Source organism: Notolepis coatsorum (genome assembly GCF_963971535.1).
Source record: "Notolepis coatsorum genome assembly, chromosome: 13".
In the NCBI taxonomy this organism is placed as follows: Eukaryota; Metazoa; Chordata; class Actinopteri; order Aulopiformes; family Paralepididae; genus Notolepis; species Notolepis coatsorum.
Window position 1 is genome coordinate 32661025 of NC_140177.1, and position 57062 is coordinate 32718086.

At 45.3% G+C, this 57062-nt stretch overlaps 2 protein-coding genes across 2 annotated transcripts; both read right to left on the minus strand.

Annotated features, from left to right (window-relative positions):
• Positions 1-3506: 3506 nt before the first annotated feature.
• LOC311238819 (H-2 class II histocompatibility antigen, E-S beta chain-like) lies at positions 3507-12483 on the minus strand. Its single transcript, XM_084327019.1, has 5 exons — positions 12384-12483; positions 7262-7534; positions 5414-5695; positions 4380-4493; positions 3507-3683 (listed from the first exon to the last, which is right to left on the minus strand). The coding sequence occupies exons 1-5, from the start codon at positions 12460-12462 to the stop codon at positions 3631-3633; spliced, it is 801 nt and encodes a 266-aa protein (XP_084183145.1). The 5' UTR covers positions 12463-12483; the 3' UTR covers positions 3507-3630.
• Positions 12484-16871: 4388 nt separating this feature from the next.
• LOC311239320 (H-2 class II histocompatibility antigen, A-U alpha chain-like) lies at positions 16872-54314 on the minus strand (the record flags this gene model as incomplete). Its single annotated transcript, XM_084327626.1, has 4 exons — positions 16872-17020; positions 17815-18096; positions 36028-36273; positions 54140-54314. The coding sequence occupies 4 exons, from the start codon at positions 54312-54314 to the stop codon at positions 16872-16874; spliced, it is 852 nt and encodes a 283-aa protein (XP_084183752.1).
• Between the last annotated feature and the right edge of the window lie 2748 nt (positions 54315-57062).

The window sequence follows — 57062 nt, forward strand, 5'->3', positions numbered from 1 at the left end:
CTCAAGCTAAACAGTGACATCTCCTTAGCAAATTATCTCAATACCTTCTATGCGAGGTTTGAGGCTGGGAATACCAGCACCAGCCTACAATCCACTGCAATGGAGGGGGGGGGGACACTGCTGATGAAGACTCAGTGTTCAGGGTAACAGAACATGAGGTGAGGAGGACCTTTAAGAATGTGAATATCAGGAAGGCAGCAGGACCGGACGGGATCCCCGGCCGCGTCCTAAAAGTCTGTGCCGACCAACTGGCCCCTGTATTCACTGACATATTTAACCTGTCCTTGGAACAGGCTGTCATCCCCACCTGTCTGAAGAAGTCCACTATTATCCCTGTACCCAAAAAATCCAAGCCTGCTTGCCTCAACGACTACCGCCCTGTAGCTCTCACCTCTATAGCCATGAAGTGCTTTGAGAAGCTAGTAAAGGGCTACATCTGCTCCTCCCTCCCCATCAACCTGGGCCCCCTGCAATTTGCATACCGCCCCAACAGGTCCACGGAGGACGCCATAGCCCATGTGCTGCACACAGCAGCATCACACCTGGACAAGAGGCAGGGGAACTATGTGAGAATGCTGTTCATCGACTACAGCTCAGCATTCAATACCATAGTCCCCTCCAAACTCATAGCCAAGCTCAGGGACCTGGGCTTGAACTATGACCTCTGCCAGTGGGTCTTGGACTTCCTGACGGGCAGACCCCAGGTGGTGAGAGCAGGCAACTGCACCTCCTCATCCATCACTCTCAACACAGGGGCCCCACAAGGTGAGGTGGGTTCTAAGGTCGCTTTCACACAGGGGCTGTTTGGTCCGGACTTTCGGACCATAATTCGATAGTCCGGTTTTTCGGGTTTGTGTGAATGCTCGTCGAACTCGGTCCGCGGACCAAACACACGAACTCTGGTCCGCCTATCTATCTATCTATCTATCTATCTATCTATCTATCTATCTATCTACCTACCTACCTACCTACCTACCTACCTACCTACCTACCTACCTACCTACCTACCTACCTACCTACCTACCTACCTACCTACCTACCTACCTACCTACCTACCTACCTACCTACCTACCTACCTACCTACCTACCTACCTACCTACCTACCTACCTACCTACCTACCTACCTACCTACCTACCTACCTACCTACCTACCTACCTACCTACCTACCTACCTACCTACCTACCTACCTACCTACCTACCTACCTACCTACCTACCTACCTACCTACCTACCTACCTACCTACCTACCTACCTACCTACCTACCTACCTACCTACCTACCTACCTACCTACCTACCTACCTACCTACCTACCTACCTACCTACCTACCTACCTACCTACCTACCTACCTACCTACCTACCTACCTACCTACCTACCTACCTACCTACCTACCTACCTACCTACCTACCTACCTACCTACCTACCTACCTACCTACCTACCTACCTACCTACCTACCTACCTACCTACCTATCTATCTATCTATCTATCTATCTATCTATCTATCTATCTATCTATCTATCTATCTATCTATCTATCTATCTATCTATCTATCTATCTATCTATCTATCTATCTATCTATCTATCTATCTATCTATCTATCTATCTATCTATCTATCTATCTATCTATCTATCTATCTATCTATCTATCTATCTATCTATCTATCTATCTATCTATCTATCTATCTATCTATCTATCTATCTATCTATCTATCTATCTATCTATCTATCTATCTATCTATCTATCTATCTATCTATCTATCTATCTATCTATCTATCTATCTATCTATCTATCTATCTATCTATCTATCTATCTATCTATCTATCTATCTATCTATCTATCTATCTATCTATCTATCTATCTATCTATCTATCTATCTATCTATCTATCTATCTATCTATCTATCTATCTATCTATCTATCTATCTATCTATCTATCTATCTATCTATCTATCTATCTATCTATCTATCTATCTATCTATCTATCTATCTATCTATCTATCTATCTATCTATCTATCTATCTATCTATCTATCTATCTATCTATCTATCTATCTATCTATCTATCTATCTATCTATCTATCTATCTATCTATCTATCTATCTATCTATCTATCTATCTATCTATCTATCTATCTATCTATCTATCTATCTATCTATCTATCTATCTATCTATCTATCTGTGCATCTTGGGAAGAAGGAAGAAAAAACGCGGCTTATTATATTATTAATAAAACCGCTACTTGTGGGCACTCATAAAAACACTGTGGTCTACAAGTTGTTTAGCGAGAGGATGGTGGTAATGTGCTTCAATAGAACAATGGATCAATGCCATGTCAAAATTCGCCTCCGCTGATCTGGAGGGCTCGCAGACAGTCCACACACAGACACACACGCGCGCGCGCACACACGGGCTCGCAGCCACACACACATTTCCACTGACAAGCGCCCTTTTCGACCGCGTGACATTGTTCAGATAGTTTGGTCCGCCTCACAGATTTCTATGTGAACGCAGGCGAACCAAATGAAGAATGCAACAATGTTGCAACTTCACCCCCAGAACCGCACCGAATCCACCAAAACTATATGTGAAAGCGACCTAAGAGTAAGGTCAAGCAGTAGTCTGACCAGTTTGTTTTTTGTTGTTTGTAATTAAATTTTTAGCGCCTTTGAGGTGCTTTGGTACCATGAGGTGCAAGCATAGTCGCAGTACCCTTGAATGAGTGCTCCTGCCAGAGTCTTCAGGGTATTCTTGTTTACCAGAGAGGAGATCCGGTAAAAGAATCTAGTTTGTACACTATTGCAAACGATTACATTATTACACACTAGTACACTATTACAAACTATTACATTATTACTAAGGCTGTCAAAGTTAACGAACAATTTTTTTAACGCCACTATTTTATTTAACGCAAGATTAAAGTTTAAACACGTTTTTTTTTTTTACTAGACTTCACTCAGGTGTATTATTGATACTCTCATTGATACTATGTTTGTTTCTGACTCAATGTGTGTGTGTGTGTGTGTGTGTGTGTGTGTGTGTGTGTGTGTGTGTGTGTGTGTGTGTGTGTGTGTGTGTGTGTGTGTGTGTGTGTGTGTGTGTGTGTGTGTGTGTGTGTGTGTGTGTGTGTGTGTGTGTGTGTGTGTGAGAGAGAGAGAGAGAGAGAGAGAGAGAGAGGAGAGAGAGTTATTTTGTGCATCACTCTGTTTTGAATTTGATGCAATGCATGAGGGTCATCCATTTGTGTTAAATGGCTGCATAAAGCAAGCATTTGTTGACTCTCATGTTGATAAGAGTATTAAAACTTGAAATAGATCTGTTTAAGGTAGAACAGATACAAAATATGTGATTAATTTGCGATTAATCACGAGTTAACTATGGACAATCATGTGATTAATCAGATTAAATATTTTAATCGATTGACAGCCTTAATTATTACACACTAGTACACACTATTACACATGATTACAATCTATTACACAACTACACACCAGTACACACTATTACACATGATTACAAACTATTACACAACTACACACCAGTACACACTATTACACATGATTACAAACTATTACACAACTACACACCAGTACACACTACACAGTACACAGTTCCCAGGTCCCTGGCCCGCTGTCAGTCTATGGGCAACATCTCATTAAAATCGGCCCTGTAGTTTGTGAGATTATCTGTGAACAGAGACACACACACACATTACCACCATGTAATACATATAGTAAAGTCAGTTTCAGTAAATTACCACCATGTAATACATACTCAAGTCTGTTTCAGTAAATTACCCCCATGTAATACATACTCAAGTCTGTTTCAGTACATTACCAACATGTACTGTAATACATAATACTCAAGTCTGTTTCAGTAAATTACCACCATGTAATACATACTCAAGTCAGTTTCAGTAAATTACCACCATGTAATACATACTCAAGTCAGTTTCAGTAAATTACCACCATGTAATAGATATACTCAAGTTAGTTTCAGTAAATTACCACCATGTAATACATATACTCAAGTCTGTTTCAGTAAATTACCACCATGGAATACATATACCCAAGTATGTTTCAGTGAATACCACCATGAATATACTCTGTTTCAGTGAATTACCCCCATTTAATAAATACTCAAGTCTATTTCAGTACATTACCACCATGTAATAAATATACTCAAGTCTGTTTCAGTAAATTGCAACTGAGTAATACATACCCTATGTTTCAGTAAATTACCAACACAGTACAAATATAATCATGTAATATACTCAAGTCTGTTTCAGTACATTACCACCATGGAATATATATACTCTCAAGTCTGTTTCAATGAAGTAGGGTGGCATGCATTCTAACACAGAGAAAGAGGAGGAGACTCACCTCTAGATTTCTTCTTGTAGTCGATGAATCCAGCCAGCGCTAGAATCATTCCCAGCACCAGCCCAGACACACCGATGGCGATCTTATTAATCTCGGACTGGGGCAGAGATGGATCTGGAGAAAGTACTGACTGTGTTACATCTTACAGAGTAAATTAATTGACACTATCCAAAAAATAGTGCACATAATTTTAGCCAACTACAAAACGAACTGTAATTGAATCACCATTAGTAGCAATTATTATAGTGTAGGGTTAAGGGGTTATAGTGTAGGGTTAAGGGGTGATAGTGTAGGGTTAAGGGGTTATAGTGTAGGGTTAATGGGGTTATAGTGTAGGGTTAATGTGTTATAGTGTAGGGTTAAGGGGTTATAGTGTAGGGTTAATGGGTTATAGTGTAGGGTTAAGGGGTTATAGTGTAGGATTAAGGGGTTATAGTGTAGGGTTAATGTGTTATAGTGTAGGGTTAAGGGGTTATAGTGTAGGATTAAGGGGTTATAGTGTAGGATTAAGGGGGTTATAGTGTAGGGTTAAGGGGTGATAGTGTAGGGTTAAGGGGTTATAGTGTAGGGTTAAGGGGTTATAGTGTAGGGTTATGGGGTTATAGTGTAGGGTTAAGGGGTTATAGTGTAGGGTTAATGTGTTATAGTGTAGGGTTAAGGGGTTATAGTGTAGGGTTAAGGGGTTATAGTGTAGGGTTAAGGGGTTATAGTGTAGGGTTAATGTGTTATAGTGTAGGGTTAAGGGGTTATAGTGTAGGGTTAAGGGGTTATAGTGTAGGGTTAATGTGTTATAGTGTAGGGTTAATGTGTTATAGTGTAGGGTTAAGGGGTTATAGTGTAGGGTTAAGGGGTTATAGTGTAGGGTTAATGTGTTATAGTGTAGGGTTAAGGGGTTATAGTGTAGGGTTAAGGGGTTATAGTGTAGGGTTAAGGGGTGATAGTGTATGATTAAGGGGTTATAGTGTAGAGTTAAGGGGTTATAGTGTAGGGTTAGGCCGGGTGTCAGAAAGTTTGGTAGTTAAGGGTTAACTCACTCCAGTCCTCAACCCAAGGGCTGTCCAGACTGGAGTGCTGCACCATGCAGGAGACCTGCTCTCCAGACCTGGGCGTGTACTCCAGATGGGAGTGGATCTGGTACAACCAATCACCACTAGGCAGCACCTCTGTGGAAGTCACATCTGAGGTCACTTCCTGTCCATTCCTGAGCCAGGTCACTGTGATTGTTTTAGGGTAGAAGCTGTAGATGGAGCACATCAGCATGGCAGAGTGTCTGCTGCCAGAGGGCGTCAGAGAGCGCAGTCTGACATAGGGCTTCACTGTTGAGGTGGAAACAGCACAACACATGATTACCAGGCAGCAGTAGCGTGTGCGTGTGTGTGTGTGTGTGCGTGCGTGCGTGCGTGCATGCGTGCGCGTGTGTGTGTATCTGTTCATGGTAGATCTCTTTTGGGGTCCGAGTTTGAGCCATAACGCCCTCAGCAGTGTCTTAGCATTTCTCTAGCTAGCTAGTAACAGGCTCCTTACTGGATGTTGTTGGTAGATAATTTATCTAGCTAGTAACAGAGGCTCCTTACTGGATGTTGTTGGTAGATCATTTCTCTAGCTAGTAACATGCTACTTACTGGATGTTCTTAGCAGATCATTTCCCTGGGATTTCCAATAAAAAGAACATGGGCAAGGCGCTCACTACGAATACTGGAGACTAGGCTCGAACAGGTTCGCCTCCCTGTTCGAGCCCAGCGCTCCACATTGCTTTCAGTTTAGCTGGTCGTCCGCACTAATACACATTGGCAGTATTAGGGGGAGGGAAACTGATGGGTGGGGATCGGGCGTTGTGGACAGCGACTCCTACAGGTCGGTTGGTGCGCCTGCGCAGTAGAATCAGGAAGCGACGGGGGCGGGGCCCCTCCAAAGCCCAGACCCCTGACGTTGAAAGATCGAGCCGTGCAGGTGGAAAGATGCGACTGCTGTTACCTCGAGTATCGGAGGGGACTCGTGCTATGTATGACTTAGTCCACATTGCAGCCGGCTTGTGGGAGGCATGAAACAGCGTTCAAAGACAGGGGAGGGTTGAATTGGATGATACGAAAATTGGGATGGGAGAAAAAATAGAAAATGGGAGAAAAAGTGGATAAAAAAAATTTCTATAATGTAGTATTAAGAGGTTTGAGGGGTCTATAATGTAGTGTTGAGAGTTCTATAATGTAGTATTCAGAGGTCGATAATGTAGTGTTGAGAGGTTTGAGATGTCTATAATGTAGTATCCAGAGGTCTGAGAGGTCTATAATATAATGTAGTGTTGCGAGGTCTGAGAGGTCTATAATGTAGTGTTGAGAGAGGTTTATAATGTACTATTCAAAGATCTGAGAGATCTGTAATGTGGTTACTTCTATTCTGCATCGAACATTGTACATATGTCTATACTGAACACTGTGACCTCTATTTTTACTTCTATTTTACATGCTATACTATTTTATTTCATACTTATCTTGTCTAGCACAGTCTCTGGAGCGTAACAGTAAGAAGCATTTTGTATAAAAGTATTCTGTACTTCTGTATGACAACTATTAAAGAAACTTGAAACTTGAAACTCTAAAATGTCGTATTGAGAGGTCTGAGCAGTCTATAATGTCATATTGAGAGGTCTATAATGTCGTATTTGAGAGGTCTATAATGTAGTATCGAGAGGTCTGAGCAGTCTGTAATGTCGTATTGAGAGGTCTGAGCGGTCTATAATGTAGTATCTAGAGGTCTGAGCAGTCTATAATGTGGTATCCAGAGGTCTGAGAGGTCTATACGGTAGTATTGAGAGCTCTGAGCGGTCTATACTGTAGTGTTGTTGTTGTTGTTGTTGTTGTTGTTGTTGTTGTTGCGCAGCTCACCGGTCTTATTTACGATGGTTCTGTAGTGAAGCTCAGCGTTATGCTTGCAGAATATCTCCAGCTCCCGCCGCTTGCTGGCAAGGCCGGAAGGAAGCAGATTCATTCTCTCTGCATTCCGTATACCGTAGTCAGTGTGTCCAACAAAGTGACCCACGGCGCTGTCGAATCTGATGTACTCAATCTTGTTGAAAATATAAGAGTCGATGTACTTTATATCCTGGAGTTCAGTTGAGGTGTACAGACACTCCGTGGATCTGAAGTGTTCAAATCCGTCTGAAAAGAGAAGAACAATGTTCTCTCAAACATCAGGTTTATCCATCCATTCTGAGGTGACGAGGATGCGGACAGTTGCTGTAGCTCATTAGCTAAAGGGACATAGGCTACGTTCACACTGCAAGCCGTAGTGCTCAATTCTGATTTATTGCTCAGATCAGATTTTCTTTGTTTGGCTGTTTCACATTATTTTTTAAATGTGGCTGTCACATACAAAGGTTGGTAATGATGATGAAAATGCTTTACAGATGTATCAGTTAACCCATAACTGTATATCTGAACTGGGTTGTTGTGAATCCAACCCGTTCAGCATGTGCATGTAGCACCAGTCCCGGCAGGAGAAAAGAATAACACGTTTTCCAAAGTAAATTATATTTATTAAAACAAAGGGGAATGAAACCCATAAACACACAAACAAGGCATAGGGTAAGGGAGAACAAAACAGGAATAGACGATAAGACAACACTAGGCAAAGGGGTAAACACTAAACAAACACAAGTAACCCAAGTGTCACAGGACACAAACAAACGTACATGACAATCAACACCAGCAAGACAAAACAAGGCTACTACTAAGAATGAGTGCCACAAGACAGAATCAACCTTACCTGGTAGAAACACCAGTAAGGAGACAATAAAGCTACTACGGGTAGTAGTGTGAACAAAACGCACACACAGTCCCACACAACAGTGACATAAAGCTGACACAACCGTTCAGCATAGATAAGGCAATGGTAGTGGCAAAAGGCCATGTGTGGGTGCAGAATCTCAGGTTTTATCCACCCGCCCCTTAATGAGTGATTGTCCTCAGCTGTAGTCATCATTGGGCACAAGATATGCCTCCTAAAGTGTGTAAACGGAAGTACAGGAAGTACAGGCTACAGGCTTTCCGGTTTCGACAAAACAATTATAGAAACGTGTGAAGTGCACAATATTTCCTCGCTTAAGCCACTGCAACGGCTTTGCCTGAAGAATTTACTACATGACCGGGACGTTCTAGCTTGTTTGCTGACAGGATTCGGGAAAGGTTTGGTCCGTTCGGAGGCAGCTTCCAGGGGAAGTACATACACCGGAAATTCTACCCCATACACACTTTCGGCCGTAGTTCTTTACCAGGCTTTATCTCACGGAGAAGATAAAACTGGGAACGAGGTTATTGGGCACTCAGCAGACTCTACAGCAAAGGGCGGGCGGTACCTGAGAAGGGGGAAACAGAAGAGGGAATTAATACAAGGTGACACTACACCATATTACAAATACCAAACAACTCACCTACCTGACATTTAACACCTACAATAATAATAATAATAATAATAATAATAATAATAATAATAATAATAATAATAATAATAATAATAATAATAATAATAATAATAATAATAATAATAATAATAATAATAATAATAATAATAATAATAATAATAATAATAATAATAATAATAATAATAATAATAATAATAATAATAATAATAATAATAATAATAATAAATAATACAATAATAATGACCAACCTATGTCACAGTGGCCAATATCAGATTCCAGTGTGAACCGGTCACGCTCCTGAACTTGACCCGCATGCGCAGATTAAGTTTTGCTTGTACAGAAGTATGACCCCAAGTAATATAGTAAACACCTCACTGTCCCTCCACTCACTGACCAGCTCCATCACAGCTGTCCTGTCTTCCATGTCTGTATTCACAGATTGACTCCCACCAGCGCAGAATTGTGATGAATGTCAATCTAGATTGACGTAAAAGTTGTATGAATTCCGACATGTTCAGACTGAAGTTTCTTTGCAAATAGAATCTGACCTGTATCTGATTTAGGACCATATGAAAGTGGCCCAAATCAGAATTGGATTGAAAAATATCTCAGTCACATACTGTATGAGCCAAAATAATCAGATTTGGGCCTGCAGTGTGAATGTGGCTATGAAGTGCTATGACATACTTGCAGGTAGTATAATAATAATAATAATAATAATAACCTTTATTTGTATAGCACCTTGCTTTCATACTGGAATTTCCGCTGCTTCGCAGCAGTGATGTAGACGCAAAATAGACATAGGCATAAAATGAGCATAGAATTGGCATAATTATAGATGGGCATAAGATTAGCAGAGAGTTGATATTAAAACCTCCTGGATTTCTTTTGGATAGATTTCAGATTTCTGTCTATAAAAGACTATTAGCAGGTTTCTGACAAAATAAAAGCAGAATGAGTATAAAAATAGACAGCTAAAAGTGCATCCACACAACGACATGCAAACAAACGTTTTATGAATGAGTGAATGAATGACTGAATAGTTTATTTCAAACAATAATATAATAATAATAATAATAACTATTATTATTATTATTATTATTATTATTATTATTATTATTATTATTATTATTATTATTATTATTATTATTATTATTATTATTATTATTATTATTATTATATAATCAAGAAATCAATAACAATGTAATAAAAAATACAAGGATAATTTGCTGTGAAAGAAAGAAATACAAATAAAGTAAGTCATAAATAAACTAATAATAATAATGCAGGTCCTACCCCTTATTACATTAAACGCTTAACAATTATTTCAAACACAGTGTTCAACAATATCATCTGCAAACAAAATCGATCAAGTTACTATATAATCATTATTGTATTATGATTTTAATTTTAAAATGTTCTTATGTAGTTTCTCCCCACCACTTTTATGTACTTTCTCCCCACCACTTTTATGTACTTTCTCCCCACCACTTTTATGTACTTTCTCCCCACCACTTTTATGTACTTTCTCCCCACCACTTTTATGTAGTTTCCCTCCACCACTTGTATGTACTTTCTCCCCACCACTTTTATGTAATTTCTCCCCACCACTTTTATGTAGTTTCTCCCCACCACTTTTATGTACTTTCTCCCCACCACTTTTATGTAGGTTCTCCCCACCACTTTTATGTAGTTTCTCCCCACCACTTTTATGTACTTTCTCCCCACCACTTTTATGTAGTTTCTCCCCACCACTTTTATGTAGGTTCTCCCCACCACTTTTATGTAGGTTCTCCCCACCACTTTTATGTAGTTTCTCCCCACCACTTTTATGTAGGTTCTCCCCACCACTTTTATGTACTTTCTCCCCACCACTTTTATGTACTTTCTCCCCACCACTTTTATGTACTTTCTCCCCACCACTTTTATGTACTTTCTCCCCACCACTTTTATGTACTTTCTCCCCACCACTTTTATGTAGTTTCTCCCCACCACTTTTATGTACTTTCTCCCCACCACTTTTATGTAGGTTCTCCCCACCACTTTTATGTAGTTTCTCCCCACCACTTTTATGTACTTTCTCCCCACCACTTTTATGTAGTTTCTCCCCACCACTTTTATGTAGGTTCTCCCCACCACTTTTATATAGGTTCTCCCCACCACTTCTATGTAGTTTCTCCCCACCACTTTTATGTAGGTTCTCCCCACCACTTTTATGTAATTTCTCCCCACCACTTTTATGTAGGTTCTCCCCACCACTTTTATGTACTTTCTCCCCACCAATTTTATGTACTTTCTCCCCACCACTTTTATGTAGTTTCTCCCCACCACTTTTATGTACTTTCTCCCCACCACTTTTATGTACTTTCTCCCCACCACTTTTATGTACTTTCTCCCCACCACTTTTATGTAGTTTCCCTCCACCACTTTTATGTACTTTCTCCCCACCACTTTTATGTACTTTCTCCCCACCACTTTTATGTAGTTTCTCCCCACCACTTTTATGTAGGTTCTCCCCACCACTTTTATGTAGTTTCTCCCCACCACTTTTATGTAGTTTCTCCCCACCACTTTTATGTAGGTTCTCCCCACCACTTTTATGTAGTTTCTCCCCACCACTTTTATGTAGGTTCTCCCCACCACTTTTATGTAGGTTCTCCCCACCACTTTTATGTAGTTTCTCCCCACCACTTTTATGTAGGTTCTCCCCACCACTTTTATGTACTTTCTCCCCACCACTTTTATGTAGGTTCTCCCCACCACTTTTATGTACTTTCTCCCCACCACTTTTATGTACTTTCTCCCCACCACTTTTATGTACTTTCTCCCCACCACTTTTATGTACTTTCTCCCCACCACGGCGCTTGTGGTGTCCCCCCCCCCCCCCGTTGTGATTTCGGGCTGTACAAATCAATTTGATTTGAATAAATACATTTGATTACTGGGTTGTCACTGTGGTGCAGAGTTCAGAGAGAGGACAGCCGGGGGGGAGCTATTGTGGTGTGGATTAAAACCTTTCTGTTACTGGACCCTGTGTGCTGCCTGTCTTAAACTACTGACTTTGGTTGTTAAAGAACCCAGGACGCCTAACGCAAAGAGTAGGGGGTTCCCCGACGTTCCTGGCCAAATTCCCAATCAGGTCTCTGACATCAAGGCCACCTAATCATCCCTTCCCCTTAATTGGCTGATATGTCTCCTGAGACATTCAGCCATTGTGTAGTGTGATGTGTGCCGGGTGCCAGTGTATAGTAGCCATTGAGCCTGTGTAACCCAAGGTTGGGTGCTACCAGTGGTGAAGGAGGCAATTTCCACCCTATGTTGTAAAGCGCTTTGAGTCTGAGAAAAGCGCTATATAAAATGTAATGAATTATTATTATTATATCAATAAAGGAACATTTTGTCTCATTGTGTCTTAACACGCCAGAATTTAAACCACAAGGCTCATTAAGTCAACTAATGGCTATTCATCGATTAGACTATACTGCCAGTATTTTATACCACTTCATGTCAAAATATCTAAACTATCCCTTTAATTACATGGTTGTAAAATTATTAAAGGCTTCAATAACATTAAAATATGTACATACCTGTATCTGCTTTTATAGCTGATGATGTCAAAGCTAAGGAGATGGAAATGATGGTCCACACTGACACAACCTTCTTCATAGTGTGTCTAGAGTAATATAAATAGAGCTACACTAAGTCTAAAGTAATATCAACAGAGCTACACTAAGTCTAGACTAGAGTAATATCAACAGAACTAAACTAAGTCTAGAGTAATATCAACTAAACTAAACCAAGTCTAGTGTAATCTCAACAGAACTAAACTGGCTGTCATCTCTCTGAGACTCAGAACCACAGTGACAACCCACCCCACAGAAAGGAGGAAACTGGTAGTGGAGCAGGTATGGCGACAAGAGGAAGTAGTAAGCTGTACAAAGGCTGTGGCCCAGGCTAAGCAGGGGCAGTGGATGAATCAAATATATTTGTTGAACTGGGAACGATTAGCTGGAAGGACCTGTGAAGTATGTAGGGAAATGGTATAGAATTCCTGATAGGGGCTAATTATGATGTGCTGCCATCGCCACAGAACCTAAAACAGTGACGTCCCGTCATGTCCACTGATTCCGATTCTGATTATTTTATTGTCACAGCTTTTTAAAATGAATTAAGGGATTCATAAATGTTTGGGAGTAAAGTATTAAACCACTTCCTGAACGTTACCAGGCTGAGCAGACACTCAATAAAACCACTTCCTGAACATTACCATGCTAAGATTACACTCAATAAAACCACTTCTTGAATGTTACCATGCTGAGATAACACTCAATAAAACCACCTCCTGAACGTTACCAGGCTGAGATTACACTTAATAAAACCCAGAAGATAGGGCGGCTACGTGGCGTAGTGGGCAAGGCGCTCGCCACGAATGCGGAGACGCTGGGCTCCACATTGCTTTCAGTTTAGCTGGTCGTTCATACTAATACACATTGGCCGTATTAGGGGGTGGGAAACTGATGGGTGGGGATCGGGCGTTGTGGACAGCGACTCCTACAGGTCGGTTGGTGCGCCTGCGCAGTAGAATCAGGAAGTGTCGGGGACAGCGTGAGCCTCCCACGCGTTACTCCTCACCACTGAGAGATCGAGCTGCACAGGTGAAAAGATGCGACTGCTGTTACCTCAAGTACCGGAGGGGACTTTTATGACTTAGTCCACATTGCAGCCGGCTTGTGGGAGGCAAGAAACAGCGTTCGTGACAGGGGAGGGTTGAATTGGATGATACGAAATTGGGATGGGAGAAAATATAGAAAAATGGGAGAAAAAGTGGATAAAAAAAAAAAAAAAAAAACAGAAGACAATAGACATCCAGCCATTTAAAAATGACTGAAGGGGTACCCGAAGAATGCCTATATTCAATGCCTACCTCTGTACTGAAAGGACTGTATTGTTAGGGTTTTCCCAGACTTGGCAAATGAATCCACGCAGAATCAAACAACAGTATGACGGCTAACAATCATGCATTTCATATTTTGGCAACTTTCAGTTTTTTTCTTTGTCTGTTCATACTGTATGCTGCACCATTTAAAGGCAATCATCTTGTAAAAACAAACAAATGTAAAAAAGCGTAATATTGCCAATATAATGAGATTGAACATTTTACGAGATCTAAGGGTTGTTCAATTTCCACTGGTGGTGTTGCCCTTCTCCCCTTGCATTTATATCCCATTATATCAGTGTCAGCGGGGACCTGAATGCTGTCTTTTCCTTTACATAAATAAACACATTTCCACCATAAATAGATGCCGAATAGGCAGAAATAGGTGCAGAAAAGTCCACCAGAATGCACGAAAACAAGTGTTTGATGCACAAGATTTACGGGGGGAGGACCCCCGAGACAAAACAATAATTATTGCAAATGTGATGATGTAGGCTAAAATCAGGTTGTCCACAACTGCAAAGATTTCCTTAAAAAAACACCCTAGTATACACATAAATAATAATAATAATAATAATAATAATAATAATAATAATAATAATAATAATAATAATAATAATAATAATAATAATAATAATAATAATAATAATAATAATAATAAATATAGTGGTGTTGTATGAAGCATTATAGTGTTTTGGCAATGCACATTATGAGCAATTCAGCAATAAAACAATGCTGATTTATTTTGCACATAATCTCACAAACATAAAAAAAATCGAAATAGTTTTGCGCACATTCACTTCGTTTGACAGTAATTTAGAGTAAAGGTTGGATGTGGTCACCAGTGATGTCATTGGAACATTTAATCCTTGTGTTGCGTTAATTACAGCACAATTAAATGATAAGGTAGCAGTTCCTATAACACAAGGTATTGATATTTTTTCATCTACTAATTTCTTGGTGCTGTAATTACTGTAGCACAACGCAATAATTAAATTTCCCCCATTGGAAACAATTAAAAGATACAATAATTGAAAACAAAGTTGAAATACAAACAATAAAAAACATGATCAGAGATTGAAAGCTGATAACAGGGATAACATGGTTTCTCAACCTGGGCCCTGTTCCTCGTACCTGGCTAACTGAGTTAGCCGGATAATTTTCAGGATAACTTGACTTAAGCTAGACCTTTCGGTTCCCCGACGTGCGATTTTCTAAATTACTATGGCAACAGATCAAAAAGTTTGAAACTGCTCCAGAGCAGGGTTTAGTTCAGTTAGCTCGATAACCTGCATGGCCACGCCCTCGCAAAGAAATGCAGCTCCCTTCCTGAAATAATTCTCACAGTCTAGATCCCATTATACCATTCTGAATTATGTTTTTGTGCTTCGTTTTTCTAGAGGGGGCTTTTGAAATGTAAAATAATATACCTAAAATGCTGATAATAAATCATATTCAGCCTATGGATTTACTTTGTCTTAAATAATGCATGTCATATGGCGCTCGCGAGGTGCGATATACACACTATGTGGTTATTTTAATAAGGGCGCATTGCAAATGTAAATGTGAATCCCGCCGGGATATTTTTAATGAATGAAACCTATCGGGCGTTTGGCTCTGATTAGTTTCATATTCTCGACTGTGGATGTATTTGCGCCCGGATTGTGTTTCATTCAAGCATAAATTGAAGCGTCTTCATGCGTGGATTGTGGATGAATTATGACTAATCTGAATATGTGGATTGTTGAATTGTATCACTGTCACTCACACGTTATTGTGATATTGTAACTGGGATTAAAATGTCTGAGGAGCTCAACCCCCTCCAATGTACAGTAAATGACCAAGTATGGTTTTGTCAATATTCCAATGTACAGTTTTGCTTGTACAGTGTAAGTCTATCCCCCACCCATCCCTACCCAACCTCCTCCAACAGTTTCTACGTCAAATGTACTCTCTTTTCTGGACTCTTTTTGTATCACAAACAGTACTGTATTTGCAAATCTGGTATGTCATAAATGTATAGTAGCAGTACTGTCTATCTGTGTCATGTGTGTCATATATGTTATGATTAATTGAAAATGGGGGACCCTGATGTAAACAAGACGCAATTCTTTCTCTGGTCTGCATCCCCTTATGTAATTGAGCTGTACTGTACTGTACCCATTCTGCAATCTGTTAATAAAGTTTTCAATCAATCAATCAAACAAAGGTCTTTCCCATTGTATACCAATCAATGGGATACATTGCATGTTGACCTGCATTCTTTCAAATGTATATAATTAATCATTAAAACAGATGTGTAACAAATAAGAAATACAAATTCCACAGAAGGCATTAAATTATTATTATTTTCAATCATTTCACAATAATTGCATAATTGTGTTTGAATATCTGAGTAATTATTTGTCCAAAATAGCTGGTTCAGATATGGTTAATCCAGCTGCCCTGTGATCAGATGAATCCATATTATTTATTTTTCCGACATCAAATTCGTAATTTCTTATCGTACAAATATTGTCATATTTATTTGAATTATGATTAAGTAGTTAATTCCAAGGAGGCCTGTAGCGTTGACGTGAAGGAATCACTATGAGAACACAGTCTGTCAAGTTATAATAACATTTTAAATTAGTCAATCAATCATGAGATTTGATCGTGGGCTGAGAGCATATTTAAGTGTGCTCCTCGGCACTCTTAGATCTGCTCTCAAATAAGATCTCAGGAAAACTTGAAGACTCCCACTCCCAGCCCTAATACATTTACATTTACATTTACATTTAGTCATTTAGCTGACGCTTTTATCCAAAGCGACTTACAAGTTCTGTACGACAAGACAGCAAGAAGGGTACAACTCTATCAGCTGAGTAACAATGTTCATCAAGTGTTGCGTGTTACAGTGTAGGTTAGTTTATTAGGACAAGTGCTAATATGTCTTAAATAGGCCGAAATCTGGCTAAGACGAAATATTTTGTCGTAACTTCGTTCGAGAATGAGACCCATTTCAAGTGTATCACAGATGAGTTTGAGGAAGTTGGTTTGCATCCAGGTTGTCCATAAGGAAGTTGGTGAGAACAGGACATACATTGTAGAAAAAGATGATCTGGCTCAAATTACATGTTGCGGTGAAGAACAGGATACTTCAAAAGAGATCATTCTGTCTGTCTCCATGGTTACACTGCTTCCCTTTGATGAGGAAGAAGGTTCCAGTAGCCACGCCCACCAGACCCAGAGTCAGACCCACTCCACAGAACACAGCAGGACCGAGACTGGGCTGGTTCACCTCAACATCTAGGGGGGAACACACACACACACACACTTTATTATTTTATTTTTATTATTATTAATAATAATAACAACACTAATACATATTTAAATGCCTTTCCCAAACCCATAGTTACCCTGTACAGTGTAAGATAAATGTAGTAAACAGAGAGTAAAATATAAATACAGAATAGAATGAAAAGGGGAACTGCAGGATAGCTCTATTCTATGATGCCTGTCTGATAGCACTTAAACCAGGCCATGGGGGTACTGATGATGTCTGATAGGTAGGACTTAAACCAGGCCATGGGGGTACTGATGATGTCTGATAGGTAGCACTTAAACCAGGCCATGGGGGTACTGATGATGTCTGATAGGTAGCACTTAAACCAGGCCATGGGGGTACTGATGATGTCTGATAGGTAGGACTTAAACCAGGCCATGGGGGTACTGATGATGTCTGATAGGTAGGACTTAAACCAGGACATGGGGGGGTACTGATGATGTCTGATAGGTAGGACTTAAACCAGGCCATGTGGGTACTGATGATGTCTGATAGGTAGGACTTAAACCAGGCCATGGGGGGGTACTGATGATGTCTGATAGGTAGGACTTAAACCAGGCCATGGGGGTACTGATGATGTCTGATAGGTAGGACTTAAACCAGGCCATGCGGGTACTGATGATGTCTGATAGGTAGGACTTAAACCAGGCCATGGGGGTACTGATGATGCCAAGGGATTCAAGTTGAACATAGTAATGAGCAAAGATGGACTGATATGTAACACCCTGAAAGGTCTGTTAAATACAGGAGGTCTCACCCCAGATGCGTGTGAGAGGCTGGCTGAGGGCTCTGTGCTCCACAGTGCAGGTGTAGATGTCTCCTTCTTCTGGGGTGAACTTCAGGCTGGAGAACCGGTAGAAGGTGAAGTCCTGGTTGATGTAAGGAACGCTGGTAGTCACTCCCTCTGACACGTTGAGATGGTTCCTGGTCCACCTGATTCTGACTGATGAAGGATGGAAATCGGTCACGAGACAGATGAGAGAGTTCTCCTTTCCCGACTCCACATCATCTCTGGGGTAGATGGAGCTCTGAGGAGCATCTGGAGGGAGGAGTTATTAATATAATAATATACTGCATCTACATAGTTATTAATATGCCTACATAGTTATTAATATATTGTATCTACATAGTTATTAATATATCTACATAGTTATTCATATATTGTATCTAGTTATTAATATATTGTATCTACATATTATTAATATATTGTATCTACATAGTTATTAATTAACTGTATACATCATTATTAATATACCTACATATTCATATAATAATATACTGCATCTACATAGTTATTCATATATCTACATAGTTATTCATATATCTACATAGTTATTCATATATTGTATCTACATAGTTATTCATATATTGTATCTACATAGTTATTTATATACTGTATCTACATAGTTATTAATATATCTACAGTTATTCATACAGTATATTGTATCTACATAGTTATTAATATACTGTATCTACATCGTTATTCATATACTGAATCTACATAGTTATTCATATATTGTATCTATAGTTATTAATATACTGTATACATCGTTATTAATATACCCATAGTTATTCATATAATAATATACTGCATCTACATAGTTATTAATATACCTAGTTATTCATATATCTACATAGTTATTAATATATTGTATCTACATAGTTATTAATATATTGTATCTACATAGTTATTAATATATCTACAGTTATTAATATATTGTATCTACATAGTTATTAATATACTGTATCTACATCGTTATTCATATACTGTATCTAGTTATTAATATATGAATGAATGAATGAATGAATTACTTTATTTGACAATATAAAAATAACATGTGACAGAAAGCACAGTCAGGAGATACTGCCAAGGGTGAACACAAAAAAGCTCAGAGCTTATTTCCATTGTGGTCCTTGTAGGGGGGTAGGGGAATGAGATGCTTAGACATGCATCATACAGACATGACATCACAACACATCACATATACCATTTATATACATAACAGACTCATAAACATGCAAGGGTGCCTTTTTGCTGAGTGTCTAGGTTAATTATAGTCCTTTTTGAGCCTTGTCTTCAGGCTGGACTTGAATCTAACAGCATTGACTACGATTTTCAGGTCACTGGGCAGACTGGTTCCATATCCGCAGTTATGAATATACTGTATCTACATAGTTATTAATATATCTATAGTTATTCATATATTGTATCTACATAGTTATTCATTGTATCTACATAGTTATTTATATACTGTATCTACATAGTTATTTATATACTGTATCTACATAGTTATTAATATATTGTAAGGGTTCCCCTGGTCCTGCGGGACCGGACGGCAACCCTCCTCCCGGTTCGGCTGGTCCAGGTGTCGGACCTTCTCAACTCCCCTTCCATACACCCCGTCATACTACAACATTGCCAACCGGTGGCGTGTATGCTTTCTACAACGCAGTTGGGTTTCCGGGTTCCTCTGATTGGCCACTAAGCCCACGTGACCCTACGCTATTACGCCCCCCTTATCGCCGCCAGTTATCGCTTACGCCCACGCATGCGCATGAGCCGCAACGCGCTCCTCAGCCGAGATGCATCCAGCTCAGCCAGGCAGGAATACTGCGCTCCGCTTAACCCAATTTATACAAATGGAAGTATTGATTACGCCGTAACGAATCATTAAAAAAATATACCGTTAACGTTAGGTTATGTAGATAACCTAGTTATACTAGTATTGGCTGAGCGTCCCGCTCTGAGCCTTATGAGATATACCTATCTCCTATGATACCTATTGTATCTCCCACGAACAAAAAACTACATGCACCCCAACTGTATGGGGCTCCGCCCCCATGGTGGCACCGCCCATATAGCAGTGACTCTGGTCACCACACATCCTTCCTCGCCAAAAAACCCGTCCCAGGAAAAGATTCCTCAAGAGGGAACTCAGGGCCGCGCAGAGCGGGACGCTCAGCCAATACTAGTATAACTAGGTTATCTACATAACCTAACGTTATACGCCGTATTCGCTATCTCGTCCCGCTCTGAGCCTTATGAGATATGGGGAAGAGCGGACGCGAAGCCCGACAAATGTACCCCCTGAGGACCCGTAAGCCCACATCAAGGGGTGCGGGGAGCCCTGTCACCCCATCCTCCCTAACGAAGGGGGGGCGCAGTCAACTCCACCTGAAATGCGAACAAGAGGGGAAATAGAACCCCTTGAACACACCGTACAGGCGGAACCACGTGTGACTCAACACACTGTGGCCCATACCCATACACCCCTGCTACCCAACCAAAGGAAGGGAAGCAGGAAAGGCCACAGACCCCAGAACCGCCTGGGAGACAGAACCCCCGGTCATGTCCATGAGGTAAAACCTAACAAAGGGGCCCGGGGAGGACCACGAAGCCGCAGCACAGATGTCCTCCACCGAGGCCCCACCCAGGAGGGCGGCAGAGGCAGCCACCCCACGAGTGGAGTGCGCCCTGGGGGATCCTGCCCAGCCAACGTGTAGCAGAGGGTAATACGCTCGCACAACCAATAGGACAGGCGCCGCTTCGACAGTGCCTTACCAGCATGAGCCCCACCGTAACAGACAAAAAGCTGATCGGTAACCCTGAAGCCCTGAGTACGGCTGAGGTAAAACCCCAAAGCACGGACTGGACATGACAGGTGAAGGCCCGCATCCAACTCACTAGCGTGAGGAGGAGGACGAAAAGCCTGAACCACAATATCCCGGGAGCGGAAGGAACTCCGGATATTCTTAGGCATGAAAGCAGGATTAGGTCGCAGAGTGGCACCGCAATCGGTCCGAAAAGACAGGCACTCTGGACGTACCGAGAGAGCACAGAGCTCACCTACGCGTTTAGCGGAAGTGACAGCCAGTAGGAACGCGGTCTTGAAGGACAGCTGGCCCAAAGGCGCCTGCTCGAGCGGCTCAAACGGAGCCAAGGACAACCGACCGAGGACCAACTGAAGATCCCAAGTCGGAGCCAAGGAGCGATGCACCGGCTTAACGCGTCGAGCGCCAAGCAGGAAACGCTTCACAAGAGGGTGGCTGAACAAAACAGTCCCCTCAAAACCCTCATGATAGGAGGATATAGCTGCCGCATATACCCTCACTGTCGAAGCCGATAGCCCATCAAGAAGAGACTGGAGATAACTCAGAACAGCATCCAGGGGACAGGAGACTGGGTCCCAGCCCCCCCCCTTACACCACTCTTTGAACGCACGCCACCTGCCCGCGTAAACCGCGACAGTGGAGGGAGCATACGCACACCGGATGGTATCAACCACAGAGGACTCCATCCCCTCCAGACTCACCCCCCCACCAGCCACACCACCAGGGGTTGACCCAACACCGGAGGTTGGACAAACACCCCGTTGTGCTGAGAGAGGGCCGTCTCCGACCACGGAATGACCCAAGGGGGAGCGATCAGAAGCTGGATTAAGACCGGGAACCACACCGACGTGCCCCGGTCCGGCGCGACCAGGATCACCGTCCTGCGCTCCCTCCGTATCCGCTCCAACAGCTGACTCAACAGCTGTACAGGAGGGAAGGCGTACAGAAGGCCGGGCGGCCACGGAAACGTCGAGAAGGCATCCACCCCCAAGGGGGGATGATCTGCTCGACTGAGCGAGAACCACAAGGGGCACTTGTGAGAACGTCGGCACGCAAACAGATCTACCGAGGCCTCCCCAAACCGATCCCAAATCTGCCTGACTATGTCGGAGCGGAGTTCCCACTCGTCGTGACGAAGACCGCCCCGAGACATTACATCCGCCCCCACATTCTCCGTACCAGGAACGTGGAGCGCCCTCAGACTGCGCAGCCTGCGGGATGCCCATAGCAGCAGTTTGCGCGCCGCCCGGAGCAGGCGGGCGGAACGAGTCCCACCCTGCCTGTTGATATACGCCGCCGCCGTCACATTGTCCGTCCTGATCAAAACGTGCCTGCCCACCACAAGGTGGTGGAGCCGTTGAAGGACCAGAAGAACCGCCTTCAACTCCAACACATTGATATGCAGGGTAACCTGGCCAGCATGACCTGTCCATCTGCCCCCCACTGCATGAGACCGAAGCACCCCTCCCCAACCCGTGAGAGAGGCGTCGGTGAAGACCGTGACGTGTGAGCTCCTGCCGCCCATGGGGACCCCAACGGAGAGGATACCTAGCCTCCTCCAATGGGTGAGGTCCCCCCATATCGACAAAGGAACCGTCAACCGTTTCCTCTTGTCCCTCACTGGATCCAGTCTCAAAGAGATAAACCACCTCTGTATCCTCCTCATAAAGAGGAGGCCAAGAGGAACCACCACGTGAGCAGCCGACATAAGGCCCAGCAGACGCATCACCTGCAGCGCCGTAACCGTCCCTCCCAGACGGAAACCCCGAGTGCGTGACGGAGAACCCACCGACGCTGCTCCGAGAGGGTCGCAAGCATGGGCCTCGACCTCAAGGTCAAGCCCATGTACTCCACCTGTTGACTGGGAAGAGGGGTACTCTTCTTCCAATTCACAGCAAAACCCAGGCTGGTGAGGAATTCCACCACCAGCCTGGTATGAGACCTGGCAACCTCCTCCGAACGACTGAGGAGATAGAATAGAACTCGTATCCCCCGACGACGTAAAAGCTCCAGCGCAGTCGCCACGCACTTGGTGAATGTGCGGGGAGCCAGAGAATACCCGAACGGCATTCTGTGGTACTCGTACGCTACGCCCTGAAACAGGAACCGTAGGAACCTCCTGTGAGGAGGAAAAATAGGAACGTGAAAATACGCATCCTTCAGGTCTATGGAGGTGAACCAGTCCCCCCTCCTGACAGCAAGCAGAAGGAGTTGGACGGTCAACATCCTGAATGGTCTCGTTACATTCAACCGATTGAACGCAGACAGATCCAGTATAGGTCTTGCTACCACTCAAATCACGCTCGCCTCTTCTTTGCAGACCACTGCCGGTTTGACGGGAGTGGGAGACAACAGCGCGACACCCCGCCTGGCGAGGGCGAAGCCGGGGTAACCCCTGCTGAGCATTCAACAGAAGAGGCACCGAATCCCCCTGCTGACCACTGGAGCTAGTGGCAGCTGTAACACCAGGTTCCACCCACCCACAACCTGCGGTGTAGGAACCACGCGATGACGGAACATTCTCACGGACAGACCCAGGCTCAGCCATCAACTGGGTGTCAGCCCCTGCCCCCATGAGAAGCGAAGAATGGGGCCGCATACGCTTCAAAAAAGGTTCGCGGCCCGCAGCCAAAGGAGAACGCTCAGAGCCCCGCTTCTGAGGGTAACAGAAAGCGGACCGAACGGGGAGCGGGCTGCTCGCGGCAAAATGACGACGGGTTGGTATACCAAACCCGAAATCACCCAAAATGGCCGATCCCTCGGCCGCCAAGGCTGTCGGCCTCGCGATACCCTGTTGACACTCCAACCAGGGCACCACTGGCGGGGGAAACATGGCCGCCTGTCGAGGATCTTGCCACAGTCGTTGACGAGACCGTGCTCCCACCTCTGGCTGCACAGCGTGAGGCGGTGTAGGACCCCGATCAATAACCGCCTGCGCCTCCACAGAACGCCCAAAAAGACTATCTGTGGAAAAAGGAGTCATGAGGAGAGAAAACCTATCCTCTTCCCCAAGAGGAGACTGCTCCAACTAAGCATGCCTAACAACTAAAGTTGATAGCATCCGAATCCTCCCCGCAGTTATAGCTTGCGACTGAGTCAAGATCTCTATAACACCACAAACATGAATCACGTTTACAATGTCGGTCTGACCCAAAGACCCACAACCCGACGCCATCTTGGATAGGAAAGTAGCCAGCTGAGCCACAACACTGGCCGCCGCTAAATGCCATCCTGCAGCAGTATACCACTCATTCGTCCATACTGCCACCCTCCGAGCCGATATGTTATCAAGCATCGGCCGGGCGGAACGCCGTTCATCCCCGCCTGGGCACAGGAAAAAAGCCACCTGGCTGCTCAGCCAAGGTACCCCCGGCCTGCACCCCGTTGTCAGCCCCTTCACCCGTAAAAAAGGTAAATAAAGCTCAGCAAACCCCCCCACATCCACCACCGACTGACCTTCATCAATGAAGCTGGCAAGAGGAGGGAAAAGCGGAAACCCGCGGCGGGGATTACTAGACATTCCAGCGTCAACATCAGTGTTAGCAGAAAAAACAGTAGTAGCATTAGCGTTAACAGCATGTTCCAGGATCGCCAAGACATCGCCCACGACAGTGGAACGATTGCCAAGCCGCCCCGGCCCCGGTGCTGAAACATACTCCACAGCACGACCAACACCGACATCGATGCCTACTGACACAGACCTCACCTTTGTACAAGCCGACCCGTTAGCCAAACCTTGTACGCTGCCCCTCGGTCCGTCGGCGTCAGCCGAGGAACCACCAGCATAGGTCTGCGTCGTCGAAACAAGCTCCGGAGAATCCAGGGAAACACAATCCTCCGGTAAGCCCTCAACATTACGAATCTTCTTTAATCTTTTCATCCTACTAGTTATCGTACGGTGCGCGCATCCAAGTACGCTGGGACGAAAATAGAGGAAGGATGTGTGGTGACCAGAGTCACTGCTATATGGGCGGTGCCACCATGGGGGCGGAGCCCCATACAGGTGGGGTGCATGTAGTTTTTTGTTCGTGGGAGATACAATAGGTATCATAGGAGATAGGTATATCTCATAAGGCTCAGAGCGGGACGCGATAGCGAATACGGCGTATAACTGGAATATGTTGTTTCTTTACACATATGTTGGATTATGTAATTGGTTTGTCATGACAAACCAATAAAAAAATCGCGAATTAACCGGTGGCTACAACAACACACAGTAACTACATGCATCATTGTTGTTAATTCGCGATTTTTTATTGGTTGTTGTTATTGTTATTGTTTTTTATTGGTTGTTGTCATTGTTATTGTTTTCCCCTGTGTTCTCTGTGTTCTGTTAGTTCTGTCTGTCACACCTGTGTCCTGTTAGTAATTACCCTCCGTCTCTGATTGGTGTCTGTATTTAAGTGTTCTGGGCCAGCATACACTTGCTGGTTCATTGTTTAATGTTACCGTTGTTGTCAGTCGTGTTCCTTGTTTTCTGTTTTGAGTAAAGCCTTATTATCGTCACTACGCCGTCTCCTGCTTCCTGTTAAGTATCTCTCCGTTGTCTGCTGCAAACTGGGTTCCACACACCACATCATGCCATCAAAGCGTTCCAATCGTAACATATATATGCAGTTATGAATATACTGTATTTACATAGTTATTAATATATCTATAGTTATTCATATATCTACATAGTTATTCATATATCTACATAGTAGTGCTGTCAATAAATTAAAATAAATTAACTAATTAATCTCACAATTTTCTGTAATTAATCTAGATTAATCTAGATTAAAAATAGCATTTTTCTAATTAAGACCGAAGCTTGTAACAGATATTTACTTGAGTAAAATCATGGAATTAATGTAAAATCAACACAAAAAAAGTATATTTAGATTCAAATACAATTTTAATAGCTTTCTTTGAATACAGTTTCTCTCCTGTGAAATACAAATGTTCATGCTCTAACGACCAACCCACTCCACCATGCTCTCTGAGTCAGCAGACTCCCCATTTGCAGATAAAGTGGGGGTCGTCACAGTATCTATATAGTTATTAATATACTATATCTACATAGTGATTAATATACTGTATCTACATAATTATTCATATTTAATTAAATTTCAAACCTTTATTTAGACTCGAAAGGCAACTGAGGTTTCCCTTTTTCACAGTCACGTCAATTTATACAGAGTTAAGCAAAACAGAGTTAAGCCAAAAAAAGGCATATAAAATCACACAGCATACAATCAGAACAATTAGACAAGTAAGGATAGCAATCAATTACAACACGTACAACTTGATTGACAAAGGTTTTAATCTCAAGCCTCAATGACTGTTGGAGTTCATTCCATGAGCTAGAAGGGCATCATAGCAAAATGCTGATTTACCCTGTTCCGAGCAAACTCAAGGCACCTTAAAGGCCCACTTGCAGGTTAAACCCTACTCTTCAATTATGGGTAGTTTACATCATTGGTATCTAATTTCATTATACATTTTTTTCCATTTGACGCCGGAAATTCCACTCAGAGGGTTAAAAATGTCCATGCACAAATAACATATATGGAGCCAATCAAAAAGCTTATCAGACGCTGACGTCACTGAAGGTAACTTTCCCCTACCTCTCATACACTACAATGGAGTTTGACGAGTGCAGAAAGCCATTTCCTTGATCCAAATGGACGCCTTACAAGACGCAAATGGGTTTAATCATCGGAGAGACTTTGATGGACCAGCTACAACGTAAGGTTATGTATATAACCAAGTTCTGTGAGTTATGGTGCGCTCAGCACCAGTTGCACTGTACTTCACTTCGTGCACGAGCACTGAATAAAAAATTCCACCATGTACCTTTACATCCCAACATTCGTCTGGCCACACCCCCATCCGCTTACCTTCATAAGCAGGTGTGTGGTCACCTACTCCCCTCCTTCCCAAACTTTCACCATAAGGCGAGATCAAGGGCCGCAGCGGCGTCCTGGTGCTGAGCGCACCATAACTCACAGAACTTGGTTATATACATAACCTTACGTTCTGTTTCGTTATGGCTTCGCTCAGCACCAGTTGCACAACAGGAGCTGAGCGGGAGCCATAGCCCGACAAATGTACCCCGCTGAGGCCCCCCACAACCATCAGACCGGGGAGGACCGAGCCCCCCGACCCTCCCTAATGGAGGATACCCCCCCTATTGGAGGCTTACGGGAGGGAGACGGATCCGACCGTGCGAAAAGGAACTCAAGCAACTCAACGCACAGGGTGAGCAGACCGTGGCTTGACCCCACGACTACACACACGCACAACCCGCATGCCACCCGGGAATGAACGGAAGGAACAAACCTCGTTACTGCCCCCAAAATCACGGGGTCAAGAGCAAACCCAACCCCGTGGCAAGGCCGTAGCAGCGGAGCGCGAAGGAAGACCCAGACCCACTGAAGGGACTGGATCCCCTGGAAAAAAGGGGCCCCGGAGAGGTCAATGATGCCAGGCATCAAGACCCCACCAGGTGGTCACTTAGTGACACCGCCCCCCACATCGCCAGCGTATTCGGATAAGGCCCCTCCAAGAGCGGGCCCTTTCACCCCAATAGCACACCGCCTGGCACACTGACCCTGCAGAACAGGAAGTCAGCATGGCCGTAAGCACTCAAAAAGGTTAACCAACGGAAGCAGGCAGCGCACCGGGGAAACCAGGCAGCAGGCTGTAACCTGAGCCTGGAGCACTGCGGACGAGACAGGCGCCAAAGGAGTCAGCTGAAAACAGCCCCCCCGGCGGAAGGGGCGTATGCTGGCGTTGTTGATCACCATGACAAAGCCTCCATTAAAAAAAAAACACCCAGAGGGGTCGAGGCAGAGAAGGCTGACATGATTGGCAGACGTCATGAACGTGCAGGGGCACACTCAACCGGGTAACCCGGGAGTTGACTCTGCTCCAACACACCAGGGAATCAACCACCCTCTCGGTACAGACGGTGGTTGTTCCTATAACCCCTCAAGAAAAAACTCCAAAACACACCTGCTATACACCGGCTATACCGCAGTACAAGCGTTTCAGTTTTCAAAAAAAGGGTTATCCCAACTTTACTTCGGACCGGGCCCGGCGGCACGGGAAGCACAGGGTTACCAGAGGAGGTCCAAGACCACCCCAACAGCCCCCTCTTCGCCACGCGTGAGAGAGGAGCGAAAAGAATGGAGAACCAGCCCTAAGCACACCGCACTTGGTATTCCCAGGCCGTCTCCCAACCAAGTACTAACCAGGACCGAACCTGCTTAGCTACCGAGATCGGACGAGATCGGGCGTGTACAGGTTGGTATGGCCGTAAGCCATTACGATAGTGCAGAGTACAACATGTACCCAACAAAGGGTCTCCATAACGCCTAACCCTGTGACACCCGGACCGACCCTGCATTTTTCCCCCCGAAAAAAGCACAAGTCCCTCAGGGTACCAGAACAGCAGATCTGCATCCCCGGCGGACAACGGGTTAACTGACCTGGACCAGCGCGACCAGACCAGTCCCGTGTCCTAACCACGCCGACATGCCCACTCCAGAAGAGGGGGTAGGTATGCGTGTCGATCTAAAACATGAAAAGAGGGCGCCACCCAGACGGTCCCCATTTGGACCATGCTCAGTGGCCCACCCCAAGGGCGTGAGACCCCTCTACCTATGTTCTGATCTATTCCGTTAACATCCCCCAGATATGAACGAGAATTCATCGAGACAACCTAGTAAACTGGCGCTCGGAAGAGACAAAACTCCATCCCAGTTGCCCTATAAAAACGCTGTTTTAACAAGCAACCAAGGCGCACTTAGCCCCTGCGTGATTCTTTAACAGAAACACACCGAGCCAGCACTATGTATGCGTCGAGACCCAAACACATCAATGGATAGTCTAGCAAGACACCAAACATTGTTCCTCCAAGTCGCCTGGGAGAACGACACGGAGCCGTCGTGCTTCATGTACCTTCCTCTTTTTATCCAAAAAAGAAAGAAACACAGACTGACATGAATCCCACGTGACGCAGCTGAGGGTAATTTTTTTTTACATTTTTACATCCCACCACCCTCGCCATAGGGAGGAGACGGAAATCCCCAGAGACTTCCCACGCGAGCTGTATAGATTGAAAAGAATATATTGCAACATTGAGCTATGTAATATTTGGGTTAGGGCTCTCCGAGGAGGAGGCACTGAACCAATACACACTCAATAATCGAATTGAATCGAATACACACACAATAGAGCAGAACTCCTTTTTGAAGTTCTACTCACCTTGACAATCTGAGTAGGAGGCTCTGAACTCTGAGGAGGCTCCCTCACAGGGAAGGAGAGTCCGAACTCACAGAAGGCCTGAGGAGGAGCTTCGTGAGGAGGAGCTCTGACAACTCCCTGAAACAGATCCATAACATGGACCTGAACAACTCACGGAAGTCTTACCAACAGAGACGCGCACAGTGACGTACTCTATGGCGGGGGAATTTCTGCGCTGCACACGCCCAATCTTCCAGGGCGTGGGACCAGGAAACCCCCCCCCCCCCTCTTACCCTGTAACGTGCCGAACAGCAATGTGACAGGAACCTTGAAGGACAGGAGGTTTTAACCCCTGACCAATCAGAAAAGGGGAGGAAAGGATTACCAGTTCACCCTCACACCCATGATACGATGTAATGACAAAAAAGAGCATGACACAGTCATAGTCTGCTACATGAAGTGTCTAACAGCTTCACATAGCTCATGTGCTAACCTGCTATCTGATTTTTACTAAGGAAAAAACACAGAATAGAGAGGGCCCCTTTAAGAGCCCCGGTACCAGACTTACACATGTGCTTCTGTGGCCAAACCTAACCCAGTTCTAGATCACAAGACACACACAACCCTTCATCACAACAAAAAATGGCAAAAGTACACTCTTGCTACAGAGGAACGCCGTTTTTCATAACAAGAGAATACAGAATCCTCGATTATGTATTGGCCACAGGCCTTGCTAAGCACACATGATAAGTGACCAAACAATCTTTTCTTTAGGAAAATATAGTTTCTCAAGCGGAAAGCACAACCCCAGCAATTAAGCTAAGGGTTACATCGTATCCCCACAAACACAGTGACACAATATATTGTAAACAACATGTCTGAGAGGAGGGTGGGGAAGCCCCAGGGAAACCAGGGGGATCACCCCTCCTTCCTTACCCTTGATACGGCCAAGTTGAACAGGTAACCCTGTTAATATGTGAACACACTGTTCATTGTCATTACAGGCTGAGAAAAGAATTCATTCCTCAATCACATGTCACTAAGCATAGCTTTATAGGTTAATTAACCCCCTTAGTTGTGAGTTCACGATACATGAACACACATGTTCTCATCACAACTAACCAGATCATTTTTACACATGTAAACAATAACCAGATTTCTATGGAGAGAGAAGCTATACCAGTGACAAGACAATTCACACACAACACGCGTCGTATCCTCAATGTATTGCAGGAACACACGTTTTGGAAAACATCGTTATTACAAAACATTTAGAAGGGAAGGAAAGAAGAAGTGTTTAAAGTCCGGTCGGGACCTTCCTACCCTGAGCGCAGGCCAAGCAAACTGCAATCTGGCTAACGGGACACCGAAGATGAACACAGCATCTCTTGTGTCGGCGACGAGGGTAGCGTCGCTGCGCCACCCAGCCGCTACGTTTCTCCATGTTGATGCAGTCCTCGCTGGCAGGGCTCCGGTGTAGGTTCGACTAACATCCTCTGTCAAAGATGACGTCGTAGTCAAAGTGTTTAAGGCATGTTATAGTCATAGAAAACGTTCAACAGTGTAGCATTAAGCTAACAGCCGTTCGACTGATAGCACAAGCTAACGTTTACTAGCCTGGTAAACACAGCGAGCTAACGCCGCAGCTAACAGCTGACTGGCTAACACAGTAGGCCACAACTAGCACGCCAGCTAAGCAGCTATCCGACTGATAGCAACAAGCTAACGTTTACTAGCCTGGTAACACAGCGGGCTAGCGTTGCAGCTAACAGATGACTGGCTAACACAGTAGTCCACAACTAGCACGCAAGCTAAGCAGCTATCACCTGAACTGTACACAACGACATAACAAGCCACACTTCAGACAGGCCGCTGTCCAAGTCCCTCCCCTAAGAGGGAAAAGAAAAGGAATGTCAGAACACAGTTTTCAACGGTGATCCAGACATATAGCGGGGCCAGCACAGTTCCCATTTCGGGCTGCAGCCGACTTTGAGCATGGAACTCCCGATAAAGAAGATCCTATGCCCACATTTCCTCGTTAGGGTATACTTTTATTTGTATATGAAAGATGGGGTCTGCACGGGACAGAGAAGCATCCGCTCGAGAATCCTGGGTACACCAGGACCTGGTCGCGGCCCACTAGATTGACCATCATGGGCGTCAGACCAAGATCCTCCGACCGCCGTTTAAGCCGAGCAGAGGACCCCAATCTGGAGTCGGCGTTTCGTAAATTGTCTAACCCCCACAGCATCAACAACAACCAGAGCTCGCAAGCAAAACAGTAAGTACCCAACCTGGAAACAACCGCTTCTCACAACAGTCGGTGCTTCCCACAGTCCAGCTGTGTGGCCGGAGGGCAACCCCATCCAGCCGCAGCAAGGAGGACTGTAGCTGGGGAGCATGTCAGCGGCGTGAGCTCCTAATACGAAAAGGCCGCCAGTAACGAAGACAATATCGCCGTATTTTCTCGAAAATAGTGAGAGAGAAAATAAAGATATGATGTCAACGTATCTTCTTTTGTTTTCCAACTTTCTTCTACTAACAACCTCGTCAAGTGGGGATCTGACCGAAGGCACTTCCTTGTGGTGAAAGTGAAGAAGGAGGCGAGTAGGTGACCACACACCTGCTTATGAAGGTAAGCGGATGGGGGTGTGGCCAGACGAATGTTGGGATGTAAAGGTACATGGTGGAATTTTTTATTCAGTGCTCGTGCACGAAGTGAAGTACAGTGCAACTGGTGCTGAGCGAAGCCATAATGAAACAGAACTGCATTTTGGTTGAAACAAGGTTTTAATGTCGTAAAAAAAGAAGTACATGTACCACTAGGCAGCCTGTTGTTCAGTACAGCAGCGCTATTGGTCTGTTAGGCTGTCGCCTTATGCCTTATCCCCGTCACGGGTCATAGTACCAAGCTGGCTATATGGCTCTGGCTAACGTTACCCCGCTAACGTTAGCATTATGTCTACTGTCGTGAACCATTTTAAATCGGGGCATGTAAAAGAGTTTCGGGAACGAGTAAAATGTGCAGGTCCTCTTCTCAGACCTGTGGGGCAAAGCACTGCACGCATCATGCCGGCTAGCAAGCTACACGTCACGGCATGTTGATAGCACGATAGTAGCCCCTTTCATGACTGATGCACTCTGTCACGAAACGGGGGGATCATCCCTATGTTCCCCGGGTCCTATGTTCCCCGGGTTCTCTGTTCCCCGCTTTGATTGATTAATAGATTTAAAATTTTATAAATCTTTATTATTTTATTAATTATTAATGTCCGCCTTGTTTCGAACGGTTAAGCTTAGGCCCTCTTTCGAACTGGTTAAGGTTAGAGTTTGGAATCAGGGCTGGTGGTCTAAAATTTTCAATCAATCAATCAATCAAAGCGGGGAACATAGAACCCGTGGAACCTAGGACCCGGGGATAATAGACATGCTCCCGAAATGGGCTACCACGATAGCTAACTAACGTTATCGTTACAAGCTCAAACACCTTATAACTACTACTACTGTCGTGTCCATAAATTCCCTGGTAGAATACTTTGTTTGTGAGGACAAAGGTATACAAAGAGGAGAGAACCATTTTAAATCGGGACATGTTAGGAGTTTCGAGAATGCTGGCTAGCAAGCTAGCTAACTTAGCTACTAACGTTATAATATACACAATATGTACAACGACACAATGATTTACATTAGTATATTTACAAATATGGTAATGTGGTTGTGGCTTTTACAAATAGTGGTTAGCTTTAGAGATAAATGGCTATGATCATGGAGCAATAGTGTTAGGTGAAACAGATACTAGCTCCTCGGCTAGCCTAGTAGTAACAAGAAGGCTATTTGCTTCCTGCCACTACCTGCGTGTGATTCTCAGGCCCCCTGCAGCCCTGTACCTTGTGTGACATCATCTTAAGATGACACACGCACGTTATGAACCATGGATTAAAATATGCATGTGCGTGGTGATTGTGGTTGGCCGGACAAAATGTTGCAGACATTGGCCGCTCAGCAATAACAGCGCAGATCAAGGCATGTCCGGGGTTGGATGCTGGTAAGACGCTGCCCTCTAGTGGCCGGCGATAAACTCTTCAACTACTATCTCTCATTGATGTGTATTGAGGCTCACACATACACACAGAGGTAGAGAGACAAGCAAGCATACAAGTGCAGAATTTATGCAACCAACTGTAACTAACGTTGGGTATCTTATCTACTACCAAATCAATCTCTTACTGTACTAGTAATGTTAATGCTAGTAGAATAGACACAACGTGAGGTAATCACCATCCATTTTAAACCGGTTATTACCTAATGCTAACGTTAGCAGATAGACGCAAGACTGGTAACGTTACAGCTTGGCATTAGCCTAATGCTAATGCTAACGTTAACGTTAGCAGATAGACACGAGAGCCTAGGTAACGTTAAAGCTTGTAGAATAGACACAATGAGAGGTAACGTTAGCGTTAGCAGAATAGACACAACGAGAGTCTTGTTAATGTTGTTATTGATTGATTGATTGATGAGTCGACATTTAATACAGAGGTGCTTCACAGCGCAGCGTTTTCAATATTATAAATACGGAAACAGCTGTTCTGCGAGCTGTAGAGTGTCAGATAACTGGCGGCGATAAGGGGGGCGTAATAGCGTAGGGTCACGTGGGGTCAGTGGCCAATCAGAGCGCAAAACTCGAACTCGAAACACACTTTTGTTGTCGAAAGCAGGGTCTCAGAACGATGACAGATTACAAAGGCACCTCCCTCAAGCTGAACAGTGACATCTCCTTAGCAAATTATCTCAATACCTTCTATGCGAGGTTTGAGGCTGTGAATAACAACACCAGCCTACAAACCACTGCAATAGAGGGGGGGGGGGGGCGCTGCTGATGGAGACTCAGTGTTCAGGTTAACAGAACATGAGGTGAGGAGGACCTTTAAGAAAGTGAATATCAGGAAGGCAGCAGGACCGGACGGTATCCCCGGCCGCGTCCTACAAGTCTGTGCTGACCAACTGGCCCCGGTATTCACTGACATATTTAACCTGTCCTTGGAACAGGCTGTCATCCCCACCTGTCTGAAGAAGTCCACTATTATCCCTGTACCCAAAAAATCCAAGCCTGCTTGCCTCAACGACTACCGCCCTGTAGCTCTCACCTCCATAGCCATGAAGTGTTTTGAGAAGCTAGTAAAGGGCTACATCTGCTCCTCCCTCCCCATCAACCTGGACCCCCTGCAATTTGCATACCGCCCCAACAGGTCCACGGAGGACGCCATAGCCCATGTGCTGCACACAGCAGCATCACACCTGGACAAGAGGCAGGGGAACTATGTGAGAATGCTATTCATCGACTACAGCTCAGCATTCAATACCATAGTCCCCTCCAAACTCATAGCCAAGCTCAGGGACCTGGGCTTGAACTATGACCTCTGCCAGTTGGTCTTGGACTTCCTGACGGGCAGACCCCAGGTGGTGAGAGCAGGCAACTGCACCTCCTCATCCATCACTCTCAACATAGGGGCCCCCCAGGGCTGTGTTCTGAGTCCCCTCCTCTACTCCCTGTACACACATGACTGTATGGCACAGCTGAACAACAACACAATCATCAAATTTGCTGACGACACAGTAGTGGTGGGCCTGATCTCTGCAAACGACGAGAGGGCCTACCTGGAGGAGGTCAAGGTTCTAGCGGGATGGTGTCAAGAGAACAGCCTCTCCCTGAACGTCAGCAAAACAAAGGAGATGATTGTGGACTTTAGGAGGTCGGGGGTCAGGGACTACAGCCCCCTCAGCATCGACAGGGCACCGGTTGAGAGAGTGAACAGTTTTAAGTACCTCGGAGTCCACATATCCGAGGACTTGACATGGACCACACACATTGACAGTGTTGTGAAGAAGGCACGGCAACGCCTCTACTTCCTCAGGCGCCTACGGAAGTTCCAAGTCAGTCAGAATATCCTTAAGAACTTCTACTCATGCACAATAGAGAGCATCCTGACTGGCAATATCACCTCCTGGTTTGGGAATAGCACCAAGTTGCCTATTCTCAGTCCTTGCTCCACAATGGTGGAATGAACTACCCACCCCAGTTAGGACAGCCGAAACCCGTCCAATCTTTCGCTGTCGACTAAAGACGCACTTCTTCAACCATTATCTGAATAAAAAAGAAATAATAATCTAACCCTAACTAACCTTACTGTCATGCACTTGTCCTAATAAACTAACCTACACTGTAGCACTCAACACTTTATGAACATTGTTACTCAGCTGATAGAGTTGTGCCCTTCCTGATGACTTGTCATACAGAACTTGTAAGTCGCTTTGGATAAAAGCGTCAGCTAAATGACTAAATGTAAATGTAAGCACTGCACAAGACCGTAGCAGACTACAGAGAGTGGCCCGTTCAGCCGAACGCACAATTGGAGGGGGGCTTCCCACTCTCCAGGACATTTACAACAAGCGGTGCATGGGTAAGGCTAAGAGAATTATCAAAGACGCCAGCCACCCAAACAACTGCCTCTTTGAACTGCTGCGGTCAGGCAAGCGATACCGGAGTCTCATGGCAAGCACAGAGAGACTCAGAAGAAGCTTCTATCCCCAGGCCATCAGGATGCTCAACGAACAATAACACTATGTAACTAACAACCATCAAATGCACTCACAGCACACACATCCACACGCACACACTCACTTTAAACAAACAACTCACTGCAGCACCCACTTTACCCACTTTAGAACACCTAAACACACTTTATATTTATTGGTAAAGAATTTGCACTACAACCCATACCTCATTATACCTTACTGTAAATAGTACCTAAATTGTACCTCATCCCATTTCTGCTTTGCACTGTATAGTATATTGTATTGTAACTCAGTTACTTCTACTCTACATTGTACATTGTATATATGTATATACTGAACACTTTTGTCTACGTACTTGACTTCTATTTTATACTTGCTATACTTATTTTATACTTATCTATTTTTGTCTAGCACAGTCTCTGGAGCGTAACACAAAGCATTTTGTATAAAAGTATTCTGTACTTCTGTATGACAACTAAAGAAACTTGAGAAACTTGAAATGAAAGCTTAAAAACGTAAACTGACTCAAACTAAAGGTTTCAAAGGGACTACATACCTAGATGCAGCGTCTGGTTCTCGTAGTTCTCCTTCGCCGTGGCCAGGTTGTTCCTGCAGACGGCAAGCTCGTTCACAGCAAAGTCATAGCGACCAAGGTATGATATCGGACTTGCAAATTCAGGCAGACCCACCATGCCCTCCTTCTGGGTAAAGTCTGTGTACCACTCCTCCTCGCCATCCGTTCCGAACATCTGCTCCCCCTCGGACTCAGAGCAGCCGCTCAGCTTAATGTCAACGTGTTTAACTGGGGAGGATGAAACGAGAGTGAAACACAAAGTCAAGACAAAAAGAGACGTTTCCATCGGAATGCTTCAACCTGTGATGTCATTAACCACAAAAACACACACAAGGCTTCAACCTGTGATGTCATTAACCATAGAAACACACACAAGGCTTCAACCTGTGATGTCATTAACCACAGAAACACACACAAGAATATTGTTTGAGATGAGTGGAACCTGCAGTTTAGACCTCTGCCTTACTAAGCACATTGCATGATGGTTAGAATTGTGTGACTTGCTCTGGAGACCAGACTGCACAAGCCTCTGAAATCTCATGACACTATCCATGCTCCACAGCTGACCAGTGTTGTCTTCCTGCAACAACTCACGCCTCGCCGGATTTCAGAGCAAGATTTCTGTTCAGTGGCACAAGCACTTTTGGTGATTCAAAAAATAATAATCGAGCACCCTCAAAAACCACTGGAGTTCAGTTGAAACGGAAAGTAGGCTACTTGAGTAATCGATTACTCATGCCCATCCCTAGTGGTGGCATGTGTGCGTTTAAGCCCAGGAGCTTGGCTAGAATGTGTGGGGAAGCCTGTTGTTTGTTTCAAGTTTGTTTTTATTTGTCACGTTGTAATTATATTCATTAATATCCTTGCATCTAAGCTCTCCTCTGGTCAACCATGATAGCATCATCTCCCCCACTCTGGAATGTGGCTGTGGGTCCATTTACCAAGCTACAAATACATCTTGAGATTCTGGACCATCAGGACTAGAATACATTTGACCTGACAACCGGTGCCTGCATGGCGGCTTCGGATCCAGACCACTGGCCAGTGAGGAGAAGCAGACCTGAACATAATGTCATATTCATCCCCGGACCATGTATGCCAATATCTGTCAGATCATCAGTAATCAAACCAGTCGGTCATCCTCTTTAAAAATGGAACTCCCAAGAGTATAAAGCTGTGGTTGTTTCTGTTAATCTTGAGCCTTAGCCCCGATGAAAACATCACTGGCGGGGACGTCATATGACCGCCAGTCACTTATTGACCTAAACTCCGGACTCAAAGAGGAGTTTAGAGACACTTTATGCCTAGATTGGCCACCGGAGATCAGGCGGGACAACAAGGACAAAGGAGCCGGCAAGAAAAAGAAACACAGAGGGAAGAGAGGAGGAATCAGACTGAGGTTAAAAAGAGCTGCTTACCGCCCGGCAATCCCATCAATCTTTCTGGCGAATGCACGTTCGTTGGAGGGGAGGATGGACGATCTGAGAGCAAGGGTCCGATTCCAACGAGAAGTACGAGACGCCAACATCTTGTGTTTTACGGAAACATGGCTGAAGCCAGCGACTCCGGATCACAGCGTCTCTCCCTTGGACTCCTTCACCATCTTCCGAGCGGATCGCACCGAAGCCTCCGGTAAGAGCGTCGGCCGGGGTGTCTGTCTCCTTACGAACAATGGCTGGACTAGCCCCAAGGAGGTACAGGTACTCTCCCGTTCATGCTCCCCGGACATGGAACATCTCTCCATTCTATGTCGCCCTTTCCACCTTCCCTGTGAGTTTACAGCGGTCATCATGACTGCAGTATACATCCCTCCACAAGCAAACACCATCAGGGCCCTGGCGGAACTGGCGGAGAATCTCAACAAGCACCAGATCAAACACCCGGACGCAGCCATGATCGTAGCTGGTGATTTCAATCAGGCAAATTTGAAGAAAGTGATGCCGTCCTCCACCAGAGGAGGGAATACACTCGATCACTGCTACACCCCGTTCAGAGCCGGCTACAAGGCTGTACCGGCTCCACCATTGGCGGGGGCTACAAGCACATCGGATCATGACTCCATTATCCTCTATCCCGCTTACAAACAAAGATCACGTGACGCCGTCGTGTCACGTGAGACAAAAAAATGGTCCGACCAATCAGAGGCCACGCTTCAGGACGCTCTCGAGGACATCGACTGGGATATGTTTCAAGGAAGCGCCAGTGACGTCAGCGAGTTCGCGGACAGCGTTGTATTGTCATTACATAGTATTGTCCCCACTAAAAAGGTGCAGGTCTTCCCTAACCAGAAACCGTGGGTGGACAGTACTATCAGAGCAGCTCTGAAATCCCGCACCACTGCCTACATCCTGGGCAGAGAGTCGGGAAACATGGAGGAGTACAAGGCTACAGTCTATACTCTGCGCAAGGCTGTAAAACTTGCAAAACGGCCATATGCTGATAAATTAGAGACACAAATGGCATAAAACGACACAAGAGGCTCATGGCGGGGACTGAGGACAATAACTGACTACAAAGTCAGCGCCCCCTCAATGGGGAGCGACGACGCCTCTCTCGCGGACAAACTCAACTCTTTCTACGCTCGGTTTGGTGCAGACAGTGGCGCCGCTAGCTCAACGGCTAGTGACGTCACTGGCGCGCCGGCTGTTGTGGGGGGGGGGGGGGGGGCAACCGCGGCGGGGCGGGGACACTCTCTCGTTGTCGGTACACAGTGTGAGAAGAGCATTTATGCAGGTGAACACCAGAAAAGCTGCTGGCCCAGATGGAATAACAGGATGCATACTTAAGTCCTGTGCTAACCAGCTAGCCCCTGTGTTCACCGCCATACACACACACACACACACATACATTTGGCGGAAACCCAACACAGCACATGAACCAAAGAACAGCATCCCTGCTGTGAGACGTGGTGGAGGAGGCAGCATCACTGCTGTGAGACGTGGTGGAGGAGGCAGCATGGTGCTGTGAGACGAGGTGGAGGAGGCAGCATGGTGCTGTGAGACGTGGAGGAGGAGGCAGCATGGTGCTGTGAGACGTGGAGGAGGAGGCAGCATGGTGCTGTGAGACGTGGTGGAGGAGGCAGCATCCCTGCTGTGAGATGTGGAGGAGGAGGCAGCATAGTGCTGTGAGACGTGGTGGAGGAGGCAGCATGGTGCTGTGAGACGTGGAGGAGGAGGCAGCATGGTGCTGTGAGACGTGGTGGAGGCAGCATGGTGCTGTGAGACGTGGAGGAGGCAGCATGGTGCTGTGAGACGTGGTGGAGGAGGAGAAGGCAGCATCACTGCTGTGAGACGAGGAGGAGGATGCAGCCTGGTGCTGTGAGACGTGGAGGAGGCAGCATGGTGCTGTGAGACATGGAGGAGGAGGCAGCATGGTGCTGTGAGACGTGGTGGAGGAGGAGGAGGCAGCATGGTGCTGTGAGACATGGAGGAGGAGGAGGCAGCATAGTGCTGTGAGACGTGGAGGAGGAGGAGGCAGCATGGTGCTGTGAGACGTGGAGGAGGAGGAGGCAGCATGGTGCTGTGAGACGTGGTGGAGGAGGCAGCATGGTGCTGTGAGACGAGGTGAAGAAAAGAAAGAAAAAATAAAATAAAAAATACAAAGACTAAGCATGGATGTAGTGTAAATCTCTTTTAATAAATAGATACAATATGGTGTAGTGTTAAAGTGTTTAAAGTGTCTAAGGTGAGGGTTTGTTTAAAGTGAGTGTGTGCATGTGGATGTGTGCAATGAATGTAGATGGATGGGTTGATGTTGAAGCCTGAGATTGTGTTGTGTTTTTTTGAGTAAATTTAACTGAGTTTGTTTCTTATTTTAAAGCATGGAGGGGGTTGAGTGGGGAGTCCTGTCATGACACCTGACATTACTGCATATTGGACTAAGCATGAGACGTTGGGTTTCCCACATGCAACTCAGATTTCAGGGAAGTACAGAGAAGCTCTCCCTCTCCAGGGGAAGCATGTGAAAAAGGAGCTCTGGTGACAAGCTCTGAGCAGATAACAATCTGTACAGTCAAAGTTACAATTGAAAATTACACTTTTATTAGAAAAGACAGGAACAGAAATGGTGGTGGGGTCTGCATTTATGTTAGATCAGAGACATCTGTTTTAATGATAGAATGGATATGGACCATATCCCCACTGAGGCAGATTGGTGACTTCAATACAAACACTCGAAAGAAAAACGCCCCCAATTGAAAATCTTTCAGAAACTTTTGCCCCTTATTTAACCTAAATCAGCTGATCACTCAGTTTACAAGGGTTAGTGCTACCACACAAACCACTATCGACTTGGTGTTGACATATGACCAGTCAGAAATCTATAGTCTGAGTGACCATTTTATCATCTTCTGTCCCCGTAAGATCCAGAGAGCGGCTGCAAATTGTCACAATGCTATCTGCATTAGATCGGATTACAGTGTTGAGGCATTAACAGAGGCCCTGGGAGACTTGGACGGGTCACATATCTTAAACTGTACATTTGTAGAGAAGGCTTGGTCCCTTTTCAAATCCCTGTTCACATCTAGTATCATAGATCAACTTGCACTCGTGAAAGTTGTCAGGGTAAAGGTCAGGACTGAACCATGGGTCAACACTGACATCTTAAAAGAAATCGGACATAGAAATTATACTTTGACTAAATACCAAAAATCCAGGGATCAGCAAACCTTTAACCTCCAGGCACCCAGAAAAGTGGATTTTTTTTTACTTGAACTTGAGGACTACATACTTTTTTTTGAAAGCTTAGCTTTATATTATATAGAGTAACAAAGGTCTGAACATGAGTTGAACTTGAACTTGTGTACTCACATTTTTCTGTCGCGGTTGTTGCAATATAAAAAAAAATATATATAAAAAGAAAATAGGTATAAGCTGGAAAACACTGCGGTTCCATAGCCTGAAGTCTTGTGTGTAAAAATCCGTTCAGAAATGGGTCTTTGAGAGACGTCCGAGGTAAACCGACGCCAAAAAAAAAAGCTTTCCAAAATCCATTTCCTCATCCACCACAGTGCATTCTGAACTCACTTCCCGTTTTTGCTCGTCAACTTTCACTTAGATATTCCCCGCCCCCCGCCTCCCCCCCCCCCCCCCCCCCACTCGTTGGCTACAACGCTGACCAATCATTTTTGCCATCAGCGGATGATTGGCAGTTCTGGAGCGCCTGGAGTCTAGTCAGTCTCCTAGGTGGTCATCTGACGCGCGGTGCGTAAAAAGACGCTCCCCTGACATATCGTCATGTAACTCGAGACCCGCGCACGGATTTGGTCGAGTGAGGTGGCATTCGAATGGCAACAAATAGATCTTTCGAACGGTATAATATGGTCTGCGAAAAATGCAGCCCGAGCCGCTAGAAGCTTGCAAAGTGCCGTAACTTTGTGCGTTCGCACACAAGCACGTCGGCCCAACGACGGTACCCTGCCTATTAATAGGCCGTATGGTGAAGGCTGAGAAGTGGCTAGAAAATGATTCTCGTTCCCACCTCAGCGAATTACACAATTTTCACTCTGGGTGAAAGTTCGATTGGTGTAGATTTAGGAACAAAAAGTTCTCCATTGACAAAATAGGACATTTTGCGCAATCATAATTTTAAAGTCGGGACTAGATCTTTCCTCGCGAACGGATATTTGGTCACCGCAGAGAGCTGCTATTGGTTGATCCGGTGTCAACAAGGAAATTACATCCACACTCTAACGTTACGGACTAAAATGGACAGAAAATACCTTCTAAAGTTCGCAAAAAGGTTTCTTTTTTGATCAAGGTTTTTTTATTTGAAATTTAGTTTTTACAGGCGGTCCCACATGGGCCAAAAGAAAATAAAAATAAAATAAGGCCCTCCCTCCCTCCCTCCCCCCACCCCTATACCAGACAAAATCATTCTACAATATCTTAGATCGTTTATTAATCATTGTTTTTCCTTTTAGCTTTTAAATCACCCGACAGCAGTCACATATCTCTTGTATTCTGCAGATAGAGAAGAAGAAAAGTTAGAACATAATAGGAAAAATAAACAGTAACAAGCTGAGAGACCAGGGAAGCCAGTCAGATCGCCTCCGTCACATTATCCGCTTCCATACCCCCAAAGAAAGTTAGGAAAGGATCCCAAATATTGTGGAATTTTTCGGTACAACCTCTGATAGTATACCTGATCTTCTCCAGTTTAATATGATACATGACCTCTCTCATCCAGTGGCCGTAGACAGGTGAACCCGGGTCCTTCCATTTGAACAGTATCAGCCTTTTGGCCAAAAGTGAGCAGAAGGCCAACATTCTAGATTCCCACCATCTAAAGTGGATGTCCGCTGGGGCCACTCCAAATAATGCAATATATGGTGATGGCTCCACTTCCTTTCCAAATATCTTAGAGAAGGTGTCAAAGATGGTCTGCCAGTAGGTGTGCAACTTTGGGCACGTCCAGAACATGTGGAGCAGACTGGCTGGAGCCTGTCTACAGCGGTCGCATAGAGGGTCTATGTCGGGATATAGCTTAGAGAGCCTGTCTTTAGACCAATGCAGTCGGTGTACAATTTTAAATTGGATAACCGCATGTTTAAGGCAAATGGAAGAGGAGAAAATCCCCTGTACTATCTTGTCCCATGTGACCTCTGTGATTGGTTCACCTAAGTCAGTCTCCTAAGGTGTCGAGTTGCTTCTATTAAGTAGTTCATAAATTCTGCTTATAGCCTGTTTCTGGATCAGTTTACAGTTCAAGATTGAGTCTAAAAGGCAAGCCGGAGGACACTCTGGGTAGCAGTCCGAGTTCGAGGTTACGAAGCTCCGGAGTTGCAAGTATCTATAGAAGTGTGACCTAGGGATCTTGTATTTCTGTACAAGCTGTTCAAAGGAGGCAAAGTTGCCGTCTATATAGAGGTCAGACAGCGTAATCACTCCACTCCCAGCCCAACTGTCGAAGGCCTTATCCATCGTTGATGGGACAAACATGTGATTTCTTGTGATCGGAGCAGCCAGTGATAGTTCCCTGAGGGAAAAGGTTCTTCTAAATTGGTTCCACACTTTTATCGAATGGATGACAACTGGGTTCGAGGTAAAGCTAGATATGGGCTGTGTGAACGGGAGCTTAGCACATAACAAGGCAGATAGGGAGGTGGATTTAACTGACACACTCTCCAGTACTGTCCACCAGGGGGCTGTGTCCTCCCCCCTTACCCAGTATAATAACGATCTTATGTTTGCTTCCCAGTAGTAGTAAATAAAGTTTGGAAGCGCCATCCCACCCATTACGCGGGGTCTCTGCAGCATAGATCTTTTGATCCGGGGAGGTTTTTTGTTCCAAATAAAGGAAGATATCTGGTTGTTTATCTTGGAGAAGAATGTTTTGGTCAGAAACACTGGAAGACTCTGAAATACATATAGAAATTTCGGCAATACATTCATCTTTATTGTGTTGATTCTCCCACCCAGGGATAGCGACAGGGGGTCCCAACGTTCAATATCTCTCGCCAGGTTGGACAGTAAGGGTTGATAGTTAGCCATATATAGGTCCTTATGTTCATGCGTGATCCATATCCCGAGGTACTTGAACTTTTTAGGGCTAATTTTAAACGGGAATGTGCTCAGAGGTATCCGATCCGCAGAGGTGCCGACGGGCATCAGTTTGCTTTTTTTAATGTTGATTTTGTATCCGGATATTTTGCCGAAGTCCGCAAGTAGGGTCATCAACCGTGGAAGACTCGTTTGGGGTTGTGATATGTACAGCAACATGTCGTCCGCGTAGAGCGAGACTTTATGCTCCGAGCCCGCGCGCATGATCCCTTTGATATCGGTGTTCTGCCTCAGAGCCAGCGCAAGGGGCTCCATTGCAATCGCAAAAAGGAGTGGAGATAAAGGACATCCCTGTCTCGTACCCCTATGGAATTCAAAGTAGGTGGATAGATTGTTGTTGGTGCGAACGGCAGCCATCGGAGACGTATATAGAATTTTAATCCAAGCTATGAGCTTAGGGCCAAACCCAAACCTCTCCAGAGCGTGGAAAAGATAGTCCCACTCCACCCGATCAAACACTTTTTCCGCATCAAGGGAGAGGACCACCTCAGGTGTTCCGGGTGGGGAGGGGCTATATAGGATATTTAGGAGGCGTCTGATATTAAAGAAAGAGTACCGATTCTTGATGAAACCTGTTTGGTCCGGCGAGATAATTGCGGGGAGAACCCCCTCCAGACGATGGGCCAGAACCTTAGCGAGAACCTTGACATTGGCGTTAAGGAGGGAAATTGGATGGAACGAGCCGCATTCCAGGGGGTTCTTGTCTTTCTTAAGGATTAAGGAGATAACCGCCTGGCGCATGGTCGGAGGAAGAGAATTTGTTGAGAATGATTCGTCGAATACGGCTAGCAGCATTGGGGACAGTTGGGTTGAGAATTTTTTGTAGAAGTCTGTAGGGTAACCGTCTGGCCCCGGGGACTTGCCACTCTGCATAGATCTAATCGCTGACATAATCTCCGCAACCGTAAGTTCCTCCTCCAGATCTGTGGCCCTCTCCGGGTCGACTGTCGGAACGCGGAGGGTCCTATAGAAATCGTCTAGCGTGGAGGGCCCCACTTGCGAGTCCAAGGTGTATAACGATTGGTAGAAAGTTTTAAAGTTTTTATTAATTTTAAGGTTGTCAGTGGCTTTTGAGCCCCGCTCGTCGTTGATAGTGGGGATGGACTGGTTGGCAGTTCTTTGTCGCAGCTGATGGGCAAGTATCCATCCGGCCTTCTCCCCATGTTCATAGTACCCCTGTTGCGTTTTAGTAATGAGGTACTCAGCCTGTCGCGTTGACAGGAGGTCAAACTCAGTTCGCAGCGATATACGTTTTTTCAACGTGTCGGTTGATGGCGAGTGGCTATGTAGTCTATCTAGCTCCAAAATCTCGTCCGTCAGTTGCTTAAGGCGTGCCGTGTTTATCTTCTTTTGGTGGGCACAATATGAAATCACCTGTCCCCTTAAGAACGCCTTCAGTGATTCCCAAATGGTTAAAGAAGACATTCCCGGAGTCTTATTAATGTCGAGAAATAATGTAATTTCCGAGGTGATGAAGCTTGTGAAGGCTTCCTCCGACAGGAGCAACGGGTTGAGTCTCCACTGGCGGTGGCCGAGCCGTGTATTCAGGATACTCATTTTCATAACTAAGGGACCATGGTCTGAGATAACTATCGCTCCGTATTCGCATTCGGTTACGAGGGGAAGGAGTCTCTTATCCAGGAGAAAACTGTCTATGCGCGAGAAGGTATTATGGACCGGGGGAAAAAAGGAGTATCCTCTGGATGTAGGATTACGAAACCGCCACACGTCAGCTACCCCATATGATTTAAGAAAGCGCCGGATTGCACGGGACGAGCTAGACTGGGGAGCCTTCCTGGACGAGCTACGGTCCAGCACCGGGGAGAGTGTATGAATGAATGAATGAAAACTTTATTTAACAGATTGCAGAATGGGTACAATACAGTACGGCTCAATACATACAATTGTTAAGGGGATGCAGACCTGAGAAAGACGTTTGTCTTGTTTCCATCAGGGTCCCCCATTTTCAATTCATATAGACATTTATGACATACATAACATACATGACATTTATGGCATAGGGACATATAGGTATTTAGTACTGATACATTTGTGACATAGGCGGTATTCAAATATACAGTACTGTTACCCCTAGATCCTGACAGAGTATATACATATGATGGGGAGGGGACTGTACATTAGGAGGGGGTGGGTGGGTGGGAGGGGAATATACATACGGCGGGGAGGGAATATATACATGCGGTGGGGAGGAGACTGTCTATTAGGAGGTGGTGGGGGTTTTGGGCATTTACGGTGGCCAGTTTCGAATTGCAGCCTCCCGTAGGTGCTCTTTAAGGGCGGTTTTGAATGTGGGCAGGGATTCACATTCCTTTACAGCTTTGGGTAGGGCGTTCCACATTGTTGTGGCATAATTGCGAAACGTGTTTAGTCCCTTGTTTGAGCCGAATCTGGGTTTAACATGATTTGTTGAGCTTCCTCTGGTGTAGTGGTTGTGGTATTCACTGACCTTTGGGAAGTATTTTGACATGTACATGGGCACCCCGGTCGTATAGTGTATCTTGTAGACCAGGCCCATTGCAAGTTGCTGTACTCTGTCGTCTACTCTAAGCCATCCTAGGTTGGCAAAGTGGGCAGGGGTGAGGTGGGTTCTGGGGTTCAGGTCAAGTAGTAGTCTGACCAGTTTGTTTTGTGATGTTTGTAATTTTGTTTTAAGCGCCTTTGAGGTGCTTTGGTACCATGAGGTGCACGCATAGTCATAGTACCCTTGAATGAGTGCTCCTGCCAGAGTCCTCAGGGTATTCTTGTTTACCAGAGAGGAGATCCGGTACAAGAATCTAGTTCGTTGGTTGACTTTTTTTATTACATTGGATGCCATTTTGTCACAGGAAAGATTTGCCTCTAGGATGGAACCCAGGTAGGTAATTTCGTCTTTCCTTGTGACAATATTGTCACCCACTGTAACTGAGAAGCCGTCGGTCTTGCTGAGTTTGTTATTTGAACCGAAGAGAATGGACTCTGTTTTGCCCATGTGTAATGATAGTTTGTTATCAGCGAGCCATATGCAGATTTTGCCTAGTTCCGTGCTGAGGGTTTTTTCAACCTGCAATTTGTTCTTGTCAGAGACCAGCAGGGCTGAGTCGTCCGCAAACAGGAACAAGTTGCAGTCACAGGCTGACGACATGTCATTTGCATAAATTAGGAAGAGTAGCGGTCCTAGTATGCTTCCTTGTGGAACACCACAGCTCACTGTGAGGGGGGGGGGATAGAGTACCGTTTACCTCTACCATCTGTTCTCTCCCCTCCAGGTAGGATTGCATCCAGCTCACTGATAGGCTATCAAAACCAATTGCTTTTAGCTTGTCCATTAGAATGGAGTGATTGACAGTGTCGAAGGCCTTTTGTAGGTCCAGCATGACCATGCCGCAGTATTTGCCAGCGTCCACCTCTTGTTTGATGTGGTCGTTCAAATAGAGGAGGCATGTGTCAGTGGAGTGGGACGTTCTGAAGCCAGATTGGAATTCGTAGATTAGGTTTTTTTCCGCCAGGTACTTTTCGACCTGTTCGTAGACTATTTTCTCCATGACTTTCGAGATGGAGGTAAGAATAGAAACAGGGCGGTAGTTGCCTGGGTCTAATTTGCTGCCCTTTTTGTGTAGAGGGGTCACTCTCGCAATTTTGAAGTCCTTGGGGACGTGCCCCTGTTTTATAGAGAGGTTTATTATGTGTGTGATGACTGGGGTGATGGCGGCTGCTGCGTCTCTGAGGAATTTGGAGGGGATGTTGTCATGGCCAGTGGCCTTGTTAGGTTGGAGGGCGCTCAATTTTTTGAGTACCTCATCGGTTGTTACCATTTCAAGTTTGAAGTCGTCTTTGTGGACCCCTAGGTTTTTGTAGTATGCTACTATGTGTTCTACCCCATAATGCCCTGAGTGGGAGGGTAGTTTGTTTACCAGTGTTGTGGCTATGTTTGTGAAGAAGATGTTTAAGTAATTGGCTACATCCAGCTTGTCTGTGATGAGCGTGTTGTCCGTCTTTATGTTTATGTTTGAGAATCTGGTTTTAAGTTTTTTACTGCAGCCTAGTTGATTATTGAGTAATTTCCAAAGTTCGCGGGGTTTGTTTTTGTTTTCCTCAGTTTTGTCGTTGATGAAATTTCTTTTTGCGGTTCTGATCATGGTGTTTACGTCATTTCTTAGTCTGTTTCTTTGGATTTTTAGTTCAACCACGTGGGCTTGGAGTTCACTGTTTGAGCTTTTGGAAAGCTTTGTCTGACTTTTATGAAGTTCAGAGCATTTTTTGTCTCTGGTTTTCATAGCGGCCAGTATTTCAGTGTGCATCCATGCCTCAGCGCGATTTTTAACCCTGGTGGTTCTTATCGGTGCCATGTTGTTGAGTATTGCTGTGAATTTGGTTTTGAATCCAAGCCATGTTTCTTCAACCTGTGTACCACTGAGCTCATCTGACCAGTCCAAGCTCCCCAGTTCTAGGTTAAAGGCCTCTCTAGAGTAAGTTTTGAGGTCTCTAGATGTGACTGTTTTGTGACAGCCGGCCTTCTGTTTTAGCTTTTTGCGGGTACAGAAAATCATATAATGATCACTTAACCCGCATGCTATCACCCCTTTACTGGAGATCATGGACTTGTCAGAGGTCAAAATGAGGTCAATGGTGGTAATGTATCTTCTCAATGATTCTATGTTATAGCTATATGATCTTTCTCTAATGTATAGTGGAATAGCTTACTCTGCTCGTTGTGTTTCCCGTTAAAGTAACAGTTCATTCAAATGTGGTCCTTTGGAAATCACGTGGAGGCGGAGACAGCGCTGCGGGTGAAAACGGTTCTGACCGTTGTTTGATTGGAATATCCAACAGCTTAAATTATCTGGTTCACAGCATCAATTATTTTCTATCTCTAATCAGCTTTTCCCGGAGGGCTTCTTAGTGGCGTCTCTTATTCTCGAACTGGTGGGGTGGATTCTCCGTCTCTGCTTTTCCGTTCTCCCTGCGTGTCTCTCTGCGTCTCGGTGTCTCCGTGTCTCTGTCTCACCTCCATCATTCAACCTGTAGGTTTTATAGAGAAGAGAGAACCCCCCCCAGCCCTTGCGCCATCCAGTGCCGTCACCCCAGAGAGCCTGCTTTCCTATTGGCTAGAAGGTCTCCCCTCTCAGTGATTTGGGTCTTGCGAAACAGCGTTACAAGGTGACCTTACAGAGGGGATATGAACTAGTTTCCTTTTAGAATGATTTACCCAAGTGTCCCTGAATGCGACCCTCATACAGATGGAAATATAGTACCCACTCAACTTAACAGTGGGTATCACAGAATGGCCTGTTTGGTCTGCTTAGCTAAAGTAAACAGAACTCGGATGTTGGCCTTCAGGCCGTCACTTCTTGACTTAAAAGTTTAGTTATTTGGCGCACCATCCCTGTTCGTTGTGGAGGAAGATGTGTCATCTGTTTGCCATTTGATCTGTTCTTATTTTTATGGCACTCTGGGCTTTTTCCTATAGCTGCTAGGTGAAGGGTGAAGGGTTGCACTATTAGCTTTTGACTGAATTCTCCTGTGGCCTTTTCCAGAAACCGCTAGATGATTTTAATCCCTCCTGTAATGCTTATACGGGTCATTTTGATCAATTTAATTTACGACAATCCCTTCTCTGAGGGGTCTACCCTCATTATGTAACCAGTAAATTTCAAAATCAAAATGATATAATATTTCCATAAAATATAAACAATTTTTTTTTTCTTTTTAATCCAAAAATCCAAAAAATTCCAAAATTCCACTTACCTCTTCTTCTTGCACAGTTATACACATTATCAGTTATTATTATGACATCCAGTCTAGGTCCGTCTCTTTATACAAAAAGATGATCGTACCATTCTCAGCTTATTTCGTTTAAGACTATACATTATCCATGTAATTACCAAATATGTCTATTTTGTGTAATGGACTCTGCAAGAAAAGATTTACCTCACACCAATATAAGACTAACAGTTCTAATAAAAACCCGAAGGAGACTTAAACCATAAACATATAAACACTGAATTTCTCCTTCGCAAAAGACCTTCTGAGGTCTATTTCTTCTTAGCTGCAATTCTACCAGTTATCCTCACTGAAACCTCTGAGGTCTATTGATAACCCTTTTTGGCCGTGTCTCTTCCGTTGCATTTGCGCTAATCGCTCTCTCCTCCAGCTTCCTTGGTTCCGCTGTTGGTACTCCGCCAAAATCCACAGAGGAAAAATCATCATTTTCCAATTCCAATTCATGATCTCCTCTGTCTGGCTCCCCATAATCGTCTTCATTCTCCCCTTCGTCGTGCCTTTCCTCCTGTTCTTGATCAATGAACAGGGGTTCGGATTCCAATTCTTGCCCATCTTACAGGGCTTTTACGCAATGCGAAAGGTGAAACCACATTGAAGATCCTTTTACCTGTAGCGCTCTTTCCGTAGCTCTTACGACCTCGTACGGTCCTTCCCGCCGCGCGCCATACCACTTGCGTCTGAACACTTTAACATAAACGTAGTCCCCTGGTACTATCTGGGGAACATTCCGCCTATCCTCCTCCTCCTCTGTCTCTCGTTTACTAGAGACATAATCATAGATTGCCCCGTGGAGCTTTGACATGTACTTCACGTACTCACGCATCTCGTGGTCTAGAACATCCAAACTCGGACCTTTTCCTGCTGCGCGCAATCCGGGCACAACCATACATCGGCCAAACAACATTTCGTGCGGAGTTAAACGCAGGCCCCGGATCTCGCTAGATCTACAAGCCATTAATGCTAACGGTAACGCGCTCAGCCAGTTTAGACCGGTGTGTTGACAGATCTTAACCAATTTGTTCTTAAGTACCCCGTTCATGCGTTCCACAGCCCCCTGGCTCTGAGGGTGGTAAACGGACCCGAAACGCTGTTTTATCCCCATCTGTTGGAGTACTAAACGTACAGTTTTGTCCACAAATTCTTTTCCATTATCACTGCAGATTTTATCTGGAATTCCGTAACGGCTTACTACCTCACGGCATAAGAACTTAGCCACTGAGGCAGCATCCTTATGTTTAGTCGCGCAAGCCTCCACCCACTTTGAAAATCGACACACCACGACAAGAATGTACCTTTTTTGGTTAATCGGTTTTATCATGTCTACATAGTCAATCACAAGTTCTCTCATTGGGCCATTTGGGGTGGGGATGTGTCCCGGAGACACAACGATCCCTCTGCGTGCATTGTTCTTCAAGCAAATTGCACATCTACTTATTACACAATCAATCTGCCGTAGCAGGTTTGGCGCCCAAAACCCATACTCCTCAATTTTCCTACTCACCTCTCTCCGGTGGGCATGACAGAACTCATGCGCAGTTTGGATCAGCAGTCCGACCAGGCCAGTTGGTGCAACCACAAGTCCCTCATGGTTCCGCCACAAACCTGTCCCATCTCTACTAGCCCCCCTTGCTGACCAGAGATTTCTCTCCACCTGACTCGCCTCTTCCTGAAAGGTCAAAACATCTTTGTAAGTAATCTTATCTTCCAACTCCACCTCATGTGTGATAACCAATACCTTACCTGCTCTGTCCGCACCTGTCACTTGCTTGGCAGCGACATCTGCCATGTTGTTACCTCTGGTCACCTTAGACTCATCAGACTGATGGGCAGCACATTTGATAATCGCAATTCGTTTGGGTTTCATTATTGCTTCCAACAAATCGGTTATCTGACTACAGTGTCTTATGGCGGTACCATCTGCTCTCTTAAAACCTCGCCCTTTCCACACCGCTCCGTAGAGAAAACTGATATTCTGTGCGTAGCTACTATCCGTGTAGATATTACAGCTCTTGCCTTCTGCCATTTTGCACGCTTCAGTCAGAGCGACTAGTTCCGCCAGCTGAGCTGAACAGGGTTGTGTCAAGGCTTCGGCCTTTGCTACGACAAACCCATCACCTTGTGATTTTACTACAGAGTAACCTGCTTTTAGGTCCTCTCCAACTCTGTAACATGAGCCGTCTGTCCATAGTTCCAAATCAGGACTGCTAAACGGGAAAGCCTGCAAGTCAGCTCTAAGCCTGGAGTACCTCTCAGCTGCCGCCACACAGTCGTGAGGTTCTCCATCCTCAGGCTTAGGAAGGGTCTGCGCTGGGTTCACTATGGAACACCTAGTCAAAGTAACATCTTCCTGTTCCAAAATCCTGTAATAATTTTTCAGACGGGGTATCGTTAGTGCAGATTTACCAGATTCCAACAAATTTTGGATCGCATGTCCTACCATAATATTTACTGGATACCCCATCATGATACTTGCAGCTTTCTCGTACATCAGGAAGACTCCGGCGCAATCTCGGTAGCACGGAGGCATTCCCATTTCCACCTCTGAATAGGCGATGGAGTAGTATCCTATTGGTTGTGGATGGATCCCCACTCCGGTGTTTTGTGCCAGTACTGCGCATGCATACCTCTGATCTGAAGAGGAAGAGACATACAGTATGAACTGCTTGGTATAATCAGGCAAAGTCAAGGCCGGGGCAGCTAACATACGGGTCTTTATGGTCTCAAATGCCCTCAGGCCCTCCTCAGTCCAGGTTACTTTAGCACTCAATTTATCATTTCCGCAAACTTTTATCATAGCTCTTAAAGGCCCTACTAGTTCTGTATAATTCTCCACCCAAGTGGAACTATACCCGACGATTCCCAAAAACATCATCATCTGTCTTACAGTCACTGGCTTTGGAGCTTTCTTAATAGCCACCAAATGTTCCTCTGTAATAGCTCGGTGGCCTTTTGAAATCGTTTGACCTAGATATGCTACTTTAGGTTGACAGTACTGCAATTTTTTCAAAGACACCTTGTGTCCCTTCTCTGCTAGTAGTTGCAATAGTTCGATAGATTCCTTGTGACATGTTGTCTGATCGTCGGCACACAAGATAATATCGTCCATATACTGAATGACTCTGGATTTCAATCTCAGGTCTAACCCGTCCAGATCCTCTCTCAAGATCTTGTTAAAGATGTGTGGGGAATGCTTTAATCCCTGTGGGAGCCTAGTGTACTCATAATGCTCATTCTTATAGGTAAAACCAAAAAAATGCTGGCACTCTTTGCTCAAAGGTACGCTAAAATAGGCGCTACACAAATCTATAACCGTAAAATACTCAGCTTGCGGCGGGATGAATGTCAGTAATGTGTGGGGATCTGGGACATCGGCGGGATAGTCAATTAAAACCTCATTTACGGCCCTCAAGTCGTGTACCAGACGGTACGAGGTGTCAGGTTTCTCCACTGGCAGCAACGGCGTGTTGCTCTTGGGGCTCTTTGTCTTTCGTAGTACCCCGGCTTCTAGAAGTCCTTTGATTTGTGGCTCGATTCCGGCCACCGCTTTTTCCTTCAGTGGGTACTGACTTTTCCAGGGCAGGGTTGCTCCTGGTCTAAGCTCCACCCTCACTGGTTGAGCAGATTTGATCAGTCCAATGTCGGTGCTATGTTTCGACCACAGCACTTCTGGTATGGCCCCCATCATCTCCTCCTGGAGGCTCAATTTCTGGGGGGTTTCTTCTACTGTCTCCTGTGACAGCTGCACCGTCTGGGGACGTCCCATCCCTGTGCCTTGAATCATTATCTTGACGAACCGTTTGTCCGGGCTTATCCATATGAGTCGGTTCTCCGTCGTCTGTTCGAACTTTATTCCTTCTGCCTCTTTCATCATCCTTCCGATGTGTTGTTGGTCGCACAAGTCGGTCACTTTTAGCGTCACGTGGGGAACGCTGTCTGTGATCTCGTGTTCCTTTTGTAGATAGTTGCTTCGTGCAAGCCGTATTGCTGCTCCTTGGGGACCCATCACTATGCTGGTGGCGTTGAGCTGCACCTCCTCTGGTTGATTTCTCATCCACTCCTCGGCTTGTCTTTCATCCGCATCTTTATAGTATTGTAGAGTGCAGTGGTATGGTGTCTCTGGGTTCCTCGCCGATGGCATATTGGCGGTGATGAAGGTCTCCCATTCCAACGCTGGTCCGAGCAACTCCTGGCTTAGGTTCCCCAACCAGTATACTTCCGGTGGTCGGGGGTCCGTCCTTTGCATCATTTGATAGTATTGGTCTTCTGGGACATCGATTACACAACCATCAGGCGTGCATAGAATGTTCATCCCCAGCATACCAAAGCCGTCCCTGCCCAGTAAGCCGATGGGTGCGGTGTCGGAGACCAAGATGGAAACAGTCGCCTCTTTGCCTCTGTACTTCAGGGTGACAGGTTCTGTCACTGGAATCAGCTTTTTTATTCCCTCAAATCCAATGGTCCGTACATATCGACCGGACATGGGCAGGTGTGTCGCATCTTTAAGTTGGACCACAGTGTACGCCGCCCCGGTGTCTGCCATCATCCTGACAGATTTATTATTCACCGCTACGTGCACTATTGGTTCCTCCCTTAAGTGTGACAATGACAGCTGGCACCCCCCCATTGAACTATCTGGGCCTCGTCAGAACATCTGTTCCGGCCCCCTGGATGGATTTACTGGGCCCATGTTCTGTTGCTGGTTCTGGTCTTGGGTCTGGCCTTGGTCTTGGGTCTGGTATTGGTTCGGTCCGTACCACTGATCCTGGAGTCGGCCGTTTCTTCCTCGGCCACCTCCTCTGTTATTTCCTCGACCCCTGGGGCTGGCTCGCCACCCTTTGTCACAGTATCGGGCAAGATGGCCGAGTTCTCCACAAGTCCAGCACTCAGCCGATGCCGGCCATCCAGACGATCCTCCTCTTGGACGTCCATTCCCTCCTCGGGGCTGCCAGTTCGATCCCCGCTGATTCTGTTGTTGTATGGGTGCCGGTGCTTCCTGTTTTGTGGGCTGTGCTGTTTCCTGGTTGTTCAGTTGTCCACTATTCCCCGTCTCGGCTCTGGGTGGTGTGGCTTGTACCAGGGCTTGGAGGTACTCTACCATCTTGACTGCCTCGACCGGCTGTTGGTACATGAGCTTTCGCTGACTTGCCGTTTCTTTGTCTTTGGCCTGTTGTTCCTTCTTCCTGTGCAGCTCCACTTGATGGCTCACGTTCTCCAGGTATGCATTTAACGGAAGGCTTCCCAGGCACACCACTTCGTTCAATTTCTGTCTCACCTCATTGGAGAGGCCCTTCTGTATTTTCTCTCTTAGCATCGCCTCTCCCATTGGATTTTGTGCAGGGTCTTGGCCGGTCATGTCTCTCCAGGTGGCGTAGGCTTGTGCCACATACTCTCTGGGGGGGTATCAGGTCCCAACGCACCAATGTGGATCTTATCTGGATGCATCAGGGTGTGATAGGTCTCTCGCAGGACCCGCCACAGTGCTCCTCGGTGAGCGGCGAAGAGGTCCTGGTCGTGGGCTCCAGACACTACATACCGCACCATGGCAGCCTTGGTTAGCAGTTCTTCCATGCCAGCGACTCCTACTTTGTGAGAGAGTAGTCGCTTGACATCGCCGATAGCCAGCTGTTGGCCTACCATTATTTCCTCCAGCTTGGCAATCCATGGAAAAGCCCCATTCTGGAGGGAGGGCAACTTCTCCGATATTTGGGACATGTCTGAAGCATTCCATGGCTGGTACTCCAATCCCTGATGTCTTATCATCAAGGGTTGTATGTTGACCGTAGACTCTCGGGTACTGGATCTGGTCACTCTTTTTTCTTCCGCCTTTTTCAACACTTTGATTTCATCTCTTGCTTCTCTCATTTGGTCTTCCAATTCTGTTCGTGCGTCGGTGCCCCTTCTCCAGCGTTCGCCGATTGCTTGGTATCCCTCGGAATCAGTGTCTTTTGCCTCTTGGTAGGCCTGTATCTGTGCTTCCAGCTCTCGGTTTTCCTTACTCATCCCATGATGTCGTCGCTTTAATTCCTCCATGGTAGCCGTCAGTTTCATCCGCCGATTGCTTCCTTCGAGGGAAGGTGAGGGCACGGAGAGTGTTGTAGAGTATCTTTGAGCAGGTAAGGTCTTCGGCGTCACTACTTTGATGAGTCTCTCCCTTCTCTCCTCTTCCTCTCGTTCTCTGTCTTTCTCCTGATACTTGGTCTGGGGCTCCCATGTCTGGTCCTCGTCCTCTGTGTCTTCCCAGTCTTCGCGGGCTTCGGGGGAAGTGGACCGGCGATAGCTGGGAGCTTGTCTTGACCTCTCCCGGGGATAGTCTCTTCTGGGGCTGAGATCTCTATCGTATAGACTTTCTATTTGGTCATCCCAAGCCCTGATGTCATCGCTTCGGCGTCCCTCTCCTTCCGCCCAGAGAATTTCTTTCTGTGCGGCATTGAGCGGTACATGTTTGCATCGGTGTCTCTTTTCGTCTCGATATCTCTCCTCGTCTCGATATCTCTCCGCCGCCCTGGGATAAGGAATACTGTGGGACTGAACGTCTCGCTCCCTTCTTCTCTCCTGGTCCGTTTCGTCTACTTCAGGTGTTAGGGTGATTGTGGTCACTGCCCGTCCCATCTCCGTTCTACTGCCGCTATTATTGGTTATCTCGTATTGGCTCTCCATGTCTATTACAGGCAGGATAGGGTAGATTGGTTCCCTATTCCTGCTAGCATATGGTGGAGGTGCTATAATTACCTCAGGTGCTTTTTGGGAGATGACTATTGTCCTTTTAGGGGCCAGGGGAGTGATCAGAATGGGAGCTAGCTCCTCTGTCGGCAGGGCCTCCTTATTGACAGTCAAACTGTCCTCAACCATACTCTTCCTTCTCTCAGCTTCCCGAGCGAATTTTGATAAGGTGTCCATTTCTAACATGCGTTTTTTCCCTCTCTTTGTCAGCTTTCCCACTTTTTCCTCTTCCGTTCTATATGTCCTAATTAGAGCATTCAGATCTGATATTATTTCTAAATCAAAAGAGCCCTCAATAGGCCAGGGTTTGGTGATGTGTGGCCATCTTTTATTCCATTTCTCTGATAATTCAATAAGTCTTTCCACATAGTAAGGATTGTCCTCTGTGTAAGGATTATTTTTAGCAAGCACTTGTATCGGGTTATCCTCCATCCAACCAATTGGTGTACTCACATCTTTATTTGCCTCCGTTGTCATTTTTCTATATGCGTTTCTTCTTCTCATGTACTAGAGGTTTTTAATTCCTCTTTCTGTGTCTTATTTTATTTTTAAAAATGGTAGCAGGCAAGAGTGATCTTTGTATTCCCTGTCTAAGTGTAGGTGTCTATGCTTTTTGTGACTATCTCCTACTCGAACAACCGCTAACGGTACTTGTAGCCCTGTCTATTCTCTTCTTTCCCTTTTCACTGGTGATCTGTAGTCTTACCTGACTTGCGGTGCCCTCGTTGCCTGGCAGAACTGCTGAAAAATAGAGCACAAAATACAACAGTTCTTTTTAATTTTTCAACTGGAATTTCACTTTACTCCGTTTTTTCAGTATGAATATATCTTCTATCTAATATTCATACCACATCTAATTTTTTAGAGATTTTTTATCAACAGTATGAATAATCCTTTACTTAATTCATACAATCTTTTCAAATTTTTGAGAGATGTTGTGATTGACAGTGGTGTTTG

Bases quoted from the DNA above. Each gene is read 5' to 3' on its own strand.
- LOC311238819 (XM_084327019.1), bottom strand. From the start codon at position 12,462: ATGAAGAAGGTTGTGTCAGTGTGGACCATCATTTCCATCTCCTTAGCT. The intron at 7,535-12,383 runs GTATGTACATAT...TTCTCTTTTCAG, and splicing joins AGCTATAAAAGCAGATACAG to ACGGATTTGAACACTTCAGA. The intron at 3,684-4,379 runs GTGAGTCTCCTC...CTCTGTTCACAG, and splicing joins CTACAAGAAGAAATCTAGAG to ATAATCTCACAAACTACAGG.